This window comes from Coregonus clupeaformis, unplaced genomic scaffold, assembly GCF_020615455.1.
Source record: "Coregonus clupeaformis isolate EN_2021a unplaced genomic scaffold, ASM2061545v1 scaf1172, whole genome shotgun sequence".
NCBI lineage: Eukaryota > Metazoa > Chordata > Actinopteri > Salmoniformes > Salmonidae > Coregonus > Coregonus clupeaformis.
In genome coordinates, this window is record NW_025534626.1 from 22,073 (window position 1) to 89,581 (window position 67,509).

Here is a 67,509-nt window from a genome sequence, read left to right on the forward strand (position 1 = left end):
TCTGAACACAAAAGTAAAGTATTTCTGTATATATTATTTGGTGATTAGTGATTCGTGTTTCGTCAATCAGTGTATAAAATACAGTATATACTTTTAAAACGCAAATTATCTTCTTAATAATAAACTCACTTACACTTACGGGAAATTCTAACTTTCAAAAAATGTTTTAAGGGTTCACACCTTATTGGTATTTTTTTTATGCAGAGATCTACCCAGCAAAGATCTTTGGACCGTCTAATGTGGCTGAAGGGGTAAAAGTCAATTTTAAATGTAGCACTACTGGCATCAGAGGACACCAGGACAATGTAAATGTTTACCTTTGCAAGAATGGAGTTGGGATAAGAATTGCAGCGCTGGACAACAGTGAAGATGATACTATTTTCATCATGAAGAATGTTACAAAAGAAGACTCAGGCAACTACAGCTGTGTTTACAGCAGAGAGAAACTTCTACCCAGGCAATTGACGTCAACAGAGGAGAATTTAGTAGTCTTTAAGGTCGATGGAGAATGGAAAGCTAAGATTCTGTCAATATTTGTGTATAATGTATGTTTGTAATGATAAGATTGCTATCCATACTGTATATTTGTCCATTTGTTGCAGTGCAGTTTGAATATTTGTCATTCAGACACATTTTCAGCCAATATATTGCTTTGTAAAGAAAGGCTACGTACTCAAGACTCAGCATCAAGTAAAACACCAGCTTCTACTTTACACCAGAGTCTAATATATCAATGGTCTTCACAGAGGGGCCAGAGAGTGTAGAAGAAGTTGGGGAAGCATATGGAGTTGAACATGTGAGACTGGTCAACGTAATCCGATTGATAAGTTCAGCTGTTGTGGTCATACTTCTTCTAACTCTATTGACTGTTAGTTACTGCTGTCCAAAAAGGTAGGCTAATCATAATGTCGCTTTCTGGAGGAGACAAACATTAATGAACTGACAGATAAATACTTTTTCTTGAGAAATATGTGGTTATACCATATAAAATACATGTTTTACTGTACTTACCACATATGGAACAATTGTAATTGAACCTACAAAGGGTTATGCATTTAAAACTGTTACTTCTACAGTGGGACACATAAAGTACCAAATGGTTGCACACACAGTCAGCTGAATCTCTGACTGGTAGGATGGGTGATAGGTAAAGTGTTCAATAAACTATACAAACTGAGCATTTTATCATATCAACTGTATTGAACTTGTAATTAGCTAAATTGGTTTACTGTTTGGAATGTGGAATATGGCATTTTCATAAATCAACCTATTAACAGTGAAGTTTATCAACATGTAATTATTGTTCTTTGGCGTAAAATTAACAGTTTAGTAACATAAGATATTTGTTTATATGTTGAAACTGTAGATTAGACCACTAGCAGTTCTGCAAGGAAAACCTGTTCATATTACTGTAAAAGTGATAGTTAATAAATAAACAAATTTGATATAAAATTCTACATGTTTATGATGATTTCATTTGACGTCTATATGGGCCTGTATGTACCAGACTGTCTTCCTTAATGGCACTCCTCTTCAACATAAGGGTGTGACCACTGGCGTAGGGGAAACCTCCGCAGCCCCCATAAGGTGGGCGGCCCACAAGCTTTTGGGGCCCATGTGCCCGTCATCTCACACCTATGTCTAAATTGTATTACTTTTTTAAATAAATAATTTTGACAGTAACCCTCCTTTTTAATTTCCACATGTAGCAAGTGAAGTATTTGTGTTGTCCAGTCTACATGGTAGTAGGTGAGTCAGACAGACAATATAGTTTTCATGCATCTAATTAGCCTATTTCTCAGGGGCATCCCGCCTCGGCCTCCTCACCTACTGGGTATCAAGTTTTAAAAAGTTACGTGAATCAGGTCATATTCGGATGGAGAGTGATAAACAAAATACCAAGTGGCAGTGGCGGTGCGTGGGTAAAATCACCAGGGAAGGCAAGCCCCCCCCCCAAAAAAAAAGTCATATTACAACCTATGTTGTGATAATTGCGTTGTTTGCTCTACAACCTGTTAGTTCATATGCCTTGACAACGTGATATATAGGCCTAAGGCCGAGACAATAAGAAGACACAGTGGCAGAATAAATTCAACCACACATTTGTTTCTTACAAAACCGGAGAGCAACATCTGTCCGGTGAAGTCCACAAAGCATATTGCATGTAACAAACAGTTACATGACCTACAGCATGGTCAAGCAAGGTAATGTTTCCGACATTTTCGTACTACTAAACAACTATTGATTTAGAACCACTGAAAGTTACCGTAAGTCGCAAGAAAACAAGAGCTGCCTCCACTATTCCAGCACCATTTCAACATCATCTAATCACCTATGCTTAGTCTAATACAGTGACAACTAAAAGATACCAAAAACTATTTAGTCCAATCAACATAAGCTAAATATGATGTGGCTGTCCATGGTACTGATTTATGTGTGTGTGTGTAGGCAAGTAGAAAAAACATGTTGACTCACCCTACTTGTATAGAAACGGCAATGCCATCCTCCTCTTTCATGTTGCCTAAACGGTCCATTACTCTGTCATACAGTACACGCTTTTAGTGTTTGTTGTCCTATGCTACCTGGCTAAAATGATTGCTCGCTAGCCTAACTTCCTTTCATGGGCAACGATGCACCAGGCCAGCTAGTTAACATTAGCATACTACATCTAGCTACATGTTGAACTTCCATCCTCTCAGGCCAGGGGCACAATGTATGAATACGCTGTTATAATCATTGGCCAGCACGGAGAATTAAGTAAAACCACATGTCCAAATCCCTATCTCCATCCATGGTTAATTTAGAAAAGGGATGATTTTAGCTAGCTAGCCACCAGAGGACAACGACACAACGAGATGCAACAATTCAAGTTTTTTTCTGTCAATGACGTTTGGCTTCTGATGTGATGTGATTGGTCTGAAGCCAAATCCAAACTGGCTTCCCTTGACACTTTTTATTTTGATGCACCAGGACCATTCACAGCTGAGCTCATTCAGTTTAGCTCAATGCTGATTGGTTATTATTATTATTAAAACATTTTATCAAGGGAGGCCAAATGCTCGCTGGCTTCCCTTGCAGTCAATGCTACAGGCAAAATCCTATTTGATCAAGCTCATGCCAAATTAACGAAGATAACCACATCAGCAAAGCTACCACCTGGTCCTCGACTGATGAAGCACCATCACTGGTGGAAGCTAGTAGGCCTATTTGTATGCAGCAGTTAACACTAGCAGCCTCTCAGTCCTGACAGAGACATCACTTCCCGGCCCAAGAAATGACAGCGGCCTTGCTCCTCCTCTTTTCCTCCCCTCGAAATATTGACAGTTCTCCACAGATATTTAAATGGATGTATAAGTGTGAAGCATCCAGTTGGCATTTTCACCCACGAAAAAATATGGTGATGAGAGGAAGCCCTGTGGCCGACAATAGGAGAAGATGGAGCCAGATGGATTTTGGCGGATATTATGCAAATGTAATAATCGATTAAACATTTGATCTCAATACAGTTATCTGTTCCCAAAGCTAATAATAAAAAGCCATTTAGCAGACGCTTTTATCCAAAGCGACTTACAGTTGACTTACAGTCGCAAAAAGATCTAACACTGTCACTCCCCATAGCTTACAAAGCTTAAAACAGACTCAAATATCAAATGTTGTTTAAAACAAATGTCCACTTGAGAAACCCAACCTACACTATTAGTCGCTAAATATGAATCCCACAGCCTCTACTCTCTAACTTTACTGATACAGTTATCAAGGTGGCAGTGCACTAGAAAGTCAAAGAAGATGATAAAGTAGTAACCCTCTATCAGGATTAGACCCATCCGTTTTATACATTTTGGATAATGTTTTACAGCTTTGTCATTCTTTTATTTTTATTTTTTTATCAGCTTATTTAATTATTTCATTTATTTTACATGTGATAAAGCCACACAGAGGTCCAGAGATTATTTCAGACACCTGTGATAATCTGAAGTAGATTACATAAAATCCTTGAAAGATACCAATATGCTGGTAGTTAACTGGTAAACTTTGAAAGTTTCCAGTAATATACCCTACCTTTGCAACCCTAAATCTGATTGATATGTTCAGATATGGTCATACTTCTACTGACTGTAGTGACTGTTAGTTACTGATGTCCGTAAGAAGTAGGCTAATCATGCTGTCTCTTTCTGGAAGACAAACAATAGTAATACACTGACAGATAAATACTATTTCTTGAGAAATATGTGGTTATACCATATACAATGCACATGTTTTACAGTACTTACCACATATGGAACAATTGTAATTGAACCTACAAAGGGTTATGTATTTCAAACTGTTACTTCTACAGTGGGATATATAAAGTACCAAATGGTTGCAGTCACAGTCAATAAAACCCCTGGTAGGATGGGTGATAGATAGAATGTTCAATAAAATATACAAACTGAGTATTTTGTCATATAAACTATATTGAACATATAATTTGCCAAATTGGTATACTATTTGGAATGTGGAATTTTCATAAACCAATCTGTAAACAGTCAAGTTTAGCTAGATATTTGTTTATACATGTTGCTGATGATTTCAATTGATAGTGTATGTACCAGGTCACTTCTCCTCTGCAACGTAAGGGTGTGACTCTGTAATGACAAAATGGCTTTGTTACGAAGTATGCTTAAATATGTCAAAAGTATTTGAGAAAGCGCACCAAACAGACCTATTGGCCGGATTTTGGAGTGGTACAATGTGTGGTTACCATCGTTAGACTAAATAGGTAAGGTACTGTACGTCATCATTGCATTTCTCTGAAACCATCTCTCCACACCAGCCAACATCATGGCAGCATTAGGACTCCTATGGCTTGTGGCCTGTGAGTATTTTCTACTTTTCAAGTAATCTTTTTAATTGTTTTCATATTTAGGTTAATTTCCTGAACAAAATACTTTCCCTAAGTGTGTTAATTTTTCCATGAAGCCACAGCATCCATCCTTGTCAAATGTGAAGACGCAAATTCTGAACACAAAAGTAAAGTATTTCTGTATATATTATTTGGTGATTAGTGATTCGTGTTTCGTCAATCAGTGTATAAAATACAGTATATACTTTTAAAATGCAAATTATCTTCTTAATAATAAACTCACTTACACTTACGGGAAATTCTAACTTTCAAAAAATGTTTTAAGGGTTCACACCTTATTGGTATTGTTTTTATGCAGAGATCTACCCAGCAAAGATCTTTGGACCGTCTAATGTGACTGAAGGGGTAAAAGTCCATTTTAAATGTAGCACTACTGGCATCAGAGGACACCAGGACAATGTAAATGTTTACCTTTGCAAGAATGGAGTTGGGATAAGAATTGTAGCGCTGGACAACAGTGAAGATGAAACCATTTTCATCATGAAGGATGTTACAAAAGAAGACTCAGGCAACTACAGCTGTGTTTACAGCAGAGATAAACTTATACCCAGTCAATTGAAGTCAACAGGGGAGAATTTAGTAGTCTTTAAGGTCGATGTAGAATGGAAAGGTAAGATTCTGTCAATATTTGTGTATAATGTATGTTTGTAATGATAAGATTGCTATCCATACTGTATATTTGTCCATTTGTTGCAGTGCAGTTTGAATATTTGTCATTCAGACACATTTTCAGCCAATATATTGCTTTGTAAAGAAAGGCTACGTACTCAAGACTCAGCATCAAGTAAAACACCAGCTTCTACTTTACACCAGAGTCTAATATATCAATGGTCTTCAGAGAGGGACTAAAGAATGTGGCAGCAGCCTTGGTCCTCCTGTTTCTGATGCTGTCTGTACTGCTGTTACTGTGGAGGTACTGGGGGATCCTGAAACAAAGTAAGTGAAGTTGACAGTCTCTGTTTGGTTTAGGCCAGGAATCAATTCTTAACACTGTAACTGGACAGCCGAAAATGCAGCTTTTAAAGGCATTTTTCCCCGGCTGTCAGCGGAGATCGCATTCACAAAACGCTGCAGATGACGGCTCAATCAGAAATTCCCTTTTAATGTCAAGCAAGCAATGTGGAATTTGGAATTTTGATAAACCAATCTGTAAACAGTCAAGTTAAGCAATATATTTGTTTATATATTGTAACTGTAGATTAGTCCACTAGCAGTTTGCATTCACAAAATGCTGCAGATGAGGGCTCAATCGGAAATTCCCTTTAAATGTCAAGCGAGCTATAACGCGGATCTAATGCAGATATTATTGAATCCCAGCCTTACAATCCCCATGTCTAGCTATGTGACATGGTGGGGGAAAGTGAACAGATGCTTGACGTTAAACTAAGTGTCTATGTATAGTAACACAATGGTTTAAGTCATTCCTTACTGTTGCTTTCTGTTACAGTGATAAGCAGTGACCATCGACCGAGGTACAGAAAGCCTACCATATAAAAACAAAATACTACTTGATTTATCAATGTCCACATTGTTGAGACAGGGTTAAAATATTTGTACTCTTCCCTTAGTGAGAATCAGGATACGGATCAAACCTACAGTCTAATCTCATTTGTTCCAGGTACAGTATATCAGTTCATATTTTAACATAGCATATTTTGCATCACATATAGTTCATTTTCTTTTAATGAAGTTCTTGAAGTACTAAGTTATACTGTATGTTTTCTGTCTTTGATTTTCTTATGCTGGATGTTCTAGTCGCAGCTGGTGTAATGTAAGTTTCTCTTCAATTGAAACTTTTTTTTAATGGAAAATTATGCAATTTCACCACAATATTGAGATTATACAGTTTTCATAAAAGTGTCATAGGCCTGGGTTAGTTTCCCTATTTTGGTCCAGAAAATATCTGATATGCAGTATCTTTGATGAAACAATGAAGTTACCATATAGGTTTAGTACTTTTCATACAATACCCTTTCACAGTCTAACATGATTTCCCTTTTCCATGGCTTCTATAAGTTATTTACAATTGTGTCAATGTCTTGTCTGTTCAGTAGTGAGGTCCCCCTTGATGGTGATGAAGGAGCCTATTCCATGATAGGTGACTGGAGAAGTACAGTTTGTCTAATCATTACATTATTAATAATAACCTAGCAGAGAAAGCCCTTGGTTTATGATATACTGTATCTGACTATTAAAAACATTATTTCTAATTCAGGACTGAAATCATCAGGGCATCAAAGGTAAGACATTTTAGTAACTGTAACGCAGACGCTGGGAGATGAGAAGTAAGTACAGGGTGTAATAATAAATAAACATAGAACAAAACAAGACCTGCGTCTGGACATGAGAAACATAACATTAATGCTGACTGGGGAATGAACCTGAGGGACTGACAGATATAGGGGAGGTAATCAATGACGTGATGGAGTCTCATAATTAAGCGCAGGTGCGCTTAACGATGGTGGCAGGTGTGTGTAATGATGAGTGAACTGGTGACCTCGAGCACCGGAGAGGGAGAGCGGGAGTAGACTTGACAAGTAACTACTACATTATTTCTAAATCCTATACCAGACACAAGATATGACACAAATAATAATAATAATATTTAATTTGTAAAAGTGCATTTCCCACACTCAATATGCATAAATGATAAATGATATATAACAAATGATAAATGATATATGCCTGTAATATTTTCCTTAAACAGAAGGAGTCCTGAGCCCTTGGGTTCAGAAGGTGTGTCAGGTATGTATGCAATGTCATAGTTGTTCCTCTCTTTTCAGGAGTCCCTTAGCCTTTACAATACATAGAACTGATCTCTGTTTTATTCCCAGCAGGCATGGGATCGGATGTTCATCAGTAAGTCTGAATCCTGCTCTTACTCTTCCTTCAGTATCAAGGAAATGTATGAGGCTTATTGTTGATATTTCTCTAATTATATATTTAAATGTATGAGTTTGAAGTACAATTTCTGTTTCTGTAGCTCTCCAACTGATCGTCCAGGAGATGAGGCACTGTACAGTGTAATAACTAGAGGTGGGTACTAAAAAAATAAACAAGTAAAATAATATACGTACATGTACTGTCTGATGGGTTACAAAGGTAGGTTCACATGATGCCTATTTTTATCTGTTGTTTGTTATACTGACGTAGAGTAAGAGGCAGCCCTGAACATCACACGTAACCACATGCTACACAGGTTGATGAATTTTTAGCCACATGCACACAGAGACCAACAGGCCTGCAGACAGAGGAAGGCAACGTGAGCAACGACTCATAACATAACACAAGTCCCACACAACTCAAACCACAGTGTGTCTGAGGTATATTTATATAAAGATACACTTAACTGTAATGATTTGGTTTTGCACAGACACTTCATTCTCAGAACACTCAGTTAACTTTCTCTACATACAGTATCCAACATGTTTGACTAAATCTACCAACCTCTCCCCTCAGTGGAAAGACCAGAACAGCAGGGTGAAACTGACATCTATGCCAAAGTGACCAAAAACAAAGAAGGAAAAAGAAAAACAGGACCCTGTCTACAGTCTGCTGAAAAAATAAACAGAGAGGACACCATGATACTGTATACTTTGTCATTACAAATACAGTAGTGCTATACAGTAGTATATGACATTTGAAATGACACGACAGAACATGTGGTTTATCTGCCCCTTTGGTAGGAGAGGGGATGTTAATACTGTACAGCTAGGTGCATGTTTATTGTGTCGATTCGTTTTTTAGGACGAGGATCGCATAGGAGTGACACAATCTGACGTAAGACAATGCTCTGATACAGCATCAAGTAAAACACCAGAGTCTAATATATCAATGGTCTTCACAGAGGGGCCAGAGAGTGGAGAAGAAGTTGGGGAAGCATATGGAGTTGAACATGTGAGACTGGTCAATGTAATCCGATTGATAAGTTCAGCTGTTGTGGTCATACTTCTTAACTCTATTGACTGTTAGTTACTGCTGTCCAAAAAGGTAGGCTAATCATAATGTCGCTTTCTGGAGGAGACAAACATTAATGAACTGACAGATAAATACTTTTTCTTGAGAAATATGTGGTTATACCATATAAAATACATGTTTTACTGTACTTACCACATATGGAACAATTGTAATTGAACCTACAAAGGGTTATGCATTTAAAACTGTTACTTCTACAGTGGGACACATAAAGTACCAAATGGTTGCACACACAGTCAGCTGAATCTCTGACTGGTAGGATGGGTGATCCGTAAAGTGTTCAATAAACTATACAAACGGAGAATTTTATCATATCAACTGTATTGAACTTGTAATTTGCTAAATTGGTTTACTGTTTGGAATGTGGAATATGGCATTTTCATAAATCAACCTATTAACAGTGAAGTTTATCAACATGTAATTATTGTTCTTTGGCGTAAAATTAACAGTTTAGTAACATAAGATATTTGTTTATATGTTGAAACTGTAGATTAGACCACTAGCAGTTCTGCAAGGAAAACCTGTTCATATTACTGTAAAAGTGATAGTAAATAAATAAACAAATTTGATATAAAATTCTACATGTTTATGATGATTTCATTTGACGTCTATATGGGCCTGTATGTACCAGACTGTCTTCCTTAATGGCACTCCTCTTCAACATAAGGGTGTGACCACTGGCGTAGGGGAAACCTCCGCAGCCCCCATAAGGCGGGCGGCCCACAAGCTTTGGGGGCCCATGCGCCCGTCATCTCACACCTATGTCTAAATTGTATTACTTTTTAAAATAAATAATTTTGACAGTAACCCTCCTTTTTAATTTCCACATGTAGCAAGTGAAGTATTTGTGTTGTCCAGTCTACATGGTAGTAGGTGAGTCAGACAGACAATATAGTTTTCATGCATCTAATTAGCCTATTTCTCAGGGGCATCCCGCCTCGGCCTCCTCACCTACTGGGTATCAAGTTTTAAAAAGTTACGTGAATCAGGTCATATTCGGATGGAGATTGATAAACAAAATACCAAGTGTTAGTGGCGGTGCGTGGGTAAAATCACCAGGGAAGGCAAGCCCCCCAAAAAAAGTCATATTACAACCTATGTTGTGATAATTGCGTTGTTTGCTCTACAACCTGTTAGTTCATATGCCTTGACAACGTGATATATAGGCCTAAGGCCGAGACAATAAGAAGACACAGTGGCAGAATAAATTCAACCACACATTTGTTTCGTTACAAAACCGGAGAGCAACATCTGTCCGGTGAAGTCCACAAAGCATATTGCATGTAACAAACAGTTACATGACCTACAGCATGGTCAAGCAAGGTAATGTTTCCGACATTTTCGTACTACTAAACAACTATTGATTTAGAACCACTGAAAGTTACCGTAAGTCGCAAGAAAACAAGAGCTGCCTCCACTATTCCAGCACCATTTCAACATCATCTAATCACCTATGCTTAGTCTAATACAGTGACAACTAAAAGATACCAAAAACTATTTAGTCCAATCAACGTAAGCTAAATATGATGTGGCTGTCCATGGTACTGATTTATGTGTGTGTGTGTAGGCAAGTAGAAAAAACATGTTGACTCACCCTACTTGTATAGAAACGGCAATGCCATCCTCCTCTTTCATGTTGCCTAAACGGTCCATGACTCTGTCATACAGTACACGCTTTTAGTGTTTGTTGTCCTATGCTACCTGGCTAAAATGATTGCTCGCTAGCCTAACTTCCTTTCATGGGCAAAGATGCACCAGGCCAGCTAGTTAACATTAGCATACTACATCTAGCTACATGTTGAACTTCCATCCTCTCAGGCCAGGGGCACAATGTATGAATACGCTGTTATAATCATTGGCCAGCACGGAGAATTAAGTAAAACCACATGTCCAAATCCCTATCTCCATCCATGGTTAATTTAGAAAAGGGATGATTTTAGCTAGCTAGCCACCAGAGGACAACGACACAATGAGATGCAACAATTCAAGTTTGTTTCTGTCAATGACGTTTGGCTTCTGATGTGATGTGATTGGTCTGAAGCCAAATCCAAACTGGCTTCCCTTGACACTTTTTATTTTGATGCATCAGGACCATTCACAGCTGAGCTCATTCAGTTTAGCTCAATGCTGATTGGTTATTATTATTATTAAAACATTTTATCAAGGGAGGCCAAATGCTCGCTGGCTTCCCTTGCAGTCAATGCTACAGGCAAAATCCTATTTGATCAAGCTCATGCCAAATTAACGAAGATAACCACATCAGCAAAGCTACCACCTGGTCCTCGACTGATGAAACACCATCACTGGTGGAAGCTAGTAGGCCTATTTGTATGCAGCAGTTAACACTAGCAGCCTCTCAGTCCTGACAGAAACATCACTTCCCGGCCCAAGAAATGACAGCGGCCTTGCTCCTCCTCTTTTCCTCCCCTCGAAAATATTGACAGTTCTCCACAGATACTTAAATGGATGTATAAGTGTGAAGCATCCAGTTGGCATTTTCACCCACGACAAAATATGGTGATGAGAGGAAGCCCTGTGGCCGACAATAGGAGAAGATGGATTTTGGCGGATATTATGCAAATGTAATAATCGATTAAACATTTGATCTCAATACAGTTATCTGTTCCCAAAGCTAATAATAAAAATCCATTTAGCAGACGCTTTTATCCAAAGCGACTTACAGTCATGTGTGCATACATTTTTTTTTGTGTATGGGTGGTCCCGGGGATCAAACCCACTACCTTGGCGTTCCAAGCGCCGTGCTCTACCAGCTGAGCTACAGAGGACCACAGCTAGAATATGTTACGAACAGATTGGACTAAATTTAGTAGATTTAACCCTTTGCCAAAGTAAAAAACAAACACTTCACAGACTAGGCGTTCCCTAACGGAAATATGCAAATACATGCTAGAACGCACCAATAGGATCTCGCTAGCTCCTGCTTGGCTCTTCCCCCCCCTCCTTGCTTGTTCGGCTCACTGACTCATTTGTTCCCATTGGAAACGACAGGCTGTGGTCGACCTTGGGATAGTTATAAAAACCTTTGGTTCATCTAGCGAGAGTGCCAGTCCTCCTTCTACGCCTTCTCCTGACGAATGCCAGAAACCCAGGGTCGCTCATGAAAGTATAGTATCTGAAGATTATGCCTTTGTTAAATGTTTTTCATGAAGAAATGGAATGTTGTTTATGGTAGTATCAAGAGGGGAATGTTTTAGGTGTAATACCACATATCACAGACAGGAGGTGGGTTGTAGACAGGGGGAGACTGGTGATTGGCCAGAAGAGGGGGCATCAGGTGTTTATAAATAGGGGTTAAACGATGAGACGTTAGAACGGCCATAGCAATTGGAGGAGCCGTTCTCCGGACAACGCGTGTCTGTAAGTTATGCTGTAACCTCGTGGTATGAATAAAAGCCTCTAACACGATGCAGCATAACGGACTCTTTGTTGATGGCAATAATTGCCACCATTCATCATATACGACATAATGGCGCCCAACGTGGGGCTTGGGTTTGCGTCTCTTCCTTGTTTCAGTCAATCGCTGGGCTAACTCTCTCTGAGGCATGGAAAGGGTGAGTGTTCTTGCCGCTTCGGAGTTTGTTAGATTGGATATGACTTGTGTACACTGAAGCGATGCTCCATTATAACCTGGCCTCAGGTGGCGTTGTTGCTGGTCGACTAGAGTCTGCTAAAATTTATTTCATTGGTAACGGGTGACAATGGCAAATTTAGAGCAAAAGGAACGGTGGGAACTTTATATTTCATTGGTAACGGGTGACAATGGATTGGCAATTAATGTTGGGATACGTATGCATTTTTAGGGCACCGTTAATCTGGAAAGACCTCAAAATGGGGCGACTCGCAGGAGTGGGCCAGAAATCCAGGGCTTAGTTAGACTGAGTCAGGTTGATTCCTTAAGCGGGAATTATGAAGTGAATGGTTGTAGCTATGTTATACTCCTCCTCTGGTCGACGGGAAATTGGTTGGGGGTAACCTCTTGATATGAGATTCATCTTTCAAGGCAACAAAAAGTTAGACGGGGAGAATTGGACGATTATTTATTTGGCAACGGTGCAGGATATTGATTTGTGTAGTAGGCTGCAGTTGGCTAGAGGCTGAAGCTAAGGCTGGATTGTTTTGGGCCACGTGGTACATCGTTGCTCAGGCTAATTTTTGTAAGGCTAAAGTGTGAGTGTACCTTAGGCTAAGCTAAATGCTAATGCTACATGCTAATTGTGTTGCGTGCTACATGCTAACGTATCCTTAGAGATTCCGTTGCGACGGGTGAAAGTCTCTTAAACTTGTTTATGTGTTTGTAAGTCAGGTTATATGTTTTGTGACGCTGGTAAATGTTGTTTGACTATAAGGGGGAAATGGGAATTACAGCTGGACTGTTATTATGTTTGGGGAGAGAGAGTAGAGAATCTTCCTTCCACGGTGAAATTGTATTGAGGAATGATATTTGCGCATGCGTAATTTTGCGACACTACAGTACCAAAGCGTGGGAGTTGGAGTTTATGGCACGAGATTAGGGAACGTTTTGTTTTACGGCACCATGAGGGGATGCTGAGACTCAAGTATGAGGTTAAAATGATATTTGCGCATGCGTGATTTTCTGCGGCTAAAAACTCCAACATGTGGTTATGTGCTAAGCCTACAAAGCACGGCATTATGGGTAAGGGGTCATAGGTCCCATGTGGGGGTCGGCAAGGGATAATAGTCACAGAATAAGAGAGATTTTGGGGAAAAATCTCTTAGGTGTTAAACGGCTGTTGTTCGAACGGGAAACTATTTGGCGAGATGTAGTAAAAGTTATAAATCAAATATATGTTGACGGAGTATAATTAATTAAATTAAAAGACGATTAAAGTTAAATGAAATGTTTTGGAGCGATTTATGTAATAAATCATATTTGCGCATGCGTGGATTCTGCAAAACAACACATTGGTTGAACTGCAGGGGAGACAGAGAACACAGACGATGGAACAAATAGACAGACAGGAGAAATTTTAACACGATGATTCTAGTTTAAACGCGGTGGGTTAAGATGAAACTTGTTTGGGTACCTATTGAATTTATAAATTAAATATATGGTAACGGATTATAATAGAGTGAATTAAATAATTAAATAATGAATAAAAATAAATGTTTTTGGGCGATCTATAATTAGTCCTGGTTAAAGTCTTAGAGCGAATGTAGAACGAATGAATATTGAATGGTTGGAAACACTCAGTGATGGCATTAACTATTAAAAGCTGTTTCTGTCTTTGTCCCTTGTCATGAGAGACAGGAGAGAGGGGAGCGAGGAGATACAGGAAGTGATCACGTGACGCAGCAGAGATCGGATCAGGCTAGTACACAAAATCATCCTAACAAGATATGTGATGTTATGACAATTTTACATAGACTTGGCAAATACTATTTCATTAAAAGTTGTATTTTGGTGGCTCTTGTATCACTGGGGTTTGATTACAGATGTGTTGGGAATCAAGGAGGGATTGAGGATTGTTCTGTAAATTTAAGATAATTAGAGCTAATAGAGCAAGGGGTTATGGGAATTGGAGTATTGAAGGGTTGTAAGGTTAGAAGGCTTTGTTTATGGGTATTTTAGTCTGAAGATGACTAACTTGCATTTACTTGCAGTTGATGGGTTGTGGTAAGATAGCTAACACTAATTGAAATTGGTGATATATGAATAGAGAATTGGTTTTGAATTATTCATAGATTTTTAATTGAGTTTTAATTGGTTTTATTTTTTTAATTAAAGGGTTTTGAATAAGGCATTTAATTGAATTTTTAATATTCATATTTTATTTAATTTGATTTTTGGGGTTGTTAGGGTTATATTAATAATTTAAGGGGGAAGCCAGAGGCTATACAGTCTAGAATAACATAGTTCACAATAAAGGAATATAAAGGGCTTGATATAGGGGAAAATTGACTAAAATAGTAATTATTTAACTAAGGTAGTGTTAGGAGAGACTAATGGCAGATGTTAGTACACCTTTCTCACATACGGATTCAGCACAAAGACACCCACCTTACGAGAAGGAAGCTTTCAGTGATCATCTAGCATGGTGATTATGGCATCAGAGATGAAGACGAATACGAGCAGAAACGACGATGAAGATGAATTCAAAACTCCAGAAGGAAGAAAATGAGAGGTCTGGAACGTGAAGGAGAAGAGGATGATGAAGATGAGAGGTCATGGGTGGAGGTGACTCTGTGATCAGAGGGAAGTGGCAAGAGAGGAAAGAAGAAATGGATACTAGAGATTTGATCTCTGATGAAAGTTGAAGGTACAAGAGCAAAGAAGAAATGGAGAAGTGGAAGAAGTAACACGACTGGATGAAGACCTCAAGAATTGAAGGAGAAGAATAATACAGTGAGGCCAAAGGAAAGGCCACTGGTAAGAAGATGATATTTCAAGAACAGAACTTAGAAGATAACCTTTTGAAGAATACTGATAGGTCCACAACGAGAAGAACCGGACGAAGAAAACTCAATCAAATACAACTTATAACTGGTGGTGGAGAAGAAGAAAAGAAGTGTTGGTTATGAAGAATCAGAGTGAACCAAATCAACAATCACTGTTACAGCTTCAACTGGACAATGTCAAGTGCAATTGTACCAGCCAAGGGGGGGTACCAGGTTATCCATATCCACTGTCAGTTTCTGGACAGACACAGAATTGGAGAAGAAGAAACAGAGGAAGATACAGGGGCAATTCAAGATCACCTGTTCTCCAGGTGAACACTAAATATTCTAGAGTGCCTAGAATATCCGGAAGGGGGGTATCAGCTGAGAGCATCGATTAGAGAAGAAGAGAAAATAGCCAACAATTGAAGTAAAAACAACCGACCATTAGAAGTGAGTAGTGAATAGGGGAAAAACTTATCTGGGTTCAGCCTAAAGAGGTTATCCATATCCACTCTGTAAAATAAACTAATTAGGTTAGGATAGGGATTTGAGGTAGTAAAACGGTTTAATTACTCTTAGGGAATCAATTGAGCTCTGCTATAGAAGTCAAATAGGAATTACAATAGACATACTAATATTAGGACAATATATCAATGATATTGTGGGAAGAGATGCATGGTGTAAATTGAAGTGTTCAATCAGAGGCACACTAGACGACTGACTGTCTGGTAGAATATTTTGAGAAGTAGGGTTTTTGGGAATCATTTGCTTAAAAGATAATATCATAGGAAGGATGATAATGCATTAGATTGCCTGTTAGACAATCTGTCTGGGGAAAAAAACTTAATAGGGGTGACTGTTATTTTGGGTTACATTCTTACACTAAGAGATTTGAGGTTAGGCTAAAAAGGTGTTTAGTCGTTTTGCCAAGTCTGTGTAAAGGGAGTCAGGAGCAGGTGGGGGAATTCCCAATCACGTATTCTAAAAATTGGTGGGGAAGGGATTTTGTCAATAAATCAGTGGAAAAGGGTTTTTTAAAGGTTAGAGAAGATTAGATTAAAATAAGTTAGGAGTAGAGTAGGTTTGAAGGAACTCAGACAGTAAGCTAAGTTTAAAGTTAGTAGTAAGAGAGAGAGAGAATAGTAATGAATGACACTTTAGAATAGGAAGATCAAGGTAATTGGGGGTACCTTTTGTTATAATCAAAGGTTTAAAGTTTAGAGGTAGAACTGAAAGGGGGAAAAAGTGACACTAGTGGTGATTGATGGAAGTACAAGTAAAGAGTTCAGAGCTTTGGGAAAACTAGGTTGATTATAGGGGTCCAGCACCAATTATAGGGGGAAAATTGTTAGGGTTAGGAGAATAATAATTATAATATGCCATTTAGGATGATGACGTTTCTTTCACAGAGAGAGAGAGATAATTAGGGAGAATAAGTATTGTTAGCAGGATCAGAAGTAGAAGGGTTGCACTTAGTCAAACAAGGGATTATTTTGCGTAAGGTTACAGATAAAGATCAGGGAGAATGTGTACTTATCTAGTGAAAGCATAGAAATTTGTTCCGGTTAAGAATTATTGGTTAAAGGGCTATGTAATTCGTTAAGTGATGCTTATAATGGAAGATTTGAAGTCTGTGGAACGTTCCACAGTCACAGAGGGAGTTAAGGATAAGTTTATTACAGTAGTCACTCCAACAGGGAATAATCGAATAGGATGTTGGTAGTTTCCCACTAGAGGGAATTAAGGGTTTTAATTCATCAACTAAATCAACAACGTTAATGGTAACTTTGGGAAGGGATTAATGATACGATGGTAATAGCAAATGTAGGAAGGATGACAACAACTGTTCTGAAAGTAGAGGTAGCAAGAGGGACTCAGGAGGTTATGGTACGAATAGGATTAAAATAGGAGAGCAGATAGAAACAATATAGATTAATCTGAAATGGAGAATATAGATTCATCATGGAAGCTGCAGGATGGGGTCTTTTGATTTTGATGACAGAGGGGGGGGGTATCTGATCAGTACTGCTCGTTCCTCTGTTGTGGAAATTAGAGATAGATTAACTCATTCTGTAAGAATCAGTGAGGAATCTTGAGGGTTGATGTCTGTTGGGGATGCCAGCCCAAGACGTGTTAGACGGTCGCGCAGCCTCTGGCGGGTATGGGTCAGTGTTATGCTTTGTCATGGCTGTGGTATCGGCAACAGTCATTGACCGATAAAATAATGTCGTTGTCAGAACAGTGGTTTAAGCATAGGGTTTAAGTGTTCTTGGGTAAATGGATTACCCTATGGGAATTGTTTGATGGAAAGTAAAGTCAGGTAACAGTGGAAACCTGAAGTATTCAGGTGAACCAGTGAAGATAAAAGTTGTTGTTGTTCTAATAAAACATATGAGGTAAGGGGTATGTTTATGGGAATATCAGAGTGTGATGAGTATAGGATAACCTTGGATAAGTATGACCTTAAGGGTAGTAATGACAAATAATAGGTTACTTTTTATATATCAGGTAGTAAGAAGAGCAGGACTTTGATGGTTAAAAGATTAGCTTTTGACTGACAATGTGACTATGGGAATTTTAGAGATATTTGGTGGGTTTGTGATGATAGAGTATATTCTTACCCTATGGGGATAGGATGTTGTTACAGGTCAACGTTTAAGCTTCCATATGAGGTTTTTACCATTAAAAGAGGAGTGGTACCAACACAGAAATCTGAAGCTAGGGTTGAAAATGGGGTGAAAAGAGACATGGCTACATGTCATAGTCTTCAAGCCTATCATTGAAGGGTAAGTCTAAGAGAGAAGGGGGGACTTCATTCATGGTATGGTGTAACATTTGGGAAGATAATATTGATAAATATTAGTTATACTTTGAGTCCAGATAGTTCAGATAAGATCACTGGGGTTATAGATGCATTATAAGGGGATGTGTTTGGGAGATCTGAGAAGATTTGGTTGCAAGATCAATTAGGCCAGTAGGGGCAGTGATGGGTCAGATTTTAGTTTCAGCTTTGATAACACTGTGATGTTTGTAATTTGTTACTGATCTTTGAGAAAGTTATGATATTGAGATAGGTTGAGAGTGATTCCTGGAGACAACACTCCGATGCCGGGTGTTGACTGTTCCTGATCTGGATAAAGATGGATGGACTACTGATGGATAAATATCATTTTTATGAGTTGATTATTTTTCAAAAAAAATTTTTCAATAGTAGGGTGATGTTGGTATGATTTATGAATCAAGGGGGGATAGGTTAATGTGATTCATACATCATTTATAGGTCATTTTTATATTCTTAAATTGATGTTGAGGTTTAATTTGAAAATGTTGTTTTGCAAAAGATACTGTTTGGTCGTTTATTTTCTTGTCATTCCAGAAGCATTTGGGAGAACATGTGGAGATTGGAATACTCAAACAAAGACAATATGAAGGGACAATATGACTGGAGGAGATGAAACAAGGAGGGTGTGGCTGATTCCATCATCAACAAGTCCATTGGAAGAGGAGACTACGGAGGAGATGAAGTGTAGTGGACTACATTCCAGTGTCTGCAATGAAATATAGACATATTTGATGTGTAATACATAATGGTGTCATATTCTTAGGTATTGATTTTAGTAGAATGATGTTTGATGTTATTGAATGCAGATGAGGATCTTAGATGCTTTTGTTTATTTCGATGGGGGTTAGGGAAAGGACGTTTAGGCAGGGAGAGATTCCCTTTTCAAGTCCTATGGGTTGACCAGCTTGAGAGTGGATGTTTCTGGATAGGATTTTGTTTGCAGGGGAAACATGTGTATTTGGTGGCATCATAGTTTCAAATGTATTTACATGGTTTATGAGTTTATCTGGAGTACCGCGGTGGTTGCCTGGGGCAGAGGGACCGTGAGAGAATTTTACTGTCTTGATTGATGGATGGATGGATTTGGAACAAAGGTTGCCGGACAGGTTTTTCGCTCTCACACTCCATAAAGATTTATTCATAATTCATAGTAATGTGTTCACACTTCATCAACAGTTATTCATATTTCATAAGAAAGGTATTTACACTCTAGAGGAGAATGTTTTGGTTTAAGGTTAAAGATACTCAATAAGATAAGTTGTTACTAGTCATAATCCTATTCTGTTTGGTTTTCGAGACGTTTAGTTTCGTCTCGAAAGGGGGAATATAGTATCTGAAGATTATGCCTTTGTTAAATGTTTTTCATGAAGAAATGGAATGTTGTTTATGGTAGTATCAAGAGGGAATGTTTTAGGTGTAATACCACATATCACAGACAGGAGGTGGGTTGTAGACAGGGGAGACTGGTGATTGGCCAGAAGAGGGGGCATCAGTGTTTATAAATAGGGGTTAAACGATGAGACGTTAGAACGGCCATAGCAATTGGAGGAGCCGTTCTCCGGACAACGCGTGTCTGTAAGTTATGCTGTAACCTCGTGGTATGAATAAAAGCCTCTAACACGATGCAGCATAACGGACTCTTTGTTGATGGCAATAATTGCCACCATTCATCATATACGACAAAAGCAACCCCCTTCTGAGAACACTGATAAGCCCTCCACGAGTGATGAGACAGGTAGCCCTGACAGCGTGGAGTCCGAGTTTCCAATGTGTAATATAAATAGGCTACCAGCTAATACTGTATACAGCTATAGATAGACTAGTAGGCTAGACTGCGTTGTCTGCATAATTAAACAATCCCTAGTAAGCTATTGTTTTGACAGCGGAATGATTGTATTATTTGGCATTAATAGACTGGTTTTATACAGCAGAAACTTTCAATCCAAGCTGCGAGAGAGCGCGAGGTCGGTAACGCCTTGATCACACCGACAGCATCAATGCACAAAATAGTAAGCAGCATCATCTGGATATGTGTGCAACAAAAGTTCAACATTCACCTTCTGCTACCATTTCTGTCAAGTCGTCTACGCATACAGTTTGACAGCATACGTTCGATAAATCCAACTTATGCGCCACACAGAACGCACTGCAACTGCCTCTGCAACGCAATGCTGCAAGGCAAACAAAAATACATCTGGTGTAACCAAAATGCAATGACGTTGTCGGTGTGATCGAGAAGAAAGAGACAATTTATGCTTGATCCGAAAATGTTGTCGGAGGTGCCATATGGAGGGTGTGAAGCAGTTGGCATGCAGAGGCTAAATCTAGCTCCGTACAACATCGCCGTGCACCTCTCAAATGTTGTAACAATGCGGAGGGCTCCATATAGCTCCGCATTGACAACATTTGTTGACGGTAGGTGGGGGCGGGGAGGTCCTGTATAAACACAGACTCACTTCCTTGACAACTTCCCACTCAACAGCTCTGCTCCACAAAGAGCAAGAAGTATGAATGCCCTCACTTCTGCAGAGGCCGTATCACAGTTAATGCTGTAGGGCCACTGCAGATGAGGGATTGACCATGCATAGCCTTTGAGGTAGGCTATCAGCCTACAGGACAGTTGTATATTTACAGTTGTACATTTGAAAGCTAATAGGGAAGACTGTGTTACACATTGCAAAAAGATCTAACACTGTCACTCCCCATAGCTTACAAAGCTTAAAACAGACTCAAATATCAAATGTTGTTTAAAACAAATGTCCACTTGAGATACCCAACCTACATCATTAGTCACTACATATGAATCCCACACCTCTACTCTCTAACTTTACTGATACAGTTATCAAGGTGGCAGTGTACTAGAAAGTCAAAGAAGATGATAAAGTAGTAACCCTCTATCAGGATTAGACCCATCCGTTTTATACATTTTGGATAATGTTTTACAGCTTTGTCATTCTTTTTTTTTTTTTTTTTTATCAGCTTATTTAATTATTTCATATATTTTACATGTGATAAAGCCACACAGAGGTCCATATATTATTACAGACACCTGTGATAATCTGAAGTAGATTACATAAAATCATTGAAAGATACCAATATGCTGGTAGTTAACTGGTAAACTTTGAAAGTTTCCAGTAATATACCCTACCTTTGCAACCCTAAATCTGATTGATATGTTCAGATATGGTCATACTTCTACTGACTGTAGTGACTGTTAGTTACTGATGTCCGTAAGAAGTAGGCTAATCATGCTATCTCTTTCTGGAAGACAAACAATAGTAATGCACTGACAGATAAATACTATTTCTTGAGAATATAAAATACACATGTTTTACAGTACTTACAACATATGCAACAATTGTAATTGAACCTACAAAGGGTTATGTATTTCAAACTGTTACTTCTACAGTGGGATATATAAAGTACCAAATGGTTGCAGTCACAGTCAATAGAACCTCTGGTAGGATGGGTGATAGATAGAATGTTCAATAAAATATACAAACTGAGTATTTTGTCATATAAACTATATTGAACATATAATTTGCCAAATTGGTATACTATTTGGAATGTGGAATTTTCATAAACCAATCTGTAAACAGTCAAGTTTAGCTAAATATTTGTTTATACATGTTGCTGATGATTTCAATTGATAGTGTATGTACCAGGTCACTTCTCCTCTGCAACGTAAGGGTGTGACTGTAATGACAAAATGGCTTTGTTACGAAAGTATGCTTAAATATGTCAAAAGTATTTGAGAAAGCACACCAAACAGACCTATTGGCCGGATTTTTGAGTGGTACAATGTGTGTTACCATCGTTAGACTAAATAGGTAAGGTACTGTACGTCATCATTGCATTTCTCTGAAACCATCTCTCCACACCACAGAAGTCTCAGCCAACATCATGGCAGCATTAGGACTCCTATGAGCTTGTGGCCTGTGAGTATTTTCTACTTTTCAAGTAATCTTTTAATTATTTTCATATTTAGGTTAATTTCCTGAACAAAATACTTTCCCTAAGTGTGTTAATTTTTCCATGAAGCCACAGCATCCATCCTTGTCAAATGTGAAGACGCAAATTCTGAACACAAAAGTAAAGTATTTCTGTATATATTATTTGGTGATTAGTGATTCGTGTTTCGTCAATCAGTGTATAAAATACAGTATATACTTTTAAAAACGCAAATTATCTTCTTAATAATAAACTCACTTACACTTACGGGAAATTTAAACTTTCAAAAAATGTTTTAAGGGTTCACACCTTATTGGTATTTTTTTATGCAGAGATCTACCCAGCAAAGATCTTTGGACCGTCTAATGTGGCTGAAGGGGGTAAAAGTCAATTTTAAATGTTAGCACTACTGGCATCAGAGGACACCAGGACAATGTAAATGTTTACCTTTGCAAGAATGGAGTTGGGATAAGAATTGCAGCGCTGGACAACAGTGAAGATGAAACCATTTTCACCATGAAGGATGTTACAAAAAAGAAGACTCAGGCAACTACAGCTGTGTTTACAGCAGAGATAAACTTCTACCCAGTCAATTGGAAGTCAATAGGGGAGAATTTAGTAGTCTTTAAGGTCGATGGAGAATGGAAAGGTAAGATTCTGTCAATATTTGTGTATAATGTATGTTTGTAATTCTAAGATTGCTATCCATACTGTATATTTGTCCATTTGTTGCAGTGCTGTTTGAATATTTGTCATTCAGACACATTTTCAGCCAATATATTGCTTTGTAAAGAAAGGCTACGTACTCAAGACTCAGCATCAAGTAAAACACCAGCTTCTACTTTACACCAGAGTCTAATATATCAATGGTCTTCAGAGAGGGACTAAAGAATGTGGGAGCAAGAGTGGCAGCAGCCTTGGTCCTCCTGTTTCTGATGCTGTCTGTACTGCTGTTACTGTGGAGGTACTGGGGGATCCTGAAACAAAGTAAGTGAAGTTGACAGTCTCTGTTTGGTTTAGGCCAGGAATCAATTCTTAACACTGTAACTGGACAGCCGAAAATGCAGCTTTTAAAAGCATTTTCCCCGCCGTTCATGGAGATCGCATTCACAAAACGCTGCAGATGACGGCTCAATCAGAAATTCCCTTTTAATGTCAAGCAAGCAATGTGGAATTTGGAATTTTGATAAACCAATCTGTAAACAGTCAAGTTAAGCAATATATTTGTTTATATATTGTAACTGTAGATTAGTCCACTAGCCGTTTGCATTCACAAAATGCTGCAGATGAGGGCTCAATCGGAAATTCCCCTTTAAATGTCAAGCGAGCTATAACGTGGATCTAATGCAGATATTATTGAATCCCAGCCTTACAATCCCCATGTCTAGCTATGTGACATGGTGGGGGGAAAGTGAACAGATGCTGACGTTAAACTAAGTGTCTATGTATAGTAAACACAATGGTTTAAGTCATTCCTTACTGTTGCTTTCTGTTACCAGTGATAAGCAGTGACCATCGACGAGGTGTACAGAAAGCCTACCATATAAAAACAAAATACTACTTGATTTATCAATGTCCACATTGTTGAGACAGGGTTAAAATATTTGTACTCTTCCCTTAGTGAGAATCAGGATACGGATCAAACCTACAGTCTAATCTCAGTTGTACCAGGTACAGTATATCAGTTCATATTTTAACATAGCATATTTTGCATCACATATAGTTCATTTTCTTTTAATGAAGTTCTTGAAGTACTAAGTTATACTGTATGTTTTCTGTCTTTGATTTTCTTATGCTGGATGTTCTAGTCGCAGCTGGTGTAATGTAAGTTTCTCTTCAATTGCATTTTTTTTTTAATGGAAAATTATGCAATTTCACCACAATATTGAGATTATACAGTTTTCATAAAAGTGTCATAGGCCTGGGTTAGTTTCCCTATTTTGGTCCAGAAAATATCTGATATGCAGTATCTTTGATGAAACAATGAAGTTACCATATAGGTTTAGTACTTTTCATACAATACCCTTTCACAGTCTAACATGATTTCCCCCTTTTCCATGGCTTCTGTAAGTTATTTACAATGGTGTCATGTCTTGTCTGTTCAGTAGTGAGTCCCCCTTGATGGTGATGAAGGAGCCTATTCCATGATAGGTGACTGGAGAGTTTGTCTAATCATTACATTATTAATAATAACCTAGCAGAGAAAGCCCTTGGTTTATGATATACTGTATCTGACTATTAAAAAACATTATTTCTAATACAGGACTGAAATCATCAGGGCATCAAAGGTAAGACATTTTAGTAACTGTAACGCAGACGCTGGGAGATGAGAAGTAAATACAGGGTGTAATAATAAATAAACATAGAACAAAACAAGACCTGCGTCTGGACATGAGAAACATAACATTAATGCTGACTGGGGAATGAACCTGAGGGACTGACAGATATAGGGGAGGTAATCAATGACGTGATGGAGTCCCATAAGGGAGAGGGAGAGCGGGAGTAGACTTGACAAGTAACTACTACATTATTTCTAAATCCTATACCAGACACAAGATATGACACAAATAATAATAATAATATTTAATTTGTAAAGTGCATTTCCCACACTCAATATGCATAAATGATAAATGATATATAACAAATGATAAATTATATATGCCTGTAATATTTTCCTTAAACAGAAGGAGTCCTGAGCCCTTGGGTTCAGAAGGTGTGTCAGGTATGTATGCAATGTCATAGTTGTTCCTCTCTTTTCAGGAGTCCCTTAGCCTTTACAATACATAGAACTGATCTCTGTTTTATTCCCAGCAGGCATGGGATCGGATGTTCATCAGTAAGTCTGAATCCTGCTCTTACTCTTCCTTCAGTATCAAGGAAATGTATGAGGCTTATTGTTGATATTTCTCTAATTATATATTTAAATGTATGAGTTTGAAGTACATTTTCTGTTTCTGTAGCTCTCCAACTGATCGTCCAGGAGATGAGGCACTGTACAGTGTAATAACTAGAGGTGGGTACTAAAAAATAAACAAGTAAAATAATATACGTACATGTACTGTCTGATGGGTTACAAAGGTAGGTTCACATGATACCTATTTTTATCTGTTGTCTGTTATACTGACATAGAGTAAGAGGCAGCCCTGAACATCACACGTAACCACATGCTACACAGGTTGATGAATTTTTAGCCACATGCACACAGAGACCAACAGGCCTGCAGACAGAGGAAGGCAACGTGAGCAACGACTCATAACATAACACAAGTCCCACACAACTCAAACCACAGTGTTTCTGAGGTATATTTATATAAAGATACACTTAACTGTAATGATTCTCAGAACACTCAGTTAACTTTCTCTACATACAGTATCCAACATGTTTGACTAAATCTACCAACCTCTCCCCTCAGTGGAAAGACCAGAACAGCAGGGGGAAACTGACATCTATGCCAAAGTGACCAAAACAAAGAAGGAAAAAGAAAAACAGGACCCTGTCTACAGTCTCCTGAAAAAATAAACAGAGAGAACACCATGATACTGTATACTTTGTCATTACAAATACAGTAGTGCTATACAGTAGTATATGACATTTGAAATGACATGACAGAACATGTGGTTTATCTGCCCCTTTGGTAGGAGAGGGGATATTAATACTGTACAGCTAGGTGCATGTTTATTGTGTCGATTCGTTTTTTAAATACTGCTTGGTTTTGAACTTTTCCTTTGCATTTGATGCAGTCTACAGTCTGTGTGCTTTCTTTGAGCCTAGCAAAGATGTACATGACATTATTCAACCTTTCATTCAATAAAAAACAAACCAAGCTTGAATAAAAAACATTATAAATTCAAACAAAGTGTTAGCCAATGTTTTCCACAGGTTTGTTCTGCCAACATGAAAATACCAATGAACTAAGACACAAATTAATAATAAGACAAGACTGAGACACACATAGAGAAAGAGATGTGGACAAATGAGAGTATGTTGCAGGCTAAATGTAGTTACAGTGTTTCCATGAAGCTCAGTCTAATGGGGAGAGGGAGACAGGGCTGAGTAATAGACAAGCCACCATTATCATGTCTCCCAGAAGAGGGGGAGAGGAGGGGAGAGGAGGAAAGGAGTGGGTGTCTGGCTGCACCATATTACCATTTCTCCACACGCACCATGACCCAGGGGCTAGGCAGAAGAGATTGATTTTTCCCTTCCAGCATTTTCCATTTGCTGTCACTCTCACAAGGCATCGTCATCATAGACCAATGTCTCACGCCAGATGGCGTCACTCCTACGCGACGCTCGTCCCTCAACCCATCAGTGGAGACGGCCGTCGGGCTATCTGATGTGAGACAATGCATCATAGACATGATGGAGTTATTTGGCTCACACACATACACACACACACATTCACAAAATAACATCTAAAAATCTAAATCTTCTCATCCCACAGGTGCTCCAGCTAGTATCAGGGGTATGAATGCTGTATATTAGGCAAGCTCTCAGCACACACATACAGATACACACATGCTCCTTCACCCCTATTAACCCTGCCGTTAAACTTGAAGCAACAGTCTGAAGCTACCTTAGTAAGACGTATGGCTGAGGCAGCCTCGCTGCTAGCCACTGTCTATGGAGAGAGAACGAGAGAGAACAATAGCAGTGTGCTGGATCTATGTAGGTAGAGCTGCTGGGGCAGGGCTTGCAGTGTAGACACTTGGCTGTGGATAGGTTACAGGCTGCAGGCAGTGTGCTGTTGGGGAAGCTCCCTTGTATGATTAGGGATCAGACTCTTCTGGGAGAGAGAGGGGCTGGCTTTCTGGAGGAGGTTGAGGAGGAGGAGGAAAAGGAGGAGAGAGTGTGCTACCGTTCATTTAGAGGCAGCAGCAAGGGACTGAAGCATCGTCTGTCTGAGCTGAGGTAGGGGAGCAGGGCTGCATGGAGTGGATGAATACTAGAGAGTAGTGCTGCCTGTCTGTCTGTCGACACACTGTCTGGACTCTCACGCTGCATCTAGGATAGATTGTGTGTTGAGTGGATGATAGGAAGAGAGGATGCAGGTCTGATATGCACAGTATGTGTGTTTGTGATCATAATGTGGATAGGTTTGTGTGTGTTCACTACATCCAAGCAGGTGAGTGTAATGTGTATGTACACGTGTATGTGTGTGTGTGTAATGTGTAAGATTAAATGTGTGTGTATGCAGTATGTGTCTGTATTCATGTTTGTGTGTACATGTAAGGTATCTATACTGATGTATACATGTCCCATAACTTCCTCTGTTTGTGCACTGTTGTGATTATATTGCAGTGTTTTCTTAGGCTCCAGCTGTGTTGGAGTCATGGCTGCCTGAGGGACTGCTCCCTGGCTGTGTGGATCTGGAGCCCCCTCTGATATCATGCTGAGCTGGGCCAGCGGCCACCACTCTAATCCTGCTGCTGTCATACTGCTGCTGCCACCTGTGTCACTCCCTGGGTAAGTTCTCCCTACAGTACCACAGTGGAGGACATGGAAGACACTCTCAGAGTGATGGGCCATCAGAGACGTTATCAGACTGACAGATGCCCACTCTGCACAACTAGGGTAATCTACTGGGACAGGATGATAAGGAGATGAGCGGGAGGGCAGATGGAAAATCTGAGGATGGGAGATAGTGAAGAGGCTACGTCAGCTGAGGATGGGAGATAGTGAAGAGGCTACACCAGCTGAGGATGGGAGATAGTGAAGAGGCTACGTCAGCTGAGAATGGGAGATAGTGAAGAGGCTACACCAGCTGAGGATGGGAGATAGTGAAGAGGCTACACCAGCTGAGGATGGGAGATAGTGAAGAGGCTACGTCAGCTGAGAATGGGAGATAGTGAAGAGGCTACACCAGCTGAGGGATGGGAGATAGTGAAGAGGCTACACCAGCTGAGGATGGGAGATAGTGAAGAGGCTACACCAGTTGGGGATGAGAGATAGTGAAGAGGCTACACCAGCTGAGGATGGGAGATAGTGAAGAGGCTACGTCAGCTGAGGATGGGAGATAGTGAAGAGGCTACGTTAGCTGAGGATGGGAGATAGTGAAGAGGCTACGTCAGCTGAGGATGGGAGATAGTGAAGAGGATACGTAAGCTGAGGATGGGAGATAGTGAAGAGGCTACGTCAGCTGAGACTTTAATATTACATTAAAAGAGGAACTTATGAGGGATGATCATTAACAGATGGGCTGAGTAATGTCAGTATGACCACTCAATTTATCCAGACCTAATTTCCCTTTTAAGTGGATTTGTAATCAAAGTGTATGGTCTCAAAGACTTTGTCAACATTTGTTATGAAGGTGAGTGGTTTGGTTTCCTGCTCTCAGTTAATTAAGTATCAATGATATGCAACCCTGTCTGGCATAGTGCAGTAATTTCCTGTGGTTGGTGACCTTCTGTTCAGCTGGGAGAGGAGATGAGCTGAATAAGGGAAGAAATGTCTCTATTAACCATTTGGGTAAAGAACCTCAGAGTTCTAATAACTGTCCAGTCAATAGCAGAAATATAAGCTGGACAGTCCAGATAGTTCCACGTCTGCCTCCTCCCCTGCCAGCCAGCCTGTGCAGAAACAGGATTGATTATTGCACTGACTTTGAGTCGCTGACTGTAATTTATTTTTTGATAAGAGCGTCTGCTAAATAGCTCAAATGGAAAAATGTAATGGAGCTCCTCATATGAAATTCTGTCCTTCGTTAGCGGGCTGGGTTTAATGACATGGGCTGTGTGGACTGCAGAGGAGAGATAGGAGATGTGTAAGATCACATATTTTAATCTGCCATCTCTTGGGGTGTTTTTGTAAACCCCAGATCTTCAAGATGACTCATAAAATATTCACATCTTTCATCAGTACAGTACACAGCCAGGGATCCTCTGGAGAGATAGCCTGGAGTAATGCCTGACTGGCTACACACTCAGGTTACACTAATTGTAGATACACCTATTGAGCATTTCTAACACAATCTATACACTGGATTACAGATATCGTAAAGGGTTGGGAAGTGGTCTTCAGATTGTGTCATTCAATCATGACAATTCATGCTGAATTGTTGCTCCATTACAAAAATCTAATGAAGCAACTATGATGCCCTTGCTCTGTGAGGATTTTCCAGTCGTGCAGACTCTTCCCCTCTGATTTGATATGGATATCTTTGCTCAGTTTAAATTAATAGGGTCCTGTGGTTCTCAGCATGCTTGCTGGTGTTGGTCTAATGGAGGACATTAGAGCCAACTGCAGAAGAGATTTTGCACGAGTTGTATTTACTCAATTAAATGCTTTTTATTTCATACATACCTTATTTAAAAAGTATTACTTAGCTAGTTACTAAGTTACTACTTACAATAGATGATGGTGTGATGGTTGTACTGTAGGTGTTATATGACACATTGTTGGATCATATTTATATTGTTTTTCACAAAGGGTAGTGTTCAGAATCTCCCAGAGAAGCCAGACATGCAGCAGCATTTTCTGCATGAAGTTGTGCCGAGCATGTGAGAGAGAAAGTCTAAGGATGATGAATCTGCTAATCACAGTGATATTGACTGAGGAGGTCTAAGAATGCTACTATTGATCTTGAGCCTGAGGACGACACTGGGGTGTTAACTGTAGTCAGCCCCGCCATGGGCCTGTCATCTTCAGGTAAATTTACAGTCATATTGAACACACATAAAATAAGCCCATGAGCGTGTGGGGAATGATTTAAGAGCATTGTGTCCCTCAAGAATTGAATCGATACTTCTTCATTTTCTCCCTGCGCTGGAGACCTGTTTACAGTAATAATACAGCAACCTTACATCCTTCGTTTGAACTAAAGTGCTGAATATAATAAATTAATCGTGAAAATTGCTGGTGCTTAATTCTGCATTTACAGAGGCTAACTCCAGATGTTCCTCCCAGTCAGCAGTTGTATGTAGACTAGAGTGACGGCTGATGTCTTTAATATGGAAGGTGCACCTCCGGTCTCTCACTCTCTAAAAACCCAGCTAGCCCTTAAGGGGCACAAAGACCTCACTGTGTCCTTCACACATAAAAAGCCTCCTCTATCTAAGGTTCCATCCTCCAGCCCTTTTCTCCATCATCAACCCCCCTAGGGGCCTACAACACCAGGCTGCCATGGATACCAGCATGCCACAGAGGCCAGCTGATGCACTGATACAATGAGGTATCCATCAACCACAGTCACAACATCAGACCCATCTGTAATGAAGTTATGGAGAGTAAAACTCATTGGGGCTTCGTTCCTCATAATCCAGATAGAAAACACACTGAGTCAAATTAAATTAGAACAGAGCGGGGGATGACTGACAGGATTTACAGAGAGAGAGACCAAATAAAACAGAGCTGATAGGAAGAAATGCATTAGTGTTGGATGATGGAGGGAGGCAGACTAGACTGGCAGCCTACACTATTAAAGTCTTCCCACTTGACACTGGTGCTGGCATTGAGCAATGGAGTCAAATTTAATCTCTCCATGTCTATGCATCCCGCTGACAGTGAGTCATCAATTACGGAGGAAATTGGAGCACAAATGCAACCCTGGCTGCTATCTTTAGTTTATTCTGTGCAAAACCTTCATCAGCTTTTAAAGGTTTGGACAGCCTTTTGTTGCCTGAACCCCAGCCAAGTGACTCTAACCTTTAATCACTGTTAGATTGTTTATAGGCCTACTTCTATGGCGAAGAACTGGGGATGAAGCACCACTCTGTATTGGCAGCAGAGGAGTCTCTTCCAGGGAGGAAGAGGAGGATACATTTGAGGGAAAAATACAATAAAACATATTATTCAAAAATCCTCCTTGTAAATAAAATAACACTTCTGTTATAAACACCAACATATCTGATCAAACATACTAGTTTGCAGAGAATTCTAACAGGAAGGACACACTTGACCTTTGTCTCCTTCCATGAGCAATGGAAAACACCAAATCATCAACAAAAGGCATTGACTATGTTGCCTTGACAAAGTGACAGTGAGCTTTCTTCCTCTATAGATAGTGAATGTCTGGTCCTGGTCTGGGGGTAAACAGGGACCAGAGATGTGATTGTCATGATGCTGAGATCGCTGGGGTGATTTCCTGCATGTTAAACTGGAGATTGATGGGGTTATTGACAAAGTGCCAGGAGCCAGGGACTATGAATCATCGTCAATGTGCTTTAGTTGGGCTGAACATGGGCCATGAGCTGTTACCAGGATAATATCCCCTGTTAACACGTCGCTGACATGATGCAGCTTAAGGAAGGCTAATGTGGTGTTTCCCTGCCTCTATAGGAATCCCCAAACTGTCCTCCTATGCCAAGACAGAGGACAAACTGTTCAAGAACCTCTTCAGAAACTACCAGAAATGGGTAAGGCCTGTAGAATACCTCAACGGCACAGTACGGGTCAGATTTGGACTGGCCATCTCCCAGCTAGTGGACGTGGTGAGAAAAATATGATTATTATGGTATATTGTGATTTGTGTTTTCCTGATGATTATTTTGATGTTTGTCAATGCAAGCTGGACTTTATTAAGATACCTTAATAGAAAATGACTCAAGTAAAAGTGAAAGTAACCCAGTAAAATACTACTTGAGTAAAAGTCTAAAAGTATTTGGTTTAAAATATACTTAAGTATCAAAAGAAAAAGTATAAACCATTTCAAATTCCTTATATTAAGCAAACCAGACGGCACCATTTTCTTGTTTTTTAAATGTACGGATAGCCAGGCACACTCCAACACTCAGACATCCTTAACAAATGAAGCATGTGTTTAGTGAGGCTGCCAGATCAGAGGCAGTAGGGATGACCAGGGATGTTTTCTTGTAAGTGTGTGAATTAGACCATTTTCCTGTCCTGCTAAGCATTCAACATGTAACGATTACTTTTGGGTGTCATGGAAAATGTATGGAGTAAAAAGTACATTATTTTCTTTAGGAATGTAGTGAAGTAAAAGTAATCAAAAATATAAACAGTAAAGTACAGATACCCCAAAAACAACTTAAGTAGTTTAAAGTATGTTTTATTTAAGTACATTACACCACTGCAAAGAATATATCACTATACATACATTTAGGCTTTTAGGCTAGTTGTTTGCTCTGTACCACATTTACACACATACTGACAGTATAACAACACAAAGGTACAGATAAAACCTTTACAGTATGGTCTCTCCATTACAGGGACGAGAAGAACCAGCTGATGACAACCAATGTGTGGATGAAATAGGCAAGATCTTAAACATATTTTGGGGGGTGCATGGTATATTTAAGTGATAATGCCTGAAAAGCCTGTGTTTGGAGGATATATTGGTACGGGTGTTGTTAGGCCCGATACGAAGTCGAGGGCTGGCAAACCATGCCAATATATCCTCCATACACAGGCTTCGAGGGCATTATCACTTTTATACAATGGGTTACCAACATATTTAAATAATGACTTACATATTTTCATTAAAAACGTTATTTTGATACATTTATTCATACTATTTCATCCTTACACAAGATATAGGCCCGACACAAATCAAGGGTTGCTACGTTCTATTGGTTCGGTTCCCAGAGATGTGACACAGTATTTAAATATTTTTGTTCTGTATCGTTCTAAATGTTATATTGCCATACTGGCTGGCAACGTTCTTGCTTGCTAGTTAGCCAACTATGGCTAACTTACAGTCACGTCAAACAGTGCAGCCAGAATAACAACCAAGTAGCTGCATCTGCATTTGTTTAAGCTGTTTTCTAGTGACATTTATTTGGATACATCCATAACAATGAGCTAATGATGTGCGATTTCACCTGCCATAGAAAATGTGCTCTCTCGTCAGGACACTGTTGTTCAGAGGAGCTAGCCAACAACAAAGCTAACACAATCACTTCAAACTGAAGCTGGAAAGACTGCAAACTAGCTGCACTTGATTTTGTTTACCTGTTTTCTAGTGACATTTCTTTGTACAGTATAAATCCATACAAATTATGCTGATTCATGATTTCGACTGGCTGAGAAAAGCTGCCTGCCTGTCTGTCTTGTCTCGACTCGCGACCCCTACAAGTTCATTACTATGGGATAGCTGGAGATCAAATTTCAATATTGAAACAGTGTTACAAATGTCAGATAGACAGACAGCAAGGTTTATACAAATCTCCACTATTGAAAACCAATTGCTAGTCTAAAAGAAATGGGAGATAATGTCTAGATGCTTTTTACAGTGGAGGTTAAGTTTATAAATTGTCTGGCTGGGCTGATGAGACAGTGGATTGCGCAGTGAGATGGAACAGTGTAAATAGGCATTTCAATGTCATGGCTTTAGCCGGTGGTAACTTGTGGAATAGACATCGGCTGGAATGCGGTTTTAACCAATCAGTGTCCAGGATTAGACCCAGCCGTTGTATATTTCACAACACTCTACAGCAGTGGTTCTCAACCAGGGGTACTAGGACCCCTGGAGATACTTGGCCTATCCAGAGGGGATACTTGAAAAGACTCATAAGTCCATAGGGTTACTGGTAAAATGCTCATAAGCGGGTACTTCAGGGGTACTCCAGGCGGAGCAAAATTCATTTGGGAGTACAGTAACCAAAAAAGGTTGGGAACCCCTGCTCTACAGCAGCGTCAGCTAGACCAACAAAGGCAACATGGCATTTAGAGTAACAATCAACCTCCCGTCCCCCTGCATGTCCCCTTGTTCTTATGGCATTTCACGATGAGCTCACATCTTAATTTCTCCCCACCCTCCTCCACCTTCCCTTGTGCCCACACGAGCCACCCACTTTGCAGCTCTCGCCCCCCAGCAGCCTGCCTAGCCCCCAGCCACCCTGACAGCTTCATTCATATCCTCTGACTGCATCTGTTCTCTACAGCCAGGGAATCATCCCTCCAGACCAGGGTCTGCAGGTCAGCCTCTCCCTAGTCTGCCACAATGACAAACAACTCCATGCAAATCAGAGGACGGAGAGCAATAGCTAACATGGCCACATCTATTCATCAGCGGTGAATGAGGAGATAAGGTTGAAAATATGGCTCTGTCCACGTCAATGCTTATCTCCCACTATCTACGTTATTAGACCATAAATGTTTATATCCCCCCGTTGTTGTTTCACCTAACTGTCTTAAGATGAATGCACTAATGTAAGTCACTCTGGATAAGAGCATCTGCTAAAGGACTGTTAGCACTGAGAACACAGAAAGATTGTAATATGAAGTTGTACAGCAATAGTAACTCAAAGCGGAATAGAGAAATCCATCATTGGCTCTACTATTCTCACTACCAGGGTTGGTGTCAATTCCATTTCAATTCAGTCAATTTAGGAAGTAAACGGAAATTCCAAATCTAATTCCAATTCTACTTTATGCTTCTCTATGAGAAAAAAATTAGAATTTCAGTTTCAATCTTGAATTGACTTTGTTGAAATGGAATTGACCCCGACCCTGCTACTACTAGTGAACAATGAGTGTACAAAACATTAGGAATGCCTTCCTAATATTGAGTTGCACCCCTTTATGCCCTCAAAACAGCCTCAATTCGTCGGAGCATGGACTCTACAAGGTGTCGAAAGCTTTCCACGGGGATTCTGGCCCATGTTGACTTTTGTCAAGTTGGCTGGATGTCCTTTAAGTGGTGGACCATTCTTGATACACACAGGAAACTGTTGAGTGTGAAAAACCCAGCAGCGTTGCAGTTCTTGACATAAACCGGTGTGCCTGGCACCTACTACCATACCCCGTTCAAATGCGCTTAAATATTTTGTCTTGCCGATTCCCCTCTGAATGGCATACATACACAATCTATGTCTCAATTGTCTCAAGGCTTAAAAATCCTTCTTTAACCTGTCTCCTCCCCTTCATCTACACTGATTGAAGGGGATTTAAGAAGTGACATCAATATGGGATCATAGCTTTCACCTGGATTCAACTGGTCAGTCTGTCATGGAAAGAGTAATGTTTTGTACACTCAGTGTATAGAGTAGTGGAATCAATTTTCTCTCAGGAGGAGAAAAGTAATTTATGGTGTGCTCCAGCAACAGTCTTGTAAAAAGAGATGACCATTAATGAAAGATGGTGAAGGTGACTCATCCCTCTCTCTCTCTCCTGTTTAGGAATGGTTGGACATGAAGCTACGCTGGAACCTTGATGACTACCTGGGCATCACTACCATCAGAGTCCCGTCAGACTCCATCTGGATCCCAGACATTGTGCTCTATGACAAGTATGTACCATGCCCATCACTGCCACCAGTTTAGAACAAAAGATGACACTGATATTGAACTAAAGCTTTCTGAGCACTATAATCTCCGCATTAGGGTTGCAAATGGAGGGTATATTACTAGTCTTGACTTGGGCCGTAGCTGTCCGGAACGCCGTCCTAGCACGCCTTACCGGTACTTCAAATTTGTTGGGAATTCCATACCAGCCCCTATATAAAAACAATGTAGCCTTTTATTGGCCCAGACACGGAGGCAAAAAAGTTTGATCAAAGCAGAATGAAGGTGGCATCTTCATTGAATAGCAATGGCGAGTGGGCATTCATTTCCTAATTCTGTTTTGTTCAAGTTAATTTGCACTCAGTCTCTGAATCTGTGAGTGACAGTATAGCCTGTTCGAGATTGCGCAGATTGAAAACGTGCCAGCCGGAATGGCATGATGCCTCTTACAAATTGTCAAATTAGGATTTGTAAGGTCATGAAAAGTTATGGAAATTAGTTTAATAATTGTTGTAAATGTAATTCATGAAAGCACACTTTTAAATATGGTCAATCAATTAAAAAACTACATATCAGCCATTATCGGAATGACCCTTTAGCGCATGTCTGTGGTGCTGTGTGTGTGCCAGTGCGAGTGGGCCGTTGCCGGAGGAAAGAGAGCGCGACATTTCAGCAGCAGGTATAAAATAATTACAGACAGACTAACTAGATCACCAATTCAAAATATAACTTGTAGCAGTTATCTCTCTAGTTAACTAACAAACTAAGCATTCATTTCATTGTTGCCTTTCCACGGGCACTGTAGAGCCTAAATAAATGTGCACCTTTAGAAAGCTGGGATTCCCCTCTATTAAACAGTAGCCATGTAATTGCGACAACGTTAAAAATATTATAAGAATAGCCTAATTGACAAATAACTTGCTGTGCATAGATCTCCCCTGAACATGAATATTTGAGCCTTATATATAAACATGTCTAGTTAGATACCTTGCTTTGAAGTAGACTACCTTATCCATTTGATCCCTGATTTATTGAATGAGGGAATAATTTTATAAAGACAAAAGCATTTGGTTGTAATGTTGAAAAGCCAAGCCTGCACACCCAGGAGCTCTCCAGATGGAGGGTTGACCACATATTGACAACATGTGACTAACAGTGCATCTCTATGTGGGGGGCTATGTGCCTTGATCATGATAACATGTGACTAACAGTGCATCTCTATGTGGGGGGCTAAGTGCCTTGATCAAGGGCACAACGGCAGGATGTGGTAGGTCTACATGAAATCAGACACAGCAGCTTTCCAGTGTCAATAATGCTTACTTTTTCATGTACGCTATAATAATAGTCATGAAAATGTGTTAAAAGTCATGGAGAAGTAATGGAAAATGTGTTTAAACAATTAACAGTGAATAATCAGAGGTCTCTATAGTATAATGTCTAATGGACCGACTTGGAAAAAATACAGCTCCTGCACTCATTCCATCCCAAGTCAAGGCACTGTATATTACTGAAACATTCTAAGTTTACCAGTAAACTACCAGACTTTTGGTATCTTTCAGGGATTTTATGTAATCTATCACCAGACATCTAGTGGCCCTTTTGGGTACTTCAGATTATCACAGGTGTCTGTAACAATCTCTGACCCTCTGTGGCTGCTTTTACACATGCAACGCAATTCAGATTTCTTTGACCAATCACATCAGATCTTTTCACATCAGATCTTTTTCAGAGTTGGTCTGATTGTTCAAAAGACCAATTAATTAAAAAATATCTGAATTGTCTAAATGCAGCCTTAGTGGCCTCATCACATAAAATATCTGAAATAATTCAATAAGATGCTAAACCAAAAATGTTTTACTATGTCAATATGTCTTTGTTGTCAATGTTTTGGTGTCAAACTGGTGGCAGTTGTGAAAAAAGTTAATAGTTGGAAGAGTTGCAGAGTTAATTGAAAAGAATGCCATTGTTGATTAAATGCTTTTTTAATTAATTAGGCTATTTTCTCTTAACCATATGGTCTATCTACTTGAAACTCATGGACAATATGGACACAGATATAATAAATCAATACTATATATTCATTAAAAATAAATGTTTTCAAGTATAAATTACCAAAGTTACGATAGATTGTCATATATTTTCTGTTAATTACCAAAATTACTGAAGATTCCGGTAACTTTGGAAAATTACTGGTAGCTTTGCAACCCTACACAGCATACAGTGAGGGAAAAAAGTATTTGATCCCCTGCTGATTTTGTACGTTTGCCCACTGACAAAAGACATGATCAGTCTATAATTTTAATGGTAGGTTTATTTGAACAGTGAGAGACAGAATAACAACAAAAAAATCCAGAAAAACGCATGTCAAAAATGTTATAAATTGATTTGCATTTTAATGAGGGAAATAAGTATTTGACCCCTCTGCAAAACATGATTTAGTACTTGGTGGCAAAACCCTTGTTGGCAATCACAGAGGTCAGATGTTTCTTGTAGTTGGCCACCAGGTTTGCACACATCTCAAGAGGGATTTTGTCCCACTCCTCTTTGCAGATCTTCTCCAAGTCATTAAGGTTTCGAGGCTGACGTTTGGCAACTCGAACCTTCAGCTCCCTCCACAGATCTTCTATGGGATTAAGGTCTGGAGACTGGCTAGACCACCCCAGGACCTTAATGTGCTTCATCAGCCACTCCTTTGTTGCCTTGGCCGTGTGTTTTGGGTCATTGTCATGCTGGAATACCCATCCACGACCCATTTTCAATGCCCTGGCTGAGGGAAGGAGGTTCTCACCCAAGATTTGACGGTACATGGCCCCGTCCATCGTCCCTTTGATGCGGTGAAGTTGTCCTGTCCCCTTAGCAGAAAAATACCCCCAAAGCATAATGTTTCCACCTCCATGTTTGACGGTGGGGATGGTGTTCTTGGGGTCATAGGCAGCATTCCTCCTCCTCCAAACACGGCGAGTTGAGTTGATGGCAAAGAGCTCGATTTTGGTCTCATCTGACCACAACACTTTCACCCCGTTCTCCTCTGAATCATTCAGATGTTCATTGGTAAACTTCAGACGGGCCTGTATATGTGCTTTCTTGAGCAGGGGGACCTTGCGGGCGCTGCAGGATTTCAGTCCTTCACAGCGTAGTGTGTTACCAATTGTTTTCTTGGTGACTATGGTCCCAGCTGCCTTGAGATCATTGACAAGATCCTCCCGTGTAGTTCTGGGCTGATTCCTCACCGTTCTCATGATCATTGCAACTCCACGAGGTGAGATCTTGCATGGAGCCCCAGGCCGAGGGAGATTGACAGTTCTTTTGTGTTTCTTCCATTTGCGAATAATCACACCAACTGTTGTCACCTTCTCACCAAGCTGCTTGGTGATGGTCTTGTAGCCCATTCCAGCCATGTGTAGGTCTACAATCTTGTCCCTGAAATCCTTGGAGAGCTCTTTGGTCTTGGCCATGGTGGAGAGTTTGGAATCTGATTGATTGATTGCTTTTGTGGACAGGTGTCTTTTATACAGGTAACAAGCTGAGATTAGGAGCACTCCCTTTAAGAGTGTGCTCCTAATCTCAGCTCGTTACCTGTATAAAAGACACCTGGGAGCCAGAAATCTTTCTGATTGAGAGGGGGTCAAATGCTTATTTCCTTCATTAAAATGCAAATCAATTTATAACATTTTTGACATCCGTTTTTCAGGATTTTTTTGTTGTTATTCTGTCTCTCACTGTTCAAATAAACCTACCATTAAAATTATAGACTGATCATTTCTTTGTCAGTGGGCAAACGTACAAAATCAGCAGGGGATCAAATACTTTTTTCCCTCACTGTAGACTATATTTTGAACAGCACAGATTCAATTAATCCAACACGTCAAGCAAAGCCTGATTCAATCCTGTAGAAGAAAAACAGATGTTTATCCTTTCCTCTAACAGTGCCGATGGACGTTTTGAGGGCTCTGTCACCAAGGCTGTGGTGAAGTACGATGGCACCATCACCTGGACACAGCCCGCTAACTACAAGTCAGCCTGCATCATCGATGTCACCTTCTTCCCTTTGACCTGCAGAACTGCTCCATGAAGTTTGGCTCCCTGGACCTATGATGGCTCACAGGTTGTAGCCTACACAGCATTGTGAAACAGTCTACAGTATATTAATGACCATACAGTCTTTAACTGATGTCAGAAATGCGTGAATCTCTTGTTTATACTTTAGGGAGTTAAAGGGGAGATACGTCTGTTGATGTTTAGTCTTTTTCTAACCTTTTATTTACTCAACAGGTTGACATCCTCCTGGAGGACTTCCATGTGGACAAGAGGGACTACTTTGACAATGGTGAATGGGAGATAGTGAAAGCGACAGGTAGCCGTGGTCTGAGGATGGACGGATCCTGCCACTTCCCCTTCATCACCTACTCCTTTATCATCCGTAGACTGCCGCTCTTCTACACCCTGTTCCTCATTATCCCCTGTATCGGCCTTTCTTTCCTCACCATCCTGGTCTTCTACCTTCCCTCCAATGGCGGGGAGAAGATCTCCCTGTGCACCTCTGTGCTGGTGTCCCTCACCGTCTTCCTTCTCGTGATCGAGGAGATCATTCCGTCCTCCTCCAAGGTCATCCCTCTGATCGGGGAGTACCTGGTGTTCACCATGATCTTTGTCACGCTCTCCATCGTCATCACCGTCTTCGCCATCAACATCCACCACCGCTCCTCGTCCACGCACCATGGCATGGCGCCCTGGGTGCGCTGTATCTTCCTGCGCAGGCTGCCCAAGCTGCTGTGTATGCACAGCCATGTGGACCGCTATGCTAACCCTGGCTTGGCCAGGGCAGGACTGGCAGGGAGAGAGTGTGCAGGACTGGCAGGGCGAGAGGGGGCAGTTGGGGGCATTATGAAGGGCTCTTCACCAGAGTCCACCCCTCATCTCTCCTCTAGGAATAACCTGCAGGCTGCTTTGGACTCTATCCGCTACATCACCATGCATGTGGTCAAGGAGAACGAGGTCAGAGAGGTAAGATCCCATAGAGTTACAGAGAATCAATCTGCCCCTGCAGTATAAATGCCAAAGTTGGCATGAGAGAATATTGTGTTTGTTTGTTATGATTTTAACACAATTCAAAATCAATCCTAAAGTACTGAATTTAGGTTTTTGAAGTCTTACTGTAATTCTCTCTATATATTCATCTTCTCCATACTGTATATTTGTCTCCATCCTCTGATTGTCACATGCAACTGCACCTCTGTGTGCAAAGCCCTCCCACCCTGTGTCAACGAGGTCATGTGTTGGAGTCTGAAGGGCATGTTTGGTCTCTCTCTCTCCAGGTGGTGCAGGACTGGAAGTTTGTGGCTCAGGTTCTGGACCGTGTGTTCCTGTGGACCTTCCTCCTGGTCTCAGTTCTGGGCTCTGCTCTACTCTTCATCCCTGTCATCTACAAATGGGCCAACATCATCGTCCCCAACCTTGCAGGCAGCAGCGGATAAGACTAAGCTGAGACTAAGTGCACTGAGCACACCAAATTCAGAGACACTACAGTCAGTGCAGAGGCAGAGACACTTACTCACATGTGGGTGTGGGAGACCAGTTATAATTGCAATGGATTCTAGTTCCATCATGATTCTTGATTGATTTGTTTATATGAATGAGGGATTATTGTCTCTATGTTGCTGTATCTGTTGATAGATTAAATTAATATACAATTGTTTTATATTCTGAAAGGAGGATACCTCCCTATAGGCATATCTCACAAAGTAAAGTACATAAATGAATACAATTATCCAGGTTGCTGTCTTTCTTGGTTAAGGATAAAACAGTATTATCCTTTAACTGCAAGAATGCATGTTCAAGTCATCATGTGTCCGTGTTTGACATGACAAATAAAGTTTGACATGCAATCTATATATAAACTAGGCCAATAATTAGCCTCGGAAAAACAGGCTTCTCAAAGTTAACGAGACAGGATTTTGGAAGGCTGGCCACATGAGACTAGCTAATAATTAACAGGTGTTAATAAATAACTTTGAATCCACCCCTTTGTAAATAAGTGTACAATACCCTTTACCATTACCCTTTTATATGACCCCTTTACTTTTTATATTTAAGTCGACATTACCATTATATACACATTACCCTTTTATATTACCCTTTTATATTACCCTTACATTACTCTTTTAAATGTTATTAACTCTGAAAAATAATGGCCAAAACTTAGTTAACTGGGCCCTAGGTTGGTAAATACAAAATAAAATACCTGTTTTTTTAACAGTGGCTACATTCTCAGAAAAGCAGTATTACATAACAAGATCAAGCAAGAGCTTAATTATTATCCGCTTGAATAAGCTTCACTGAAGAATTCAGCTGTGAATCCTCTTGTATGAGCAAAAACTACAACTGTTTGGCTTGTGGGATACAGGTAAGTTAGCAAACAAATCATTGTTACAGTGAATTAATTTACCTACTTTCCAGCTTCTAAAGCTCTTTGCATTACAAAGGTGTCTTGAGATTAGCTTTTAAGTCTGTGAGTCTGTTAGAAGCTGGGGGTGTCACGATCGTCTGAAGGAGGAGACCATGCGCAGCGTTGCGAGTGAACATGATGACTTTATTAAATAAAGCAACCACGAAGAAAACAACAAATGACGAAACGTGAAGTTCAAATACTGAAACACACTAACAGAAACACAGAAACAATAACCCACAAAACAAAGGAGAAAACACACAGAATATATATGGCTCCCAATCAGAGATAACGAGCCGACAGCTGACACTCGTTACCTCCGATTGGGAGTCATCGACCAATCACCACATGACACAAACAAAATGAAACTCACCCATCCCCAACACCACCAAATGAAATACACCCAAACACAAGAAAATGAACAACCCTGGCTCAATATAAACGTCCATAGAGCCAGAGTGTTACAAGTACCCCCTAAAGGTGCGAACTCCGGGCGCACCAACATCAGGACTAGGGGAGGGTCTGGGTGGGCGTCTGTCCATGGTGGCGGCTCTGGCCCCGGTCGTGATCCCCACCCCACCACAGTCACAACCTGCTTCGGTAGCCTCCTCCCAATGACCACCCTCCACCTAACCCCACCTGGACTAAGGGGCAACCCCGGACTAAGGGGGCAGCATCGGCCTAAGGGGCAGCACCGGGATAAGGGGCAGCACCGGGATAAGGGGGCAGCACCGGGCTAAGGGGGACAGCACCGGACTAAGGGGGCAGCACCGGACTACGGGCAGTACCGGACTAAAGGGCAGTACAGGACTAAGGGGCAGCACCGGGCTAGGGGCAGTACCGGACTACGGGGCAGCACCGGGCTAAGGGGCGGCACCGGACTCAGGGGCAGCACCGGACTAAGGGGCAGCACCGGACTAAGGGGCAGCACCGGGCTAAAGGGCAGCACCGGACTAAGGGGGCAGCACCGGGCTAAGGGGCAGCACCTGACTAGATGGCGGATCCTGGCTGGCTGGCTCGGCGGATCCTCGGGACGGCTCTGGCGGATCCTGGCGGGACGGCTCTGGCGGATCCTGGCGGGGGCGGCTCTGGCGGATCACGGCTGGACGGCTCTGGCGGATCCCGGCTGGGCGGCTCTGGCGGATCTCGGCTGGACGGCTCTGGCGGATCCCGGCTGGACGGCTCTGGCGGATCTCGCTGGACGGCTCTGGCGGATCCCGGCTGGACGGCTCTGGCGGATCTCGGCTGGGCGGCTCTGGCGGATCCCGGCTGGACGGCTCTGGCGGATCCCGGCTGGACGGCTCTGGCGGATCCCGGCTGGACGGCTCTGGCGGATCCCGGCTGGACGGCTCTGGCGGATCCCGGCTGGACGGCACTGGCGGATCCCGGCTGGGCGGCTCTGGCGGATCCCGGCTGGACGGCTCTGGCGGATCTCGGCTGACGGCTCTGGCGGATCCCGGCTGGGCGGCTCTGGCGGATCTCGGCTGGGCGGCTTATGAGCGCTTGGCAGACGGGCAGTTCAGACGCCCTAGGGCAGACGGCAGACTCTGGCCGGCTGGCGGCGCTACATCGTGGACCTGGTGCGTGGAGTAGGAACAGACCGGTCCGTGCCGGGAACACCCACCACTGGCCTTAACTGGGGATCAAGAACGGACCGGACCAGACTGGGAACACACTTAGTCTCTCATGCCGTGCCACAACAACTTCCCTCCCTCTACTCGCCAATGGCTCCCGTAATCCGATAGCCTTCTCTCAGCTCTACCTGTGGCAGCCTCCTGCTGCCCAGGCGCCCAAGCCATGTGCCCCCCAAAAAATTTTTTTGGGAGTAACCACGGGCTTCCAGCCTCGACTCGCGCTTCCTCTTCATACCACCTCCTCTCGGCTGCAGCTGCCTCAGCTCTTCACGAGGGCGGTGATATTCCTCCTCATACCACCTCCTCTCGGCTGCAGCTGCCTCCAGCTCTTCACGAGGGCAGTGATATTCCTCCGGTTGTGCCCAAGGACCCTTTCCAGCCCGAATCTCCTCCCATGTCCAAAAATCCTTAGGGAGGCGTCCATAAATCCTGCGTAGGTAGGTCCTGTTGCCGCTTGTTACGCCGCTTGGTCCTCTTGTGGTGGGTTATTCTGTCACGATCGTCTGAAGGAGGAGACCAATGCGCAGCGTTGCGAGTGAACATGATGACTTTATTAAATAAAGCAACCACGAAGAAAACAACAAATGACGAAACGTGAAGTTCAAATACTGAAACACACTAACAGAAACACAGAAACAATAACCCACAAAACAAAGGAGAAAACACACAGAATATATATGGCTCCCAATCAGAGATAACGAGCCGACAGCTGACACTCGTTACCTCGATTGGGAGTCATCGACCAATCACCACATGACACAAACAAAATGAAACTCACCCATCCCCAACACCACCAAATGAAATACACCCAAACACAAGAAAATGAACAACCCTGGCTCAATATAAACGTCCATAGAGCCCGAGAGTGTTACAGGGGGGACTTAGTTGGGGACTTAAGTCAGTCCGAGTCCACCTGATACAACAACAAGAGTTGTTCTTTTGCATTCTGTTCAACCTGCCTTCTGATTTCTCCTATCATTCAGATGAAAGATGGCAAGCCACAATGGAAGCATAAACTCATGCCTTCTCATATCTTTTATTGGTTGCTTCTTGGAGAATCTGCGATGGTGGGAAAATTCTGGTATTTCCCTTAGAAGGGAGTCACTGGGTGAACATGGACATTCTGATCAAGGCTCTTCACTCTCAGGGACACACCGTCACAGTGGTACGAACAACTAAAAGTTGGTATATTAAAGAAGAGTCTCTTCAATACAGTTCTATTACAATACCTGTCACTGATGGTGTGGAATTTGAGGAATTTGTAAAGCCAATCATAAAGAAAGTCATTGATATAGAGAGAGGAACGAGCTCTGTATTAAACTTTATACATTTGCAAATTGAGATGTTCTCTGCAATGTCTAAGGTTCATGGACTGGAATGTGACTTCGCAACTGCTGTATTGAAAGACAAGGATTTAATGAAGACCCTAAAGGAGAGCCAGTATGACCTGGTGCTTACTGACCCAGCATGGGGGACTGGTATTTTGGTGGCTCACTATCTTCAGCTACCTCTAGTCTACAATGTACGGTGGGTAACCAGTGGAGAGGGACATTTAGCCATTGCGCCATCCCCCATGTCTTATATACCGATGACTGGATCAGGGCTCTCACACTATATGACTTTCACAGAGAGAGTAAAGAATATGCTTTTCTATTTGCTATTTACTGTTCAGGATAGATTGACTCTCCGGCCACATTACTAGGCTGTTTGTAATGAGATTTTCCAACCAGGTGTGGACTTCTATGAGTTATTACAGGGGGCTGATCTATGGCTCATGAGAGTTGACTTTGTGTTTGAATTCCCTCGTCCCACCATGCCTAATGTTATCTATATGGGAGGGTTCCAATGTAAACCTGCCAAGCCTCTTCCCCAAGAACTGGAGGAGTTTGTTCAGAGTTCTGGGGAGCATGGAGTCATTATCATGTCTTTGGGGACTTTAGTTGGACAGCTTCCACATGATATAGCTGATGTGATTGCTGCTGCTTTTGCCCAACTGCCTCAGAAGGTCATCTGGAGGTACAAAGGAGACAGGCCAGCTACTCTGGGCAACAACACCTTACTAGTTGACTGGATGCCTCAGAATGATCTGTTAGGACACCCGAAGACAAAGCTGTTTGTAGCTCACGGAGGAACAAATGGACTTCATGAGGCTATTTACCATGGAATTCCTGTTGTGGGTCTACCTCTGTTTTCTGATCAATATGACAACCTCCTTTGTCTGAAAGAGAGAAGAGGAGCAAAGCTTTTATCTTTGGCAACAGTAGACAAGAACAATAACTTCCTAGAGGCCTTACAGGAAGTTCTGGATGAGCCGTCCTACAGGATGAACATGCAGAGACTCTCCAGGCTACACAGGGACGTGCCAATGGAGCCCCTGGACACTGCCCTCTTCTGGATTGAGTTTGTCATGAGACACAAAGGTGCTGCTCACCTGCGTACAGAGTCCTACAGAATGCCCTGGTACTCCTACCACTCTGTGGATGTTGTCCTGATATTGTTGGCTGTTGTGTCAGTGCTTCTTCTTCTTCTTGTTGCAATAGTCCGATATTTATGCGTTGGAAAATGCTTGAAAATAAAGATTAAAAGTGAATGAGCATATCCAATTCTCCACATTCTGGTGCACACAAATAATAGGATATGTATAAAATAAAGCTGCAATATGTAACTTGTTGGGTGACCCGACAAAATTCACATAGATATGTGAGTTATAGATCTGTCATTCTTATTGAAAGCAAGTCTAAGAAGCGGTAGATCTGTTCTTTGTGCGCTATTTCTATGCTTCCCATGTTTTAAGTTTTGTTTTTGCGTCTTTTACTTTCAGTTTTGTACACCAGCTTCAAACAGCTGAAAATACAATATTTTTGGTTACGGAAAATATATTTCACAGTGGTTTAGATGGTACAATGATTCTCTACACTAAACTTGCTTGTTTTGTCACATAAACTGAGGCAAACTATTACAATTTTAGCAACCAGGAAATGGCAGAGCGATTTCTGCATAGTGCATCTTTAAATCATGTAAATGTATAATGTTGAATTGAAGCCAATATAATAAAATGCTAATGTATAAATTAGTGTGTAATATATTTGTTGTCAAGTTTTTCCAGATGGTTGTGCATTTTGTGATCCAATCCTACACTGCAAACATTTACTGTAAGTGTTACATTCACAGTGTTAACAGGTTTCTTTACTAAGGTAAAAAAAAACTAAAAACCTCGCCCATCTTTATCATATTTCCCACCGTGCTCTATTGCAGGTTGATGTTTAGAATTGTTTGTTTCAATATCTGTGTTTTTGCATGTACATTGATTGATTGATCTTATGCTACAGAAAGATACAGTGGGGAAAAAAGTATTTAGTCAGCCACCAATTGTGCAAGTTCTCCCACTTAAAAAGATGAGAGAGGCCTGTAATTTTCATCATAGGTACACGTCAACTATGACAGGCAAAATGATTTTTTATGAATTTATTTGCAAATTATGGTGGAAAATAAGTATTTGGTCACCTACAAACAAGCAAGATTTCTGGCTCTCACAGACCTGTAACTTCTTCTTTAAGAGGCTCCTCTGTCCTCCACTCGTTACCTGTATTAATGGCACCTGTTTGAACTTGTTATCAGTATAAAAGACACCTGTCCACAACCTCAAACAGTCACACTCCAAACTCCACTATGGTCAAGACCAAAGAGCTGTCAAAGGACACCAGAAACAAAATTGTAGACCTGCACCAGGCTGGGAAGACTGAATCTGCAACAGGTAAGCAGCTTGGTTTGAGGAAATCAACTGTGGGAGCAATTATTAGGAAATGGAAGACATACAAGACCACTGATAATCTCCCTCGATCTGGGGCTCCACGCAAGATCTCACCCCATGGGGTCAAAATGATCACAAGAACGGTGAGCAAAAATCCCAGAACCACACGGGGGACCTAGTGAATGACCTGCAGAGAGCTGGGACCAAAGTAACAAAGCCTACCATCAGTAACACACTACGCGCCAGGGACTCAAATCCTGCAGTGCCAGACGTGTCCCCCTGCTTAAGCCAGTACTTGTCCAGGCCCGTCTGAAGTTTGCTAGAGTGCATTTGGATGATCCAGAAGAGGATTGGGAGAATGTCATATGGTCAGATGAAACCAAAATAGAACTTTTTGGTAAAAACTCAACTCATCGTGTTTGGAGGACAAAAAATGCTGAGTTGCATCCAAAGAACACCATACCTACTGTGAAGCATGGGGGTGGAAACATCATGCTTTGGGGCTGTTTTTCTGCAAAGGGACCAGGATGACTGATCCGTGTAAAGGAAAGAATGAATGGGGCCATGTATCGTGAGATTTTGAGTGAAAACCTCCTTCCATCAGCAAGGGCATTGAAGATGAAACGTGGCTGGGTCTTTCAGCATGACAATGATCCCAAACACACCGCCCAGGCAACGAAGGAGTGGCTTCGTAGAAAGCATTTCAAGGTCCTGGAGTGGCCTAGCCAGTCTCCAGATCTCAACCCCATAGAAAATCTTTGGAGGGAGTTGAAAGTCCGTGTTGCCCAGCGACAGCCCCAAAACATCACTGCTCTAGAGGAGATCTGCATGGAGGAATGGGCCAAAATACCAGCAACAGTGTGTGAAAACCTTGTGAAGACTTACAGAAAACGTTTGACCTGTGTCATTGCCAACAAAGGGTATATAACAAAGTATTGAGAAACTTTTGTTATTGACCAAATACTTATTTTCCACCATAATTTGCAAATATATTCATTAAAAATCCTACAATGTGATTTTCAGGAATTCTTTTTCTCATTTTGTCTGTCATAGTTGACGTGTACCTATGATGAAAATTACAGGCCTCTCATCTTTTTAAGTGGGAGAACTTGCACAATTGGTGGCTGACTAAATACTTTTTTCCCCCACTGTACATACTTTGCCAGCATAATGTGATTTGCAGGCCTGATGTGGCTTGTGAGCCAAGAAATTCAGACCACTGTGTTAGGGAGATGTCACGGTTTCGGCCGAGACTGCTCCTCCTCCTGGTTCGGGCAGGTTTCGGCGGTCGTCCCCCCCGGAGTACTAGCTGCCACCGATCTATGTTTCATGTTCGTTTGGTTTTGTCTTGATGTTGTACACCTGTGTCTATTTAGTTCTCGTTGTGTGTGTTTGGTGTTGTGTGTGATTGCTCTTCTGTTTTGGTGTTTGAGCTACGTACTTCCCTCCGTTGTTTTGGAGAGGTTTTCGCACGTTAGTGCGCCGTTTGTTTGACGCCTGTGTGCGCCTGTATTTCGCCTCCGGGCTTATTGTACTCGTTTACTACGTGAATATTTCACTAAAGTCTTTTGGACTTAGCTTCTGCGTCCTGCGCTTGATTCCTGCACCACACCCACCTTCAGCACCCCCTGACAGGAGAAACTAGGGCATCAAAGAAAGGCCATATGATATATGTAATGTATTGTCATTAAGGGTTTAATCTTAATTAAACGATAACACTTAGGCACTCACTTCGTGAAGGCTACAGGACTGGAAGTGAATGAACGAATGCAACAACCTCTGTCACTAACTAACACAGTCATGGGTGTTAACTCCATCATTCCCTCAAAAGGCACACTGGTAAATATACAAATAAGATTTTACACCCTACAGTGTTAAAATATAATAAACTGCTGGAGTAAAAATGTTGTCTGATGGAGTTGATTATTAACATCTGCTACAGAGTTTATTTTCTTACACATTCAAAACTGTTACTTTAACATCAGTTAAGTTGGACTCATATACATTCTGACATAGTACAATGTACAATCTCAGAGTTTTGCTGTGTACAGCTGAAATGGACAACCTCATAGCCTTAAAATAATAACAATATATGCCATTTAGAAGACACTTTTATCCAAAGTCACTTATAGTCATGCGTGCATAAATTTTTTGTATATGAGTGACCCCAGCCTTCACAAAAACATATTGTATATGTCAAACATTTACAAGTTGGTGAAAGTCCACAAACACAGGAACATTGTGTTCACTCAGATGAACTCATTGAACTCTCACTCTCGTTGAGGGATTTTCTGTTGATGATTACATCTGTCAAATAATTGATTAGGGTAGGTCTATTGATGTGTTTAAACAGAAACAATGTGAACGTTAACAAGGTAACTAAAGTACACTGAGTGTACAAATATTAGGAACACCTTCCTAATATTAAGTTGCAATTTTGTCCTCAGAACAGTCTCAATTTATCAGGGCATGGACTCTACAAGGTGTCGAAAGCGTTCCACAGGGATGCTGGCCCATGTTGACTCCAGAGGTTCCCACAGTTGTGTCAAGTTGGCTGGATGTCCTTTGGATGGTGGACCATTCTTGATACAAACTGTTGAGCGTGAAAAACCCAGCTGCAAGATGTAACTTTTTGGGCGACCTGACAAAATTAACATAGATATGTGAGTTATAGATCACACTCAAACCAGTGCACCTTACACCTACTACCATACCCCGTTCAAAAGCACTTCAATCTTTTGTCTTGCCCATTCACCCTATGAATGGCACACACACACAATCCATGTCTCAATTCTCTCAAGGTTTAAAAATCCTTCTTTGACCTGTCTCCTCCCCTTCATCTACACTGATTTAAGTGGATTTAACAAATGACATCAATAAGGGATCATAGCTTTCACCTCGATTCACCTGGTCAGTCTATGTCAAGGAAAGAGCACGTGTTTCTAATGGTTTGTACACTCAGTGTATATTCTTTACGATATCCTATCCCTGGAAGAGAGCCAGTTAGACCAGGTGCTTACAGACCCAGCAATGGGAGCAGGTATTTTGGTGGCTCGCTATATCCAGCTACCTCTAGTCTACAATGTATGGTGGGTAAACAGTGGAGATGGACAATTAGCCATTGCACCATTCCCCATGTCTTACAGTGCCTTGCAAAAGTATTCATCCCCATTGGCGTTTTTCCTATTTTGTTGCATTACAACCTGTAATTTAAATGGATTTTAATTTGGATTTCATGTGATGGACATACACAAAATAGTCAAAATTGGTGAAGTGAAATGAAAAAAATAACTTGTTTCAAAAAAATTTGAACAAATAAATAACGGAAAAGTGGTGCGTGCATATGTATTCACCCCCTTTGCTATGAAGCGCCTAAATAAGATCTGGTGCAACCAATTACCTTCAGAAGTCACATAATTAGTTACATAAAGTCCACCTGTGTGCAATCTAAGTGTCACATGATCTGTCACATGATCTCAGTATACAGTTGACGTCGGAAATTCACATAAACCTTAGCCAAATACATTTAAACTCAGTTTATCTCAATTCCTGACGTTTAATCCTAGTAAAAATTCCCTGTCTTAGGTCAGTTAGGATCACCACTTTATTTTAAAGAATGTGAATTGTCAGAATAATAGTAGAGAGAATGATATATTTCAGCTTTTATTTCTTTCATCACATTCCCAGTGGGTCAGAAGTTTACATACACTCAATTAGTATTTGGTATTTGCCTTTAAATTGTTTAACTTGGGTCAAACGATTCGGGTAGCCTTCCACAAGCTTCCCACAATAAGTTGGTTGAATTTTGGCCCATTCCTCCTGACAGACCTGGTGTAACTGAGTCAGGTTTGTAGGCCTCCTTGCTCGCACATGCATTTTCAGTTCTGCCCACACATTTTCTATAGGATTGAGGTCAAGGCTTTGTGATGGCCACTCCAATACCTTGACTTTGTTGTCCTTAAGCCATTTTGCCACAACTTTGGAAGTATGCTTGGGGTCATTGTCCATTTGGAAGACCCATTTGCGACCAAGCTTTAACTTCCTGACTGATGTCTTGAGATGTTGCTTAAATATATCCACATAATTTTCCTTCCTCATGATGCCATCTATATTGTGAAGTGCACATGTCCCTCCTGCAGCAAAGCACCGGCACAGCATGATGCTGCCAACCCCGTGCTTCACGGTTGGGATGGTGTTCTTCGAATTGCAAGCCCACCCCTGTCTCATCCAAACATAACGATGGTCATTATGGCTAAACAGTTATATTTTTGTTTAATCAGACCAGAGGACAGCTCTTCAAAAAGTACGATCTTTGTCCCCATGTGCAGTTGCAAACCGTAGTCTTGCTTCTTTATGGAGGTTTTGGAGCAGTGGCTTCTTCCTTGCTGAGCGGCCTTTCAGGTTATGTCAATATAGGACTAATTTTACTGTGGATATAGATACTTTTGTACCTGTTTCCTCCAGCATCTTCACAAGGTCCTTTGCTGTTGTTCTGGGATTGATTTGCACTTTTCGCACCAAAGTACGTTCATCTCTAGGAGACAGAACGGGTCTCCTTCCTGAGCGGTATGACGGCTGCATGGTCCCATGGTGTTTATACTTGCGTACCATTGTTTGTACAGGTGAACGTGGTACCTTCAGGCATTTGGAAATTGCTCCCAAGGATGAACCAGACTTGTGGAGGTCTACAAATTTGTTTCTGAGGTTTGGCTGATTTATTTTGATTTTCCCATGATGTCAAGCAAAGAGGCACTGAGTTTGAAGGTAGGCCTTGCAATACATCCACAGGTACACCTCCAATTGACTCAAATAATGTCGATTAGCCTATCAGAAGCTTCTAAAGCCATTACATCATTTTCTGGAATTGTCCAAGCTGTTTAAAGGCACAGTCAACTTAGTGTATGTAAACTTCTGACCCACTGGAATTGTGATACAGTGAATTATAAGTGAAATAATCTGTCTGTAAACAATTGCTGGAAAAATTACTTGCATCATGCACAAAGTAGATGTCCTAACCGACTTGCCAAAACTATAATTCGTTAACAAGAAATGTGTGGAGTGGTTGAAAAACGAGTTTGAATGACTCCAACCTAAGTGTATGTAAACTTCTGACATCAACTGTATATACACCTGTTCTGAAAGGCCCCAGAGTGTGCAACACCACTAAGCAAGGGGCACCACCAAGCAAGCAGCACCATGAAGACCAAGGAGCTCTCCAAACAGGTCAGGGACAAAGTTGTGGAGAAGTACAGATCAGGGTTGGGTTATAAAAAAATATCTGAAACTTTTAACGTCCCACGGAGCACCATTAAATCCATTATTAAAAAATGGAAAGAATATGGCACCACAACAAACCTGCCAAGTGAGGGCCGCCCACCAAAACTCACGGACCAGGCAAGGAGGGCATTAATCAGAGAGGCAACAAAGAGACCAAAGATAACCCTGAAGGAGCTGCAAAGCTCCACGGCGGAGATTGGAGTATCTGTCCATAGGACCACTTTAAGCCGTACACTCCACAGAGCTGGCTTTACGGAAGAGTGGCCAGAAGAAAGACATTGCTTGAAGAAAAAAATAAGCAAACACGTTTGGTGTTCGCCAAAAGCCATGTGGGAGACTCCCCAAAAATATGGAAGAAGGTACTCTGGTCAGATGAGACTAAAATTGAGCTTTTTGGCCATCAAGGAAAACGCTATGTCTGGCGCAAACCCAACACCTCTCATCACCCCGTAAACACCATCGCCACAGTGAAGCATGGTGGTGGCAGCATCATGCTGTGGGGATGATTTTCATCGGCAGGGACTGGGAAACTGGTCAGAATTGAAGGAATGATGGATGGCGCTAAATACAGGGAAATTATTGAGGGAAACCTGTTTCAGTGATTTGAGATTGGGACGGAGGTTCACCTTCCAGCAGGACAATGACCCTAAGCATGCTGCTATAGCAACACTCGAGTGGTTTAAGGGGAAACATTTAAATGTCTTGGAATGGTCTAGTCAAAGCCCAGACCTCAATCCAATTGAGAATCTGTGGTGTGACTTAAAGATTGCTGTACACCAGTGGAACCCATCCAACTTGAAGGAGCTGGAGCAGTTTTGCCTTGAAGAATGGGCAAAAATCCCAGTGGCTAGATGTACCAAGCTTGTAGAGACATACCCCAAGAGACTTGCAGCTGTAATTGTTGCAAACGTGGCTCTACAAAGTATTGGGTTTGGGGGGGGGTGAATAGTAGTTATGCACGCTCAAGTTTTCTGTTTTTTTTGTCTTATTTCTTGTTTGTTTCACAATAAAACATATTTGCATCTTCAAAGTGGTAGGCATGTTGTGTAAATCAAATTTTAATTCCAGGTTGTAAGGCAAAAAATAGGAAAAATGCCAAGGGGGGTGAATACTTTCGCAAGCCACTGTATATTCCTGTGACTGGATCATGGCTCTCACACAAAATGACCTTCACAGATAGAGTAAAGAATATGCTTTTCTATTTGCTTTGGGAAGCTCAGGACAGATGTTTTATCCAGCCACATTACCAAGATGTTTGTAATGGGTTTTTCCAACCAGGTGTGGACTTCTATGAGTTATTACAGGGGGCTGATCTATGGCTCATGAGAGTTGACTTTGTGTTTGAGTTTCCTCGTCCCACCATGCCTAATGTGATCTATAGAGGGTTTAAATTTATGGGAGTGTGCCAATTGTCCCTATCATGTGGGGTAGAAAAAGCATGAGGTAGTTCTATATAGGCAATTCTGTGAGGGTTTCTTTGACGTGTTTGGACCAGAAAATCTTGTTGTTTGACATTGTGAAATGTGTCTGCTATGTTAAACAATAGTTTAATGAGTAATATTATACATCCATATTATAATCATGTTCACTCACTGAGTTTTGAGTAACCATCACTGTGACTTTAACAAATGGAAAGGTTCTCATAAAAGCAGTACTTTGACCTTTACTTAACCCTTATAAACCAACATGCCACACAAAAGCCAAAGTAAGCTACACATTTTACATGTGGCCTCCACATACATAATTTGAAGATCAACTGGTAAGTAACATTGCACTGCATCTTACCTCCAGACTGAATAAGCTAATAATAATTACGTTAAGTTAATGTTCATGGGCAAGGATGAAATGTATTGTGAGATATTGTTTACATACTGTATCAAATGTGAATCTAAATGAAGAATAAAGTTTCATCTTCATTTTCTCAAACTCTCCAAACCCTAAAGATAATTAATTATGCACCATTGAGAACAGCTTTCATGGTCTTTCATGATTTGTATCAAATTAAATTGCATTTATTGGTCGCATACGCATATTTAGCAGATGTTATCGTGGGTGTAGCGAAATGCTTGTACATAAATGAGAATATATAGTCAGCTAACTGACTATATGTCAAAATCTGTTCAATGTGTCATACAAACTGAATATGATTTCCCATCTCTGTTTGTTTTATATTTCAGATAAATGTTGACATACATTGGAAGCATGACTTTGTGCCTATTGATATTTCTGTTGATTATGTGTGGTTCAGTTTGCCATGGTGGGAAGTTGCTGGTCTTTCCCGGGGAGGGAAGTCACTGGGTTAACATGGACATTCTGATCAAGGCTCTCCACTCTCAGGGACACACCGTCACAGTGGTACGAACAACAAAAAGTTGGTACATCAAAGAAGAGTCGCCCTACTACAGTTCTATTACAATACCTGTCACTGATGCTATGGATGAGGAATTTGTAAAGCCAATCATAAAGAAAGTCATTGATATAGAGAGAGGAACGAGCTCTGTATTAAACTTTATACATTTGCAAATTGAGATGTTCTCTTCAATGTCTAAGGTTCATAAACATGCATGTGACTTGGCAACTGCTGTATTGAAAGACAAGGATTTAATAAAGACCCTAAAGGAGAGCCAGTATGACCTGGTGCTTACTGACCCAGCATGGGGAGCCGGTATTTTGGTGGCTCACTATCTTCAGCTACCTCTAGTCTACAATGTACGGTGGGTAATCAGTGGAGAGGGACATTTAACTATTGCACCATCACCAATGTCGTACATTCCAATGACTTTATCAGGACATTCAGACAAAATGACTTTCACAGAGAGAGTAAAGAATATGCTTTTCTATTTGCTATTTACTGTTCAGGATAGATTGACTCTCCGGCCACATTACCAGGCTGTTTGTGATGAGTTTTTCCAACCAGGTGTGGACTTCTATGAGTTATTACAGGGGGCTGATCTTTGGCTCATGAGAGTTGACTTTGTGTTTGAATTCCCTCGTCCCACCATGCCTAATGTTATCTATATGGGAGGGTTCCAATGTAAACCTGCCAAGCCTCTTCCCCAAGAACTGGAGGAGTTTGTTCAGAGTTCTGGGGAGCATGGAGTCATTATCATGTCTTTGGGGACTTTTGTCACTGAGTTTCCACATGATATAGCTGATGTGATTGCTGCTGCTTTTGCCCAACTGCCTCAGAAGGTCATCTGGAGACACAAAGGAGACAGGCCAGCTACTCTGGGCAACAACACATTACTAGTTGACTGGATGCCTCAGAATGATCTGTTAGGACACCCGAAGACAAGGCTGTTTGTAGCTCACGGAGGAACAAATGGGGTTCAAGAGGCTATTTACCATGGAATTCCTGTTGTGGGTCTACCTCTGTTTTTTGATCAATATGACAACCTCCTTCGTCTGAAAGAGAGAGGAGGAGCAAAGCTTTTATCTATGGCAACAGTAGACAAGAACAATAACTTCCTAGAGGCCTTACAGGAAGTTCTGGATGAGCCGTCCTACAGGATGAACATGCAGAGACTCTCCAGGCTACACAGGGACGTGCCAATGGGGCCCCTGGACACTGCCCTCTTCTGGATTGAGTTTGTCATGAGACACAAAGGTGCTGCTCACCTGCGTACAGAGTCCTACAGAATGCCCTGGTACTCCTACCACTCTGTAGATGTTGTCCTGATATTGTTGGCTGTTGTGTCAGTGCTTCTTCTTCTTCTTGTTGCAATAGTCAGATATTTATGCATTAGAACATGTTTGAAAAGAAAGATTAAAAGTGAATGAGCAGATCCAATTCTCCACATTTTGATGCAAAAGGAATAAATACAATCGTGAAAATGTATGATGTTGAATTGATGCCATCATAATAAAATGTGAATGTATAATTTAGTTTGGAATATATTTGTCGTCAAGTATTTCATGATGGCTGTGCATTTTGTGATTCAATCCACTGAAATTAAAAACCTCATTGCATAACATAATAATAATATATGCTATTAAGTGCATACATTGTACATATACACTACCGTTCAGAAGTTTGGGGTCACTTAGAAATGTCCTTGTTTTTTCGAAAGAAAAGCAATTTTTTGTCCATTAAAATAACATCAAATTGATCAGAAATACAGTGTAGACATTGTTAATGTTGTAAATGGCTATTGTAGCAGGAAATGGCTGGAATATCTACATTGGCGTACAGAGGCCCATTATCAGCAACCATCAGTCCTGTGTTCCAATGGCACATTGTGTTTGCTAATCCAAGTTTATCATTTTAAAAGGCTAACTGATCATTAGAAAACCCTTTTGCAATTATGTTAGCACAGATGAAAACGGTTGTGCTGATTAAAGAAGCAATACAACTGGCCTTCTTGAGACTAGTTGAGTATCTGGCGCATCAGCAATTGTGGGTTCGATTACAGGCTCAAAATGGCCAGAAACAAATAACTTTCTTCTGAAACTTGTCAGTCTATTCATGTTCTGAGAAATGAAGGCTATTCCATGCGAGAAATTGCCAAGAAACTGAAGATCTCGTACAACGCTGTGTACTACTCCCTTCACAGAACAGCGCAAACGGGCTCTAACCAGAATAGAAAGAGGAGTGGGAGGCACAACTGAGCAAGAGGACAAATACATTAGAGTGTCTAGTTTGAGAAACAGGCTTGCTATCTTAATATTTTATTTTAATTGGCCAGTCTGAGATATGGCTCTTTCTTTGCAACTCTGCCTAGGTCAGCATCCCAGAGTCACCTCTTCACTGTTGACGTTGAGACTGGTGTTTTGCGGGTACTATTTAATGAAGCTGCCACAAAAAGGGAGTAATGTAGAGATCTACGGGTCTTTAGCGACGTTCAGCCAACCTTTTGATACAGGATACAGTGATGAGTATCAAAACGGTCACCTGTAAGAAAACAAAGCATACTATGGTAGATGGCATCCAAAGGTTTAAGAGTAGTAGCAGCTACACATTGATAAATACTATCACCATAATCAAGAACAGATAAAAAGGTTGACTGAATAATCTGCTTCCTACTGCTTAGAGAAAGGCACAATCTGTTTCTGTAGAAAAAGCCAACCTTTAATCTTAGCTTCTTAACCAGCTTATCTATATGTTTTTTAAATGTCAAATCCATATAAAACCAAATGCCTAAGTATTTGTATGCGGGAACACGTTAGATTGGAGAATGAGTGAACATGTAGTTCATCTGAAACATTCTTACGAGAGTTTAAAAACAACACGTAGGTGAAAGTCCACAAGCACAGGAACATTGCGTTTACTCAGATGAACTCATTGAATTCTCACTCTCGTTGAGGGATTTTCTGTTCAAGGTTACAATATCTGTCAAATAATGGAGTACGATGGGTCCATTTATGTGTTTAAACAGAAACAACGTGAATGTTAACAAGGACACTCTAAAGTGTTGTCTTTAAGATATCCTATCCATACAGGAGAGCCAGTATGACCTGGTGTTTACTGACCCAGCATTTTGCTGTTTACTGTTCAGGACAAGTTGACTCTCCGGCCACATTACCAGGCTGTTTGTAATGAGTTTTTCCAACCAGGTGTGGAAATGATGCAGACAATTACAGTGAGGGAAAAAAGTATTTGATCCCCTGCTGATTTTGTATGTTTGCCCACTGACAAAGAAATTATCAGTCTATAATTTTAATGGTAGGTTTATTTGAACAGTGAGAGACAGAATAACAACAAAACAATCCAGAAAACGCAAGTCAAAAATGTTATGAATTGATTTGCATTTTAATGAGGGAAATAAGTATTTGACCCCTCTGCAAAACATGACATAGTACTTGGTGGCAAAACCCTTGTTGGCAATCACAGAGGTCAGACATTTCTTGTAGTTGGCCACCAGGTTTGCACACATCTAAGGAGGGATTTTGTTCCACTCCTCTTTGCAGATCTTCTCCAAGTCATTAAGGTTTCGAGGCTGACGTTTGGCAACTCGAACCTTCAGCTCCCTCCACAGATTTTCTTTGGGATTAAGGTCTGGAGACTGGCTAGGCCACTCCAGGACCTTAATGTGCCTCTTCTTGAGCCACTCCTTTGTTGCCTTGGCCGTGTGTTTTCAGTCATTGTCATGCTGGAATACCCGTCCACGACCCATTTTCAATGCCCTGGCTGAGGGAAGGAGGTTCTCACCCAAGATTGGCCCCGTCCATCGTCCCTTTGATGCGGTGAAGTTGTCCTGTCCCCTTAGCAGAAAAACACCCCCAAAGCATAATGTTTCCACCTCCATGTTTGACGGTGGGGATGGTGTTCTTGGGGTCATAGGCAGCATTCCTCCTCCTCCAAACACGGCGAGTTGAGTTGATGCCAAAGAGTTCGATTTTGGTCTCATCTGACCACAACACTTTCACCCAGTTCTCCTCTGAATCATTCAGATGTTCATTGGCAAACTTCAGACGGCCTTGTATATGTGCTTTCTTGAGCAGGGGTACCTTGCGGGCACTGCAGGATTTCAGTCCTTCACGGCGTAGTGTGTTACCAATTGTTTTCTTGGTGACTATGGTCCCAGCTGCCTTGAGATCATTGACAAGATCCTCCCGTGTAGTTCTCGGCTAATTCCTCACCGCTCTCATGATCATTGCAACTCCACGAGGTGAGATCTTGCATGGAGCCCCAGGCCGAGGGAGATTGACAGGTCTTTTGTGTTTCTTCCATTTGCGAATAATCGCACCAAATGTTGTCACCTTCTCACCAAGCTGCTTGGCGATGGTCTTGTAGCCCATTCCAGCCTTGTGTAGGTTTACAATCTTGTCCCTGACATCCTTGGAGAGCTCTTTGGTCTTGGCCATGGTGGAGAGTTTGGAATCTGATTGATTGATTGCTTCTGTGGACAGGTGTCTTTTATACAGGTAACAAGCTGAGATTAGAAGCACTCCCTTTAAGTGTGTGCTCCTAATCTCAGCTCATTACCTGTATAAAAGACACCTGGGAGCCAGAAATCTTTCTGATTGAGAGGGGGTCAAATACGTATTTCCCTCATTAAAATGCAAATCAATTTATAACATTTTTGACATGCGTTTTTCTGGATATTTTTGTTGTTATTCTGTCTCTCACTGTTCAAATAAACCTACCATTAAAAGTATAGACTGATCATTTCTTTGTCAGTGGGCAAACGTACAAAATCAGCAGGGGATCAAATACTTTTTTCCCTCACTGTACATTGATGGAAGCCACAATCTATCTGCAATATCAAAGCTAATATACCCCCTAAAAAAATAAAAAATAAAAAAGATGTATAATATTGTGTACCCCCACCTTCTAAAACCAAAGTTGCCCCCAGTGTTGATCCAGATTCAAATTTCCTGAGATTTACCAGAGATGAGTATATCACTTGTGATTATTATAATGTTAAGCAATTTAACAACCTGTATAGCAGTTCATCTAAGTCCAAGACAAGCTTATTTGCTATCTTTCATTTGAACGTTCAGTCTTCCTAAAAATCATAACCTCCTTGTTCATTATCTGTCTTCTCTCAGTCATGAATTTTCCAATGTTGCCCTTTCAGAAACATGGTTGACTGAAGGGACAACCATGCTTTATGACATGTCTCCTCATAATGCTGTTCACAACTGTAGAACCTCAAGAGTGGGAGGAGGAGCATCCATTTTTGTTCATAAATGTTTTCAATTCTTTGTAGGAGAGGACCTCGCACTTACAGTGGGGAAAAAAAGTATTTAGTCAGCCACCAATTGTGCAAGTTCTCCCACTTAAAAAGATGAGAGAGGCCTGTAATTTTCATCATAGGTAAACGTCAACTATGACAGACACATTGAGGGAAAAAAATCCAGAAAATCACATTGTAGGATTTTTAATGAATTTATTTGCAAATTATGGTGGAAAATAAGTATTTGGTCACCTACAAACAAGCAAGATTTCTGGCTCTCACAGACCTGTAACTTCTTCTTTAAGAGCCTCCTCTGTCCTCCACTCGTTACCTGTATTAATGGCACCTGTTTTAACTTGTTATCAGTATAAAAGACACCTGTCCACAACCTCAAACAGTCACACTCCAAACTCCACTATGGCCAAGACCAAAGAGCTGTCAAAGGACACCAGAAACAAAATTGTAGACCTGCACCAGGCTGGGAAGACTGAATCTGCAATAGGTAAGCAGCTTGGTTTGAAGAAATCAACTGTGGGAGCAATTATTAGGAAATGGAAGACATACAAGACCACTGATAATCTCCCTCGATCTGGGGCTCCACGCAAGATCTCACCCCGTGGGGTCAAAATGATCACAAGAACGGTGAGCAAAAATCCCAAAACCACACGGGGGGACCTAGTGAATGACCTGCAGAGAGCTGGGACCAAAGTAACAAAGCCTACCATCAGTAACACACTATGCCGCCAGGGACAAAAAATCCTGCAGTGCCAGACGTGTCCCCCTGCTTAAGCCAGTACATGTCCAGGCCCGTCTGAAGTTTGCTAGAGTGCATTTGGATGATCCAGAAGAGGATTGGGAGAATGTCATATGGTCAGATGAAACCAAAATAGAACTTTTTGGTAAAAACTCAACTCGTCAGGTTTGGAGGACAAAGAATGCTGAGTTGCATCCAAAGAACACCATACCTACTGTGAAGCATGGGGGTGGAAACATCATGGTTTGGGGTTGTTTTTCTGCAAAGGGACCAGGACGACTGATCCGTGTAAAGGAAAGAATGAATGGGGCCATGTATCGTGAGATTTTGAGTGAAAATCTCCTTCCATCAGCAAGGGCATTGAAGATGAAACGTGGCTGGGTCTTTCAGCATGACAATGATCCCAAACACACCGCCCGGGCAACGAAGGAGTGGCTTTGTAAGAAGCATTTCAAGGGCTTGGAGTGGCCTAGCCAGTCTCCAGATCTCAACCCCATAGAAAATCTTTGGAGGGAGTTGAAAGTCTGTGTTGCCCAGCGACAGCCCCAAAACATCACTGCTCTAGAGGATATCTGCATGGATGAATGGGCCAAAATACCAGCAACAGTGTGTGAAAACCTTGTGAAGACTTACAGAAAACGTTTGACCTGTGTCATTGACAACAAAGGGTATATAACAAAGTATTGAGAAACTTTTGTTATTGACCAAAAACTTATTTTCCACCATAATTTGCAAATAAATTCATAAAAAATCCTACAATGTGATTTTTTGGATTTTTTTTTCTCATTTTGTCTGTCATAGTTGACGTGTACCTATGATGAAAATTACAGGCCTCTCTCATCTTTTTAAGTGGGAGAACTTGCACAATTGGTGGCTGACTAAATACTTTTTTTCCCCACTGTACATCTGATAACATTGATGTTGAATCTCTTTTCATAGAAAATCCCTCCTGTTCATTTTTTTGGTGGTAAAAAAGTGGTAATTGTATGCATCTATCAGCCACCCAATTCTGACATTAGTAGTTTTATTGATATCCTTGCATGAACCTTGGATTTGATTAGTAATGAAGATTTTCTATTGGGTGTGTGATGGAAATGTTAATGTGGGTGCTTTCCTATTCTATACATTTCTATATTCTATTCATGTGCTGTTCTAATAACCAATTTCTGTGTTCATGCAAGTGACTGATCGGACGAATCCTCACTTATCAGTATCTGCAATTTGGCAGTACGCCCAGACCTTGTTTTGAGAACGTGAGGAGAAAGATATCTCAGTTTCAAGGTCTCAGATTAGAGAGAAGAAGCCTTGTGAGGTACTGATCTATCACATGGATGAAACAAAACAGTAATGATTAATTAATTATGCTAAATCATGCAAATATAACTTGTCTGTGTATAGCCGTATATAAGACAACTGCTGGGACAGCCCCAGGGTAGCTTCTGACAGACATGTGTACTATGGTGCATTGAGTTAGTTGGAACCTCTCCAGCGCACTGACAAATAAACTATGATTCATTTAAGATTGACTTCGAGTGTCCCTGTGTAAGAATTTCCACAACAGTTGTTTACAACATAAACTTATTTAAAAGTAAGAACCACTCACTGACACCTGACTTTTTGAATACTTTATACTCCAGCTATCTGTATCCTCTCATCTATAAGCCCACAAGAATGACCAGTTCATCTGCCACCCTTATTGATAATATGGCTAATACAGGTATACTTTATATGGACATTTCTGACCACTTTCCAATTTTCCACTTCTCTTTGGCAGCTGGAAATGAACAGATTTGAATGATTAGTAGCATTAAGGGTAGAATATTTAACAAAAGTAATTGTGAGCGCTTTAAGATGTTTATTGATGATATTTCATGGGGAAATGTTTATAATCAGGCCGTTGTGGAATCTGCTTACCAGACTTTTCTCACATCTTTCAATTCTGTATTTCACCACTGCTTTCCCTTAGTTAAACCACATAAGAGAGCAGTAGATGAATTCTGGAAACCTTGGTTTACAACCGGTCTCAGAAAATCCTCAGTTAAGAAAAACAGGTTGTATAAAACGTGTCTGTCACGCCCTGACCTGGAAAGACTGTTATTCTCTAGGTAGTTTGGTCAGGGTGTGAAACTCTATGTTTTGTATTTCTATGTTTGGCCGGGTGTGGTTCCCAATCAGAGGCAGCTGTCGCTCATTGTCTCTGATTGGGGATCATACTTAGGCAGCCAGTTTTCCTGCCTGGGTTGTGGGATCTTGTTTGTGTTTTGGTGTGTTTGGCTTGTTTGTGTATAGCCTTCCGACGTCACGTTTCGTTGCCTTTTGTTGTTTTGTCAGTGTTTACTGTTTTAATAAACATTTATGCATTCCACGCTGCGCCTTGGTCTAATCCGTCTCTCAACGATCGTGACAGTATCTCACAAATCCCTCGCCCCTGAACTCTGAAAATTACAAAAAGTATAAAAACTAAATTTACTTCGGATATCCCCCCAAAAGTATTTTGCAAACAAATTCCAAGAATCTTAAAATAAAATAAAGTCAACTTGGAAAATCATCAATCAACTGTTGAATAAGAAAAGGTAATCTACAACTATCCCATCTCAATTTATTGTTGAAAATATGAAATCAGTGTCTTCCTCAATTACTGAGCCTCTAACGTATATCTTCACCAAATCAATGCAAACAGGTATTGTTCCTAAAGATTTGAAAATGGCCAAAGTTATCCCCCTCTATTAATCTGGGGATCACAGATCTTTTACAAATTATCGCCCAGTATCTGTACTACCATGTTGTTCTAATATCCCAGAACAATTGGTGTATAAGAGAATGATGAAACATTTAAATCAACACCATTCTATATGAGCACCAATATGGTTTTCGTAAAACCAACTCCACAGATATGGCTCTTTTGCAACGTGTGGATAAAATCTTTACAGCCCTGAACAACAATGAATACGTTCTTGGCATCTTTTTAGATTTATCCAAAGCGTTTGACACGGTTGATCATGAAATATTACTTTCTAAATTGCACTATTACGGTTTTCATGATTATACTTATACAGTGGCTTGAGAAAGTATTCACCCCCCTTGGCATTTTTCCTATTTTGTTGCCTTACAACCTGGAATTAAAATGGATTTTTTGGGGGTTTGTATCATTTGATTTACACAACATGCCTACCAGTTTGAAGATGCATAATATGTTTTATTGTGAAACAAACAAGAAATAAGACTTTTTCCCATTCTTCAAGGCAAAACTGCTCCAGCTCCTTCAAGTTGGATGGGTTCTGCTGGTGTACAGCAATCTTTAAGTCATAGCACAGATTCTCAATTGGATTGAGGTCTGGGCTTTGACTAGGCCATTCCAAGACATTTGAATGTTTCCCCTTAAACCACTCAAGTGTTGCTTTAGCAGTATGCTTAGGGTCATTGTCCTGCTGGAAGGTGAACCTCCGTCCCAGTCTCAAATCTCTGGAAGACTGAAACAGGTTTCCCTCAAGAATTTCCCTGTATTTAGCGCCATCCATCATTCCTTCAATTCTGACCAGTTTCCCAGTCCCTGCCGATGAAAAACATCCCCACAGCATGATGCTGCCACCACCATGCTTCACTGTGGGGATGTTGTTCTCGGGGTGATGAGAGGTGTTGGGTTTGCGCCAGACATAGCGTTTTCCTTGATGGCCAAAAAGCTCAATTTTAGTCTCATCTGACCAGAGTACCTTCTTCCATATGTTTGGGGAGTCTCCCACATGGCTTTTGGTGAACACCAAACGTGTTTGCTTATTATCTTCTTTTTTCTGGCCACTCTTCCGTAAAGCCCAGCTCTGTGGAGTGTATGGCTTACAGTGATCCTATGGACAGATACTCCAATTTCCGCTGTGGAGCTTTGCAGCACCTTCAGGGTTATCTTTGGTCTCTTTGTTGCCTCTCTGATTAATGCCCTCCTTGCCTGGTCCGTGAGTTTTGGTGGGCGGCCATCTCTTGGCAGGTTTGTTGTGGTGCCATATTCTTTCCATTTTTTAATAATGGATTTAATGTTGCTCTGTGGGATGTTCAAAGTTTCGGATATTTTTTTGTAACCCAACCATGATCTGTACTTCTCCACAACTTTGTCCTTGACCTGTTTGGAGAGCTCCTTGGTCTTCATGGTGCCGCTTGCCTGGTGGTGCCCCTTGCTTAGTGGTGTTGCAGACTCTGGGGCCTTTCAGAACAGGTGTATATATACTGAGATCATGTGACAGGTCATGTGACACACAGGTGGACTTTATTTAACTAATTATGTGACTTCTGGAGGTAATTGGTTGCACCAGATCTTATTTAGGGGCTTCAGAGCAAAGGGGGTGAATACATATGCACGCACCACTTTTCCGTTATTTATTTTTTAGAATTCTTTGAAACAATTTATTTTTTTAATTTCACTTCATCCATTTGAACTATTTTGTGTATGTCCATTACATGAAATCCAAATAAAAATCCATTTAAATTACAGGTTGTAATGCAACAAAATAGGAAAAAACGCCAAGGGGGATGAATACTTTTGCAAGGCACTGTAATTGGCTATATAGTTATGTTTATGATAGAGAACCATTTGTTTATGCAAACAGCTGTGCATCTACCAGAGCCAAGATATTCTGTGGCGTGCCACAGGGTTCGATAATTGGATCTTTGTTATTCCTAATCTATATAAATGACGTTGCTGCTGAGTCTTCTACCATACTTCCCATTCTCTTTGCTGATAAAACCAATTTGATTTTATCACACAAGATTTTTGACTCACTAATTAATTAAACCAACTCAGGCATGGACACATTTTCTGAATGGTTACAAATAAACAAGTTATCTTTAAATGTAAAAAAAAATCTAACTTTATTGTATTCATAAGAAATATTGTAAAACAAAAGAGCCAGAATCTCAATTGGTGGGAATGAAATGGAACAAGTCACATCCACTAAATTCTTCTGAGTTCTAATTGATGAAAAGTTATCCTGGAAAGATCATATTCAATTTGTCTGCAGCAAAGTGATGAAATCTGTTGGTATCATCAGAGAGATTAGTGGTTTGGTTCATCAGGCTTGCTTCCTAACTCTATACTATAGCTTAATTTACACATATATCATTTACTGTAATGTTGTCTGGACCAGTACATATACCTCCTACCTACACAATGTACTCATCATACAAAATACATTTGCAAGACTAGCCACCTCATCTAATTACCTCGCTCCATCTGCACCTTTGTTTAAGAAATTCAATATATTATCTATTTACAACATTAATGTACGCCAATTATGCCCTTTTATCGACAAATACTCATACCTCCCAGACAGTTTACCTAAACCCTTCAATGGATTCTTCCAGGTTAATTCTGAAAATGTATATAACACAAAACACTGCAATAACCTTCACCCGCCCCACCTCACACAGTCAATTCTCTATCAGATATAGAGGTACCATACTCTGGCATTCTTATCTTCACATTGCCAAAACATCATCATCCCTCAAAAACTTCAAGCAAAGACTGGGGGTCAGCCTGATGAACCAAACTACTCAGTAATCTCCTCCATATAGCCTAACTCTCATACAAATCACATGCACACACACATTTTAACAAACAAAGACATATACACTACCAGTCAAAGGTTTGGACAAACCTACTCATTCAAGGGTTTTTCTTTATTTTTGTAAAAAAATTTACATTGTAGAATAATATTGAAGACATCAAAACTATTAAATAACACATACGGAATCACGAAGTAGCCAAATGCGTTAAACAAATCTATATTTTATATTTATCTATACAGAAGATAGCCCTATTTGGTAAAAGACCAAGTCCATATTATGGCAAGAACTGCTCAAATAAGCAAAGAGAAACGACTTTCCATCATTACTTTAAGACATGAAGGTCAGTCAATACTGAACATTTCAAGGACTCTGAATGTTTCTTCAAGTGCAGTCGCAAAAACCATGAAGCGCTATGATGAAATTGGCCACAGGAAAGGAAGACCTAGAGTTACCTCTGCTGCAGAGGATAAGTTCATTAGAGTTACCAGCCTCAGAAATTGCAGACAAATAAATGCTTCACGGAGTACAAGTAACAGACACATCTCAACCTCAACTGTTCAGAGGAGACTGTGTGAATCAGGCCTTCATGGTCGAATTGCTGCAAAGAAACCACTACTAAAGGACACCAATAAGAAGAAGAGACCTGCTTGGGCCAAGAAAAACGAGCAATGGACATTAGACCGGTGGAAATGTGTCCTTTGGTCTGTATATGGTACCTTCAGGCATTTGGAAATTATTCCCAAGGATGAACCAGTCTTGTGGAGGTCTACAAATTTGTTTCTGAGGTCTTGGCTGATTTATTTTGATTTTCCCATGATGTCAAGCAAAGAGGCACTGAGTTTGAAGGTAGGCCTTGAAATACATTCACAGGTACACCTCCAATTGAATCAAATTATGTCAATTAGCCTATCAGAAGCTTCTAAAACCATGACATCATTTTCTGGAATTTTCCAAGCTGTTTAAAGGCACAGTGAACTTAGTGTATGTAAACTTCTGACCCACTGGAATTGTGATACAGTGAATTATAAGTGAAATAATCTGTCTTTAAACAATTGTTGGAAAGATTACTTGTGTCATGCACAAAGTAGATGTCCTAACCGACTTGCCAAAACTATAGTTTGATAACAAGACATTTGTGGAGTGGTTGAAAAACAAGTTTTAATGACTCCAACCTAAGTGTATGTAAACTTCCGACTTCAACTGC

The 67,509-nt window shown here is 40.8% G+C and overlaps 4 protein-coding genes, 1 long non-coding RNA gene and 1 pseudogene across 6 annotated transcripts; all 6 read left to right on the forward strand.

Moving 5' to 3' along the window:
• The first annotated feature begins 4,797 nt into the window (after nucleotides 1–4,797).
• Nucleotides 4,798–5,247, forward strand: LOC123486361. Its single transcript, XR_006659363.1, has 3 exons — nucleotides 4,798–4,855; nucleotides 4,960–5,010; nucleotides 5,202–5,247. It is a non-coding gene; the product is annotated as an uncharacterized LOC123486361 (long non-coding RNA).
• A 51-nt stretch (nucleotides 5,248–5,298) lies between these two features.
• LOC121583271 lies at nucleotides 5,299–8,835 on the forward strand. 2 transcript variants are annotated; one of them, XM_045217667.1, is made up of 11 exons: nucleotides 5,299–5,513; nucleotides 5,717–5,839; nucleotides 6,351–6,375; nucleotides 6,472–6,521; nucleotides 6,659–6,674; nucleotides 6,955–7,001; nucleotides 7,119–7,143; nucleotides 7,611–7,648; nucleotides 7,738–7,762; nucleotides 7,887–7,939; nucleotides 8,363–8,835. In XM_045217667.1, the coding sequence occupies exons 1-11, from the start codon at nucleotides 5,384–5,386 to the stop codon at nucleotides 8,518–8,520; spliced, it is 690 nt and encodes a 229-aa protein (XP_045073602.1). In that variant the 5' UTR covers nucleotides 5,299–5,383; the 3' UTR covers nucleotides 8,521–8,835. The 2 variants fall into 2 exon arrangements, with proteins under 2 accessions (XP_045073602.1, XP_045073603.1); XM_045217668.1 differs by having other exon boundaries at nucleotides 7,741–7,762.
• An 18,652-nt stretch (nucleotides 8,836–27,487) lies between these two features.
• LOC123486360 (neuronal acetylcholine receptor subunit alpha-5-like) lies at nucleotides 27,488–31,579 on the forward strand (the record flags this gene model as incomplete). Its single annotated transcript, XM_045217669.1, has 2 exons — nucleotides 27,488–27,557; nucleotides 31,368–31,579. Coding segments are annotated over 2 exons (237 nt in total), but the record flags the coding sequence as incomplete, so codon positions are not given.
• A 2,027-nt stretch (nucleotides 31,580–33,606) lies between these two features.
• On the forward strand, nucleotides 33,607–41,036 carry LOC123486359 (annotated as a pseudogene).
• Nucleotides 41,037–41,120: 84 nt separating this feature from the next.
• LOC121582298 (UDP-glucuronosyltransferase 2A1-like) lies at nucleotides 41,121–46,123 on the forward strand. The gene is made up of 2 exons (XM_045217666.1): nucleotides 41,121–41,675; nucleotides 44,335–46,123. Exon 2 carries the CDS (start codon nucleotides 45,126–45,128, stop codon nucleotides 45,942–45,944), a length of 819 nt encoding a protein of 272 aa, XP_045073601.1. The 5' UTR covers nucleotides 41,121–41,675; nucleotides 44,335–45,125; the 3' UTR covers nucleotides 45,945–46,123.
• A 7,950-nt stretch (nucleotides 46,124–54,073) lies between these two features.
• LOC121582296 (UDP-glucuronosyltransferase 2A1-like) lies at nucleotides 54,074–56,264 on the forward strand. The gene is made up of 2 exons (XM_041898008.2): nucleotides 54,074–54,138; nucleotides 54,557–56,264. The coding sequence occupies exon 2, from the start codon at nucleotides 54,561–54,563 to the stop codon at nucleotides 56,157–56,159; it is 1,599 nt and encodes a 532-aa protein (XP_041753942.2). The 5' UTR covers nucleotides 54,074–54,138; nucleotides 54,557–54,560; the 3' UTR covers nucleotides 56,160–56,264.
• The last annotated feature ends 11,245 nt before the right edge of the window (nucleotides 56,265–67,509 follow it).

Excerpts from the sequence above, each read along its gene's own strand:
- LOC121583271 (XM_045217667.1), top strand. The coding sequence starts at position 5,384 with ATGAAGGATGTTACAAAAGAAGACTCAGGCAACTACAGCTGTGTTTAC. Across the intron at positions 6,376-6,471 it reads AGCAGTGACCATCGACCGAG|TGAGAATCAGGATACGGATC; the intron begins GTACAGAAAGCC and ends CTCTTCCCTTAG. Across the intron at positions 7,763-7,886 it reads ATGGGATCGGATGTTCATCA|CTCTCCAACTGATCGTCCAG; the intron begins GTAAGTCTGAAT and ends CTGTTTCTGTAG.
- LOC121582298 (XM_045217666.1), top strand. The coding sequence starts at position 45,126 with ATGAGAGTTGACTTTGTGTTTGAATTCCCTCGTCCCACCATGCCTAAT.
- LOC121582296 (XM_041898008.2), top strand. The coding sequence starts at position 54,561 with ATGTTGACATACATTGGAAGCATGACTTTGTGCCTATTGATATTTCTG.